Source organism: Phalacrocorax carbo (genome assembly GCF_963921805.1).
Source record: "Phalacrocorax carbo chromosome W unlocalized genomic scaffold, bPhaCar2.1 SUPER_W_unloc_2, whole genome shotgun sequence".
In the NCBI taxonomy this organism is placed as follows: Eukaryota; Metazoa; Chordata; class Aves; order Suliformes; family Phalacrocoracidae; genus Phalacrocorax; species Phalacrocorax carbo.
Window position 1 is genome coordinate 1,825,456 of NW_026990253.1, and position 72,089 is coordinate 1,897,544.

The following is a 72,089-nucleotide window of genomic DNA, read 5'->3' on the forward strand; positions in this document are numbered from 1 at the left end:
GAAATATATAGTGATTTAAATTAGTATTGATGGTGTTAAACAATGGAAAAAACTTCTGTATGGAATACTGTCATTATTTTGAGGGATTCTTCTCTCAAATAATACTGAAGGAAGAGAAATAGTATAAAGCCCAAGAATAACAGCCTTTAAAATTAGAGCAGAAAAAGTACTAGAATTTCATTGGGAAGGTGACACAAAAAAAAATTTTAAGAGACTTTGCTATAGCTGTTTGGACACATTTTTATTGCCTTTTCTTCAGTGTTTCTGAAATACAGATAGAAATGAATCTCACTAGTTCTGTGAGGGAACTGAAAACACTTCCCTTCAAACTGGAGTGGAAAGCCAAGAAGCTGGCTGGGGTAAGGGGAAGAAGAGGTATAATGACATACTTCTGAAATTTCATTTCAACATGGAAACACGGGCTTTCTTAAAGAAAACAAGTAGTTTGGGATCTATGGTACCCACTGGCTGAAGCTGGCACTCTTCTCAGTGCCACAGCTCCTCAGTCCCAGGAAGTTCTGGTAAAAATTACACTGGAGAATGACAGAATCACAGAATGATAGGGGTTGGAAGGGACCTCTGGAGATCGTCTTGTCCAACTCCCCTGCTTGAGCAGGGACACCTAGAGTAGGGGGCACAGGACTGTGTCCAGGCAGGTTTTGAATGGCTCCAGTGCTCTGTCACCCTCACAGTAAAGACGTTTTTTTCTTGTATTCAGGTGGAACTTCCTATGTTCGAACTTGTGCCCATTGCCCCTTGTCCTGTCATTGGGCACTAATGAAAAGAGCCTAGTCCCATCGTCCTGACACCCACCCTTTAGATATTTATAGGTATTGATGAAATCCTCCTTCAGTCTTCTCCAGGCTAAACAAACACAAGACTCTCAGCCGTTCCTCATAAGGGAGACGCTCCAGTCCCCTGATCCTCTTGGTAGCTCTCCGCTGGACTTGCTCAAGGAGTTCCACATCCTTCTTAAACTGGAGGACCCAAAACTGGACACAGTATGCCAAATGTGGTCTCACTAGGGCAGAGTAGAGGGGGAGGATAACCTCTCTCGACCTGCTGGCCACACTCCTTTTAATGCAGCCCAGGATACCGTTGGCCTTCTTGGGCACATTCCTGGCTCATGGTCAGCTTGTTGTCCACCAGCACTCCCAGGTCCTTCTCAGCAGAGCCGCTTTCCAGTAGGTCAGCCCCCAGCCTGTACCGGTGCATGGGGTTGTTCCTCCCCAGGTGCAGGACCTTGCACTTGCTCTTGCTGAATTTCATCAGGTTCCCCGCGGCCCAGCTCTCCAGCCTGTCCAGGTCTCGTTGGATGGCAGCACAGCCTTTTGGTGTATCAGCCGCTCCTCCCAGCTTGGTATCATCAGTGAACTTGCTGAGGTTACACTCTATCCCATCACCCAGGTCATTGATGAGTATATTGAACAGGACTGGACCCAGCACAGACCCCTGGGGAACACCACTAGTGACAGGCCTCCATCCAGACTCTGCCCCATTGATCACGACCCTCTGAGTTCTGTTGTTGAGCCAGTTCTCAATCCACCTCACTGTCCACTCATCCAACCCACACTTCCTTGGCTTGCCTGTGAGGAGGCTATGGGAGACCGTGTCAAATGCCTTACTGAGGTCGAGATAGACAACCTCCACTGCTCTCCCTTCGTTGACCCAGCCAGTCACGCCATCATGGAAGGCTATCAGGTTGGGCAAGCATGATCTTCCCTTGGTGAATCCATGCTGACTGTTTCTGATAACCTTCTTTTCCTCTACATGCTTGGAGATGACCTCCAGGATTAACTGCGCCATCACATTTCCGAGGATGGAGGTGAGGCTGACTGGCCTATAGTTTCCCAGGTCCTCCTTCTTGCCCTTTTTGACGCTGGGAGTGACATTTGCTGTCCTCCAGTCCTCGGGCACTTCTCCTGTCCTCCATGACCTTTCAAAGGTGATGGAGAGTGGCTCAGCAAGAACATCCTCCAGCTCCCTCAGCGCTTGTGGGTGCATCCCATCAGGGCCCATGGATTTGCAAGGATCCAGTTTGCATAGGTGATCTCTGACCCAATCCTTCTCCACCAATGGTAAGTCTTCCTTTCTCCAGATTTGTCCTCTCTTCTCTGGGGGCTGAGATGCCTGAGGGCCAGCCTTAGCAGTAAAGACTGAAGCAAAGGCGGCATTCGGTAACTCCGCCTTCTCTGTGCCCTGCATTGCCAGGGCCCCCACCTCATTCAGCAGCGGGCCCACAGTTTCCCCAGTCTTCCTTTTACTGCTGAAGTATTTGAAGTAGCCCTGCTTGTTATCCTGAACATCTCTTGCCAGATTGTGTTCCAAGTGGGCCTTGGCCTTCCTATATTCCTTCTAAGTGGCCAGTCCCTTTTTCCACATACTGTAAACCTCCCTCTTTCATTTGAGTTTATAGAGCAATATAGGTAGGTAAATATGTAGATTACCATAGTTTGTACCATCACCCTAAAGTGTTTGCTTTTTATTTTACCAGAAAATCTCCTTATTATCACCAATGAGAATATTTTCCTAAAAAGTTGATTTTTGTCTCTGAATTCTTCAAGGCAGATAGACAGATAGATAGATAGATTTTTTTTTAATTTTGCTGAATTTAAGGGAACCGTACTGACCAAATTCATTCTGTTTGGGGAACTGGTGTTAAAACTAGAGCAAAAGCAAAATCTGCAGAAAATCTTGCTTGAACAAAAATAGCTATATAGATAAATATGCCTATCTGCATCCCTGACAAACACTTTTTATTTGTAATTGTACAATCATATACAACTGAATCTTTTATAATGAGAGAAATCATAGGGTGTGTGTTTTGAAGTCTTTCATAATTAGAACAGTGAGAAGAATGTTACATTATGACAAGGGATGTGCTGAGTACTGTAGAATATGTCTAAATGTTTGGATTTGTTTTTTTTTACTCTGAATTAACAAATTAATCCCTGTACTTTAGTTTTGGAATGTATTTGGTGGTCATCTTAGTATATGCTCGGATTTCCATCAATCAAAATAGTTAGGAAAGGAAAAAAGGCAGTTGGAACTATCTTTTGTGTAGAGGCTTAATTTTTCTCTGTACTTGCAGGGAATATTAAGAGATATCTCTGTTCTCCAATTCTCCCCCATCAGTTGTTACCAGTAATTACTATTTAATGATATAATTTGGTCATAACCTTTTTGTCATAATTTCTGTCTTAAGTATGAAAATCAGCTATCCCATATGATTAAAAAAGTTTAGTCAATGTGAATGAATCCCATTCTGATTTTTTTCTCAGGGATTGTACTTTTAAAATATATCCAAATCAGAGTTCCATATTTTTCCTTTAAATCTCATACTAATTTCAAATGAGGTAAAGATTTAACTGCCTGCTATTCTCTGTTTTGTGAATGACAGACACATGCTATATTATGCTGATAATTTTACAAAGGTTGCTAAATTATTTCACTGTGGCTCAAGATATTTTGCAGCAAACTGATGCAACTCTGATCTGCTATAATATGATTATTGTTTTTAAGCAATAAAAGAAATTGGTTATATCTTCCAGTCATGCTAGTGTTTTCTCTGACACCACAGCTCTCTGGGAAGAGGGAAAACAGAGGACGGCTTCCTTATCCTGTCAGATATGGAGTGTCTTTTTTTTTGTTTCACTTTTGCATCTCATGCTGTCTGATGAACTGGGAGAATATTTTTATCTACAGTTTGACCACAACTTAGTAAAGAACTAAAAATTGTACTGGATAACAGTTTCTTCCCCAGTGTCTGAGAAAGATATTAGGAAACTAGCAATTTAGAAGTTACTCATTTCTATTTAGTTATTTTTTCTGTTTAAGCAAAATTTCAAATGAGACTGTGTATTTCTGTCATAGAAAATGCACTCTCAATTGACTTAGCTGGAAAAAAAAAGTGTTTATATATGTATATATAATAGGTAAATGATTTCTTAAAAATCATACTTCTAAGGCCATCAGCATGGACTTGCAATGAAACTAATTACATCGGTCTATTAGCCTTGTCAAGTACTGTACTACATAATAATTTAACATTTTATAATATTCAAGATGCTGGTGATATATCTAGGCTAATGCTTTTTCTCTACGTTCCATCATTATTCAGTCATTTCAATGAAGTCAGCATTTTGTATGTAACTTTGTGCTAAAACCCCAGACTTCGAGCTTTAGCTTGAAGCAAAGATTAATAAATACTTCTGTATCAAATTATGTGTTTCTTACTAAAGATTATTAAAATGTCATTGAACTGCATTCAGTTGTCCTTAAAAAAGGAAAGCAAGGAGACGATGGTAGACAGGTTTTGTAAGCTAAATAAATAGGCATATAGTGTTATGGGTATATTTAGGTTATGCCAAGCTTTATGAAGTAGGTTGGATAGTCCAGCATCTTTCCAAACAAGAAAAGTACATCTAAAAGTTGTATGGATACCTGTTTTAATACCCTTGTTCCCTCACAAATGACAATACCCTCTTTTAGATGTATATTAGTTTGTTCCAGTAGCTGTCCTGTTTTTTAGGCTAAGATAACAGTTCAGTTGCTGACCTTTTTTCCAACATATTTACTGTTTCAGGCTACCATTTAAATAAGAAAAGCAGTTTTACTGTTATTGCAAAAAAATAAATTCATACTATATAATAGTAGGATATAACATTTGGGAAATTCCTTAGTTCATACAGGATCTGCTACACAAATTCTGAAGCCTTCCCCCATTTTACAGGCAACTTGAAAGTATTTTACACTTGGCATAATTATTAGGGTGGAGTCCTTTTAAAATCATGATGAATGTATTCAGCTGTTGTTTTGGGAATTTAGTGATCAGTATGTTTCAGCATCCAGAAACAGAACAACCTATATAATGACTGAAAACTTTTTTTTTCCCCAGCATTGAGGTGAGGTCTCAGTTCTCAATTTCAGTTATTAAGATGTATTTGTATACATTATAAAAACTGTAAAGTGCTTTTAAAAAGTAAGTTGTAAAGTGCATTTTAAAAATGCTTGGTGTAAAATGTAAAGTCCTGCACGCTTTAGCAAAATTGTCAGTGGGGAAAAAAAGAAAAGCGTTGAATAAGAACATGACTTAAATAAATTACAGGACAAATTGGACTAGAACAGTCCATGTTCAGGACTGAATCCTTCAGAGAATGAAACACTTCAGTTTAAAAATCCATGCAGCCATTCTCCCAGAGTAAAACAGCTCTTATATGAAATTTGATGGAGTTTACAGATTTCAAGGTCCCAAGTCAGGGAGTATACACAGACACTCCTGTGTCTGTGTTCTACAGTGATCGCACTTAAGGATAAAAACTGATCATATGACACGTTCCACAGTATCTTGTGAAACTCTATAAGGTGTCTGCAAAACACAGTCAAATATTTCTGACCTGTACTGGTTGGCAAGAGAACTTTCAGTGTGTCTAAAGATGTGTCTTCACAGCATATGTGGTAGTTTTGGGTGCTGTTAAAATACAAGTTCCTGAATAGTACTGAAAGATCTGTCACAGTTGATTATTTCACTATTTTTCATTACTAATTTAGAGGATTTCAAGTTTTTCTATTGCACTGTCATTTGTTTCTTTTTATGTATGCAGAACCAAATGTGTGACATGACAACCTGGCTGGGCACTACACTGTTACAGCTTTGCCTAGCCCCACACATTGCACAATGGAAGCAAGGCCTTTCTGAATAGGCTGATAAACAGTAGCTTTTAAAGAAGTATGACCATGATGACATTCAGGTTTTTAGCTCTTCCACAGAAATATCCAGCAGCAATATTCTGGGATCATGTTAAGTCATCCTTCCAGGAAAATCTACTTGGAAGAACATGCAGCACACACACCCACCCTTTTTTTCCCCCTTCTGCTTTTGTGAAAGGTATGCAAGATGACAGCTAGCATCTTTACTGCCAAAGTATCTATTGTAAGATAAATGCAAGTTGATAAGAAGGGATAAAGTTGTGGAAATCTGGAGATAACAGATTGATTTTTATGCCTTCGGTCTGGGAGTAGTATTTTGGCTGCGGGATGTTTGCATGAGAAGACTGTGTAGTGTCAGGATGGGCAGATAAAGACAGTACAATGCTGTAGTTATCCAGGTGTCATGGTTTAGCCCCAGTCAGCAACCAAGCACCACGCAGCCGCTCACTCACTCCCCCTACAATGGGATGGGGGAGAGAATCAGAAGAGTAAAAGTGAGGAAACTCATGGGTTGAGATAAAGGCAGTTTAATAGGTAAAGCAAAAGCCATGCATGCAAGCAAAGCAAAACAAGGAATTCATTCACTACTTCCATCGGTAGGCAGGTGTTCAGCCATCTCCAGGAAAGCAGGGCTCTATCAAGCATAACAGTGGCTTGAGAAGACAGACACCATCACTCTGAACATCCCCTTCCTCCTTCTTCCCCCAGCTTTATATACTGAGCATGATGTCATATGGTATGGAATATCCCGTTGGTCAGTTTGGGTCAGCTGTCCTGGCTGTGTCCCCTCCCAGCTTCTTGTGCACCTGGCAGAGCACGGAGAGCTGAAAAAGTCCTTGACTAGTGTAAGCACTACTTAGCAACTGAAACGTCTCTGCATTATCACCACTGTTTCCAGCAAAAATCCAAAACATAGCCCCATACTAGCTACTAGAAAGAAATTTAACTCTATCCCAGCTGAAACCAGGACATCAGGTAAGAGAAAGTGGACTGACAAGAGGTTTGTGTAGTCTGTGCACAGGCTACTGTTGCCATGGGGCATAATCACTTGTGAATATACATCCCTCTTACATGTGGTTAGTTTGAGCTTTTATTTGAACCTGGGCTTTTAAAACTGGTTTATGGCCAGTTTATGCTGAAGATCCTGATGGCAATATCTCAGAGACAATTAAGCTCCTGCACATGTTGTGGAAATAGGCAGCTGGGTGAAGAAGAGACAATCCCACAGGTACCCTGGACAAGGAGAGGGCTGCAGCATGTGATGCCAGTGGTCAGAGCTGTACAGAAAAGCTCACTCTGCATGCGGGAGATGCTGCAGGAAACTTGCCTTGTAAGTGTCATTAGAACAGCTTGGGTTGGCTTTTTTCTTAAATACCTTGCACACAAATATCCTATTGATGTATTTGTTAAAGGGTGGTTTGAAACTTTTCTTCTCCCCATCACCCCTAAAAAGTAGCTTGTTCCAGCTTGTTTTACTGCCTTTATTCTTCCATCAAGCATATTTGCCCTGTGCTTTCAGTTAAAAACATTCAAAACCATGGTAGTGTCTTTACAAGCCTGGAATGTTGCTCTGACCTTGGCAAAAAGAAGATGCTTTGAACTGTAGTAAGAGGAGGATTTTTTTTCATTAACTTTCTTACATGTGTTTACAGGCGCAGCCTGTGACATACCAGGTACTAGGGAGGTAGGAAAGAAGACAAGGTGACAATCTGCATGACAGGAGGAGGACACTATGTTCTCAGATGCCCCATTTGGGTGAGGGTTGGGCAGGGCAGGTCAGCTGCCTGGCTTTGTCTCTCCCTCTCATTTTCAGGCTTGCCTGCCTTTTTCAAATGTCTCTTGCTCCTGCTGATTTCATCAGTTTTAAGGAAACAATAGCATGCTACATGAATTAATCCCAAATAATCCTTGTTTACTGCAGTACAAGCCTGGATCAAGAACACCTTGTGAAAATCCAAGCTTAATCTTGGCAAATGTGGAGAGGTTTCTTCAGGAGAGGAAAAAAAAAAAGTAAAAAAGAAAAACATAATTAAAATGAACTGGAAAAGGGTGCAAAGGATCTATAAAAACTTCCCAGTCTTGCAGTGTAAATAGTAACAGCGTAAGTACATTACTTCTTTAAATAAATAAGGAGTAATAATAGTAAAGGAGTAATGTATTTACTCTTTTACTCTTTGTATAATGCTCTGTATACAATCTTTCTTCCTTTGCAACTTGCTTTTAGAAGTTTGAAGGTCATCCAGTGAAAACTAGTTGATTTTGGATTTAACATGACTGTGTAATTACTTTTACTGGCTGTACTGCTTGGACTGGATTGGTTAGTTGGTGTCTGTTACTTCAGATTTGGAAATACCTCCATCCCTTTTTGCTACAATGTATGTGAGGATTTTTTTGCAGCAAGCTGGGACATACTATAACTGTCAGAGTGAGAATAAATACAAAATTAAAGCATATTTATTACAGGAACTGGGTGACAAAAGCTTCCTGTGTGCATACTTAAAAAATGAAAAGTGGTGTGTACTAAAAGGATTTGGCTATTATAATGTATGTGTATTTTGTGTTCCGTTAGCTGTTTCTGGACCTTCTGTTGGAGGAGAGCAGGGATGGGGCTATTTTCTTCACCTGCTCACCTCATCAGTCATTACAGGTGCCTCTCTCTAGTTACAGTGGTGAAGCAGAACAGTGTTACACTTTTGCTCACCCTTGCAGTTCCTTTTCCAGTTCAGGTAAACAGTGAGTAGAGTCTTGCTTTTTGATCTATATTAAGCCTCTCCTCCTGGAACTTGACAGTTAGGCTATAAAATTAACACAGGACCTGGGAAAAATACTGCTAACAGAATGCAATTTGTTTATTCCTATATATGTGAGAGGCAAGAGAACTCCATAGGTAATAGCTAGTGCTGTATTTTTCCTGTTTTCCTGCTGACTTCTATATTTGCTTTTGTGCGGGTTCGTATCACAGGGTGCCTGGGAATCACAGAATCACAGGTTGGAAGGGACCTCACGGATCATCTAGTCCAACCTTTCTAGGAAGAGCACAGTCTAGACAAGATGGCCCAGCACCCTGTCCAGAAGAATCTTAAAAGTATCCAATGTGGCTGAGTCAACCACTTCCCTGGGGAGATTATTCCAATGGTTGACTGTCCTCACTGTGAAAAATTTTCCTCTTGTGTCCAATCGGAATCTCCCCAAGAGCAACTTGTGTCCATTCCCCCTTGTCCTCTCCATGTGACTCCGTGTAAAAAGGGAGTCTCCATCTTCTTTGTAGCTACCCCTTAAGTACTGGTACATGGTGATGAGATCCCCTCTAAGCCTCCTTTTCTCAAGGCTGAACAAACCCAGTTCTCCCAGCCTATCCTCATATGGCAGGCTTCCCAATCCTTTGATCATCTTGGTGGCCCTTCTCTGGACCCCTTCCAGCCTGTCCACATCCTTTTTGTATAGCGGGGACCAGAACTGTACCTCCAGGTGTGGCCTGACAAGCACTGAGTAGAGCGGGATAATGACTTCTTTATCTCTGCTGGCAATGCCCTTTTTGATGCAACCCAGCATCCTGTTGGCCTTCTTGGCCGCAGCAGCACACTGTTCGCTCATGTTGAGCTTTCTGTCCACCAGGAACCCCAGGTCCCTTTCCACAGAGCTGCTCTCCAGCCAGGTGGATCCCAGTATGTACTGCACTCCCAGATTATGTTTTCCCAGGTGCAAGGCCTTACACTTGTCCTTGTTGAACTTCATAAGGTTCTTGCTGGCCCACTCTTCCAGCCTATCCAGGTCTTCCTGCAGAGTGGCTCTCCCTTCCAGAATGTCTACTTCCCCACTCAATTTGGTGTCATCTGCAAACTTCATCAGGCTACACTTGATCCCATTATCCAGATCACTTATGAAGATGTTGAATAACATTGGGCCCAATATCGATCCCTGGGTGACCCCACTTGTGACAGGTTGCCAGTTTGGAAAAAGAGCTATTTACCACCACCCTTTGGGTGCAGCCCATCAGCCAATTCCCCACCCACTGCACAGATCACTTGTCTAGGCCATAGCACATTAGTTTCTCCAGCAGGAGATTGTGGGGGACTGTATCAAAGGCCTTGGAGAAGTCCAGGTAGACAGCGTCCACTGCCCGCCCCATGTCAACCAGGCAAGTTACTTTGTCATAGAAGGCCACCAGGTTTGTCAAGCACAATCGGCCCTTAGTGAAGCCATGTTGCTCCATTTGACTTGTGATGGCCCCCAGAAGGATTCGTTCCATAACTTTCCCAGGAACTGAAGTAAGACTGATGGGCCTATAATTACCTGGATCCTCCCTTGAGCCTTTCTTGTACATAGGGGTAACATTTGCCTTCCTTCTCTGGGACATCCCCCGTTCTCCATGACTTCTCGAAGATTATGGAGACTGGCTTTGCAATGACATCAGCCAGCTCTCAACACCCTTGGGTGGATGGCATCAGGGCCCATCGATTTGTAGGGGTCAAGCTCCTGTAGTAATTCATATACTAACTCTTCCTTCACTGATGGTGGGTCTATGTTTGGATCAATCGGCAATTTCATTCCCAAAGCCTGGGACCCAACAGTGTTGGTAAAGACAGAGGTGAAGAAGGTGTTGAGGACCTCTGCCTTTTCAGCATCATTGGTGATTGACTCTCCTATTCTGTTTAACAGTGGGCCTATGTTTTTCTTCCATTTCTGCTTGTGGAACCCTTGAAGAACCCTTTCTTGTGATCCCCTGTGCATCCATCGCTGCAATAAAGAATAACTGCTTAATAGTCATTCAGACTATTGAGTCCTGATTTTGGCTTTTCACAGCATCACTCTTAGGAAGGTGAGGAAAAAGAAAAATTTCAGGTCAAGACCTAAAGTTTATATAAGTGTTTCTGAAATTATAAACACATTTCCTAGCTTGAAGCAGCAAGTTTCTTAATGTTTGTTGTTTAAAAAAATACACAAAAATCTGGGGAACTTTCTTTTTAATTTGGGTGGAAAATTTCCTTGTACAAAGGAAAGATAATAGTGAAAAACCTTCAAAATAGGACAGAGGAATGTTCAGACTTCACATTTTCTGTGCAAACGCTTGATGAAAATCTGTTTGTATACACCAGGCCTTTTATAGATTAGAAGCACAGAAGAGTTTAGAGGACTTAGAATGCAGAATACCTGGATCTACCAGCAAAGTTGTTTCCAAAGACAGAAGCATTGTGGTGGATGATGTAACATTAGGAAGTACACCAAGAAAGATATCACTTAAGGCTTGTCTACGAGGAGAAATAACCCAAAATAGCTATCATAATGAATCATTTTCAAAAAGTGGGTTAAATACATTCTTTTGTGTGTGAAGGAATTTCCTTGTTATTCCAGTAGCGCGTTTCCATACTGTTCTCATGCTTTTTCCTGCTTCGTATGGGCTATTTCTACCTCTTCAGCAGCAGAGAACTCATGTGCCAGTAAGTGTTCAGCACAAACAGAAAGTAGTTTGGAGTTTCCCAATGGGACGATGTGCCTTTTAATGTTATTTAGATTATAATCTCCTTGGGAAAGATACAAACTCTAGCATGTTGTGTACTGTGTGAAAAATATTGGTGTCACAGATTCACAAATGGGGAAAATGCTCTTTAAAGTACAGATGGGATCCGTTTAGGGCTGAGGCTCTGAAACCTGGAAAAATGTTGACAACTGTTACTCTTATGCTGGCAAATTACAAAACCCTTGGTGCAAAAGCAACACCCACAGCAGCCTCCTGGGCCCCAGTTTCAAACTTGCAGGTTTTGGTGTTTGCAGTGTGCGACCTGCCATGGCTGAAGCACACCAGCTCCCTAGAGGGCCCTGCAGCATGCTGAATGCGACACAGGCATCAGGGTCTGTCAGGCTTCCCCCTGGTGGAAACCCCTCGCCTGTAGAGAGCTGACAGTTGTTCTTGCCTACTTTTTACACGGTAAAATATTTATCCTCTGGTTGTTTTGTTTGCAAAATAATTCTGTGAAAGGTATTGCTTGTATATAAAAGCCAGTCTTAGCAAGAGGACAGGAAGAGCTATAAATGACAGTGTCGTGGTTTAGCGGCAGCTCAGCCCCACACAGTCGCTCGCTCACTCCCCACCGGTAGATGGGGAGAGAATCAGGAGGGTAACGCTCGTGGGTTGGGATAATAACAGTTTAATAATTAAAATTAAAAGAAAACAACAGTAGAAATGCAATGTAAAGGAGAACAACGAGAGGCGCAAAGCCCCGGGGGCGGGGGGGAAGGGAGGGGAGAGGGGGAACGAACCGCCGGAACAAACTGCCCGCGCCGCAGCCGCGCGCCGCCCGCCGACCCGACGCCGCGCCGCCTCCGTGCTGGCGCTGCAGCTGCCCCCACCTCAATATATTGGTCATGGTGTCACATGGTATGGAATGAACCTGCCATTGGCCAGTCAGGGTCAGCCGCCCCCACCATGGCCCTGCCCCTCCCAGCCCCCCCCGCCACGCGGCAGAGCGCGGGAAGCTGGAAAGGTAGCCGACCCCCACAGTGAGGAGAATTAACCCCTTCTCAGCCAAAACCAGCACATTCTCCACCCCTTATTCCATACCATTTACACCATGCCCACGTCCCATACGATGCAATACAACCATACCAACCACCACCCCTCCCCTTCCCATCCTTTAACATAATACACAGACATCATTCCCTTAGTTCATGGACCTTCCCTGTACAATGTCCATTAAAAATGTCCATTGAGTTCATCCAGTCCATGACTCTGGGCTCCATCTGTTGTATCAGTCTTTCTGGGTGGGAGAGATGGTGTGTGGCGTTGGGTCGCTGCATACCGAGTCAGTCATCGTTCCATCACTGCTGCACGGCTTGTTTCATAGTTGATCTTCCATGGGTTGGGAGGCTCGTACTCTGATATCATTGGTACAACACAGAGGTGACACACAGTATTATATAGCAGTACACATTGTGCCATTCAGTTCATTGACTGTTTTCACCCAAAATCAAATCCCCTTGAGGCACACATCGGATTTCTCCATCCTCCCGCAGCACCCACCAAGTGCACCCAGGTCCTCGAGCAAAAGCAATCCCACGAATGGGTTTGCCTTTGCCGGAGGCAGGAAGAACCCAGACTGTTTTGCCCAGCATACTTTTTGTGTGCACTACAGGGACTCTATCCCCTTCCACAGTACGTAAGGATTCTGACTGGGCAGGGCCAGCTCGGTTGGCAGATCCCCTCGTGTTGACTAACCACGTGGCTTTTGCTAAATGTGTATCCCAGTGCTTGAATGTTCCACCCCCCATTGCTCTCAGTGTAGTTTTTAACAGTCCATTGTACCGTTCAATTTTCCCAGAGGCTGGTGCGTGATAGGGGATGTGATACACCCACTCAATGCCATGGTCTTTGGCCCAGGTGTCTATGAGGCTATTTCGGAAATGAGTCCCATTGTCTGACTCAATTCTCTCTGGGGTGCCGTGTCGCCACAGGACTTGTTTCTCAAGACCCAGGATAGTGTTCCGGGCAGTGGCGTGGGGGACAGGATATGTTTCCAGCCAGCCAGTCGTTGTTTCTACCATTGTAAGCACATGGCGCTTGCCTTGACGGGTCTGTGGGAGTGTGATATAGTCAATTTGCCAGGCCTCCCCATATTTATATTTCAGCCATCGTCCCCCATACCACAGAGGCTTTACCCGCTTCGCTTGCTTGATTGCAGCGCATGTGTCACATTCGTGGATAACCTGTGCAATAATATCCATGGTCAAGTCCACCCCTCGATCACGAGCCCACCTGTATGTTGCATCTCTCCCTTGATGGCCTGAGGTGTCATGGGCCCACCGAGCTAGAAATAGTTCACCCTTATGCTGCCAGTCCAGATCCACCTCAGCCACTTCAATCTTGGCAGCCTGATCCAACTGCTGGTTGTTCCGATGTTCTTCAGTGGCCCGACTCTTGGGGACGTGAGCATCCACATGACATACCTTTGGAACCAGGTTCTCTACCCGGGCAGCAATATCTTGCCACAGTGCGGCAGCCCAGATGGGTTTGCCTCTGCGCTGCCAGTTGCTTTGCTTCCATTGCTGCAGCCAGTCCCACAAGGCATTTGCCACCATCCAGGAGTCAGTATAGAGAGAGAGCACTGGCCACTTTTCCCGTTCAGCAGTGTCTAAGGCCAGCTGGATGGCCTTTACCTCTGCAAACTGGCTCGATTCACCTTTTCCTTCAGCAGTTTCTGCGACTTGTCGTGTAGGACTCCATACAGCAGCCTTCCATCTCCGGTGCTTTCCCACAAGGCGACAGGACCCATCAGTGAACAGGGCGTATTGCTTCTCATTTTCTGGCAGTTGGTTATACAGTGGGGCTTCTTCAGCACGTGTCACCTCCTCCTCTGGTGATAATCCAAAATCTTTGCCTTCTGGCCAGTCCATAATCACTTCCAAGATTCCTGGGCGACTGGGGTTTCCTACTCGAGCCCGCTGGGTAATCAGTGCAACCCATTTACTCCACGTAGCATCAGTTGCATGGTGTGTAGAGGGGATGTTTCCTTTGAACATCCAGCCCAGCACTGGCAGTTGGGGTGCCAGGAGCAACTGTGCTTCAGTACCAACCATTTCTGAAGCAGCTCGAACCCCTTCATATGCTGCCAATATCTCTTTTTCAGTTGGAGTATAGCGGGCTTCGGACCCTCTGTATCCCCGACTCCAAAACCCTAGGGGTCGACCCCGGGTCTCCCCTGGTGCTTTCTGCCAGAGGCTCCAGGTAGGGCCATTCTCCCCGGCTGCAGTGTAGAGCACATTTTTTACATCTTGTCCTGCCCGGACTGGCCCAAGAGCTACTGCATGAACTATTTCTCGTTTAATCTGTTCAAAGGCTTGTCGTTGCTCAGGGCCCCATTTGAAATCATTCTTCTTCTGGGTCACTTGGTAGAGAGGGCTTACAATCAGACTGTAATTTGGAATATGCATTCTCCAAAAACCCACAACGCCCAAGAAAGCTTGTGTTTCCTTTTTGCTAGTTGGTGGAGACATGGCTGCTATTTTGTTGATCACATCCATTGGAATATGACGACGACCATCTTGCCATTTGATTCCTAAGAACTGGATTTCTCGTGCAGGTCCCTTCACCTTACTTTGTTTTATGGCAAAACCAGCTTTCAGAAGGATTTGGACTATTTTCTCTCCTTTCTCAAAAACTTCTTCCGCTGTGCTGCCCCACACAATGATGTCATCAATGTACTGAAGGTGTTCTGGAGCTTCTCCCTGTTCCAGTACAGTCTGAATCAGTCCATGGCAAATGGTAGGACTGTGTTTCCACCCCTGGGGCAGTCGATTCCAGGTATACTGGACGCCCCTCCATGTGAAAGCAAACTGTGGCCTGCACTCTGCTGCCAGAGGGATTGAGAAGAATGCATTAGCAATAACAATTGTGGCATACCACTTGGCCGCCTTTGACTCCAGTTCATATTGAAGTTCTAGCATGTCTGGCACAGCAGCACTCAACGGTGGAGTGACTTCATTCAGGCCACGATAGTCTACTGTTAGCCTCCACTCTCCATTAGACTTCCGGACTGGCCATATGGGACTGTTAAAGGGTGAGTGGGTCTTACTGATGACTCCTTGGCTCCTCAGTTGGTGAATGAGTTTATGGATGGGGATCAGAGAGTCTCTGTTGGTGCGATATTGCTGCCGGTGCACTGTTGTGGTAGCGATTGGCACCTGTTGTTCTTTGACCTTCAGCAACCCCACCACAGAGGGGTCCTTTGAGAGACCGGGCAAGGTAGACAGCTGTTCAGTTTCCTCCGTCTCCAAGGCAGCTACACCAAAAGCCCACTTGTAACCTTTTGGGTCCTTGAAATACCCTTTCCTGAGGTAGTCTATGCCAAGGATGCACGGAGCCTCTGGGCCAGTCACAATGGGGTGCTTCTGCCACTCATTGCCAGTTAGGCTCACTTCGGCCTCCAATACAGTTAGCTCTTGGGATCCCCCGTCACTCCAGCAATGCTGATGGGTTCTGCCCCTATATAGTTCGATGGCATTAAGGTGCACTGTGCGCCGGTGTCCACTAAAGCTTTATACTCCTGTGGGTCGGACGTGCCAGGCCATCGGATCCACACAGTCCAGTAAGCCCGGTTATCCCTTTCCTCCACCTGGCTGGAGGCAGGGCCCCTCTAGTCCTGATCATGGCAGTCACAACTCACTTCCTGTACATGTGAATCAAGAGTCCCTCTATTATGCTTAGATATAAAATCTGCGCTTCTACTCCTCTGTCTGGGGACTTGTTCACTGGAAATTGGAGCAGCGGCTTTCCTGGAAGAGCCCCCCTGAGTGACTGTTCTTCCTTGCAGTTCATGCACTCGTGCCTGTAGGGTCGAGGTAGGCTTGCCATCCCACCTCATCATGTCCTCTCCGTCGTCATGCAGGTAGAACCATAGGATGGCCCGTGGTGTGTATCCCCTTCTTTGAGCCAAAGGACGCTTATTCCTAACAGCTGAGACACTGCTCTGTCGAGGTGGGGAGTAGGACAGATCTTCTTTGAGTTGCTGGACCTCTTGGGATAGTTTCTCCACAGCAGAGACAAGCGAGGAAGAGATATTTGTGTCGTAATCTCGGAGTCTATCTATCACCTCTGCCACCGTTGGTGTCTCGTCATCTTTCCAGGACATCACTGCCAATGAGTTTGCATGCGAAGATGGTGCGCTCCGTACTAACTTCCGCCACATGGGTCGTGTGCACTCGGCTTCATCTGGATCTTTAGATGACCGTTGATCGTCCAGGTCACCATAAATCACCTCAAACACAGCTAATTCCCTTAGATACTGGATGCCTTTCTCCATAGTTGTCCATTTTCCTGGGCAATATGTAACATCTTCTTTAAAGGAATACCTTTCCTTCACTCCAGACAGGAGTCGCCTCCAGAGGCTGAGGGCTTGTGGCTTTTTTCCTATTGCTTTGTCAACGCCCCCTTCCCCAGAAAGGGATCCCAATTGTTTGGCTTCTTTTCCCTCTAGTTCCAGGCTACTGGCCCCATTATCCCAGCATCGGAGCAGCCAGGTGGCAATGTGCTCACATGAACAACGGCTATAATCTTTTCGCATATCTCGCAACTCGCTTAAGGACAGGGATCGGGTGGTCTCTATTTCATTTATTACTTCTCCCTCCTCTCCCAGCGAAGGCCCTGGTTCTTCATCATCCTGTTCTAAACGAGTTGATGTCCGCTTCCAATATTTTGTCTTGTGTATGGGGGCAACTGATACTGGTACGGGTTTATTTTCTGAGCTAGCTCCGGTACTTCTTGTGGTGGTTTGAGTGGCTGCAGTGCCTGTCGTCCGGGCTGGATTGTCTACAGTGCCAGTCACTTTGCATTTCAATCCAGAGACATTCTCTTCCCCCTGGGGGCATTAAATGCTGTTGAGCAGGGCTCGGTATGCATGGGCCAGACCCCAGCATGTTGCAGTTACCTGTGTCTCTCTGGAGTTCCCAGGGTAACAACATACTTTCTCCAAATATTCTACTAGTTTTTTAGGATTCTGCACTTGTTCGGGGGTGAAACTCCAAAACACTGGGGGTGCCCACTGCCCTAGGTATTTGCCCATGCTATCCCACATGCCCTGCCACTCGTAACTATCAAGCCTTGGGGCAGATTTCTGGGTGATATTCTTAAGTTGCTTAGTCAAAACCAAAACAACCTGCCCAAAAACTAACAATAAGTGCACCTTAACCACCCAAGGATGTTCAAGATACAAAGATGTTGTAACAAAGGCACAGACATCATAGAACAAAGTTGCAAAGGTATTATTCTGTATGTCCTCCATATAAAATCTCTCGGAGGAGGTATAATTGCTAATTGCCTCAACAAGGTGGCATCCGAAGTACAGTACCGGTTTCAGCAAAAACCCCAAATACCAGATAAAGCTGAAAACGAGTGTTTGTATAACAAATCTTGTAGGCAAAACATTACTAATCACAGCAGAACACAGCAGACTCAACAAATCAACACCAATCTGTAACACCAACTGCAAAAAGGACAACATGGTGCTGTGACCAGCAGCTGTTGTTATCTCCAACCCTTGAGCCCCACGTTGGGCGCCAAAAAGACTGTCGTGGTTTAGCGGCAGCTCAGCCCCACACAGTCGCTCGCTCACTCCCCACCGGTAGATGGGGGAGAGAATCAGGAGGGTAACGCTCGTGGGTTGGGATAAGAACAGTTTAATAATTAAAATTAAAAGAAAACAACAGTAGAAATGCAATGTAAAGGAGAACAACGAGAGGCGCAAAGCCCCGGGGGCGGGGGGGAAGGGAGGGGAGAGGGGGAACGAACCGCCGGAACAAACTGCCCGCGCCGCCGGAACAAACTGCCCGCGCCGCAGCCGCGCGCCGCCCGCCGACCCGACGCCGCGCCGCCTCCGTGCTGGCGCTGCAGCTGCCCCCACCTCAATATATTGGTCATGGTGTCACATGGTATGGAATGAACCTGCCATTGGCCAGTCGGGGTCAGCCGCCCCCACCATGGCCCTGCTCCTCCCAGCCCCCCCCCACCACGCGGCAGAGCGCGGGAAGCTGGAAAGGTAGCCGACCCCCACAGTGAGGAGAATTAACCCCTTCTCAGCCAAAACCAGCACAACAGGGAAATTGTCAAAGAGTAAAGTTTAGTAGAGCCAAAATAGTAAAGAAATTGATCCCACTCCTATGCCAGTTCATTCTGCATGTTATCATCTGAATGTGGTGCTGTTCATAGTCAAAACAATATGAGCAGCTATAACAGATTAGCACTGTTTTTGTCTTTTTCTTCTTAAAAGACCAAACTATTTCCTTACTGTGTTTGTGACTCTGCTTCAATAACATAGGGCTAGACTTTACGGTTTGTTTAGCTATGAAGGGATGACAGACTAGGGGGGTGCTAAGGGGACTTTTGTTTAGTATCTCTTTAAACTAAGAAAAAAATCAGTGAATGAATAGCAGCATGGTGAAATACCTAATGAGTTAAAATGTTTGGGTGTTTGAAATCTTATTTGGATCCTTTTCCTAGATCGCAGTGTATTCATATGCACTCAGCAGGAAACTTCATGGAGATGCACATTTGGGCAGGTCTTTGGCAGTGCCTTTTTCTTAACTTGTGTCTTTTCCTTTTTTGAAGAAAGTAATGGCTTAAGTCTGACTGAAGAACAGTCTTTTTTTGTATGTTCCTTATAAGAATTTACTTATGGTTCACAGATTTTACCCACCATCTATGTCTGCAATCCTTTGGATTTAAAACAGCATATATCCCACTGCAGACAACAGGAAATGCCAAATGAAAGACACAATGACATACTGCTGAAAGAAGACAAAAGATGACAAATTATAAAACAACCAGCTAAACTTTTAAAGAAAATTCTGGGAAAAAAACCCACATTCAAACAGCTTGAAAAGGATAAAGATATTGTTAGCCTTACAGACATATTAATAGACATTAGACTGAATCATGCTGAATATAAATTTATGCATTTAAAAAAAAACAAATGGGTTTCAAAAAATAGTAATTTTCTAGAACAATGAAAACAGGCTTGTGAGTTAAATAGAAGAAAAGTGAATACTGTGATATATTTTAACCTTGTTGTTATTGGCTACTAAACCACCGACTCCAGTTTTGTAATTGTGAAACCAGTGAATGTGTGACTTCTACCCTTTAAAAATGGTTAACCTCTGTTGCTGATGCAAGTGCAGTTGTGTTCACTTTCCCTGCAGTTGTGCCCTGGCTGTGTGCTACAGCCTGGCAGCCTCTGGCTTGATTTACAATGGGTGGAACATCCTTTGATCTCCTCTGGAGTTCTGGAGAGTGAGATGAGTGGAAAAGAGAAGGGAGGAAGAAGTATACAGACGAAAAAGCAAGGTTACAGACCTTTTCTCTCCAATCCCAGTGGCCTTGATCCCCTAGTTTATTTAATAATTTTAATATTTACATTCTTCAATGACAAACACTTTACATTTTAATATCCTTGATGCTATTAACTTAATTTTGGACTGTAGCACTTTAGCAGTAACTTAAAGGGAGGTACTGCTTCTGGTTGGGAAATGGCAAGAATGTGAACAATGGTTCAGCTGGTAGTTTTGAGAATAGTGGTGTTGCATTTACATTAGACACTGCTCCCAGTTTACTAAGGATTCATACTTAGAGGTTACCTACTCAGTAGCTTACTGATACAAGTCTGAAATCAGATCAGAGGGAATCTGTCAGTAACTTCACTGTAAATAGCAATCACAATAGGACTGTGGCGAATCTGTTCATGTGCTCCTAAAATTATTTTTTTTATTTCTGTCAATGCCACTGCAATATTTAGAAATACACAGCACCCATTTGACCGGTAAATGCTGTTGATGCATTGGGGTTTTTTTGATTTTTGTACACTTTGGAAAAAAGAATGCTTAGGAATTCCTAGTAGAATCAAATTGCATACAAAGAGAGCGAGCTGTTTATTCATTACTCCATTTCTGATGAAAAGAAATGTTTAAATAGTGAACAGCTAATATTCACACCCCTCAGCTAATAATTGGTTAATTTCTTTCTCCCTTCAATGTAAATGTACAGCTCACTTTAATTTACCATGCATAGAGTCATAGAATCATAGAATCGTTAAGGTTGGAAAAGACCTTTAAGATCGAGTCCAACCGCTAACCTATCACTGCCAAGTCCACCACTAAACCATATCATCAAGCACCATGTCTACATGTCTTTTAAATACCTCCAGGGATGGAGACTCAACCACCTCGCTGGGCAGCCTGTTCCAATGCCTGACAACCCTTTCGGTGAAGAAGTTTTTCCTAATATCCAACCTAAACTTCCCTGGCACAGCTTAAGGCCATTTCCTCTCGTCCTATCGCCTGTTACTAGGGAGAAGAGACCAATCCCCGCCTCACTACAACCTCCTTTCAGGTAGTTGTAGAGAGTGATAAGGTCTCCCCTCAGCCTCCTCTTCTCCAGACTAAACAACCCCAGCTCCCTCAGCCGCTCCTCATAAGACTTGTTCTCTAGACCCTTCACCAACTTCGTTGCCCTTCTTTGGATGCGCTCCAGCACCTCGATGTCCTTCTTGTAGTGAGGGGCCCAAAACTGCACACAGTACTCGAGGTGCGGCCTCACCAGTGCTGAGTACAGGGGCACTATTGTCACCGAAATCGGGAATAAACCTCATAACACAAATGTAGTGTTAAAAGGCAGGCATTCTTTATTTACAGCGCCAGATGCACCGGGGGTTCGCTCCTCCTAACATGCATGCCATCAGATCTCATTGTGCCAGTTAAGTACATGCTTCATATACATATTCATTAGCTTTCTGATAAAAGGTATACGTATTCATTATATGCAGACATCATTTGCGCATGCCTATTGATGTCTCCAGGTGGTCGTTGGGGGTCTCTGGATGAAGGACATACTCTTCCTCCCTGTGTCCGCTAATTGACCCTTGTTTTCACGCAAACTCAGTTCTGAGATCACATATATACTGTCCTTGAGGGATGTTCTGTTCTTGGTTTAGTGTTTGCTCTGCAGTTCCTTATCTTTATGGTTCTGTACATCTGCTTTTCTTAAGGCCAAATGTCATCGTGACTTTGTTTAGGTACTTCGAATCTTGAGGCCTCTCTGAATCCCCTAAAGCAACAAGGTTTAGTCATTGTGCAGGCTGTTCTTGTTTCGGCTACCTCATTATCTTGGCTAAGTTTTGGATCCTGGTCCCAGCATTAGTTGAGCTACACTAGATTGTATTAGTAACTCCCAACCATTTATACCCTGAATCATTGCTACCTAAAAGCGAGGCTTTAATTTAATCCTTAAAATAGAGGTTTGGACCCTAAGCACTAGGAGTGAGGGTTTGGGATCTAAAAACTAGGCTTTAAGTCTGAAAGGAGAGGGGTTCTGACAAAAACACGTTAACATCTATTGCATTAATGATTATACTAATGACTAAAATACAGATTAAAGAATACACTGATTGTCCCCAGACTTAATGTTCAGTTGTACAGTATAGCGGCATCCATGTTTGGTTAACTTCATCACCCTGGTTACACTATCACCTCCCTGCTCCTGCTGGCCACACTATTCCTGATACAAGCCAGTATGCCATTGGCCTTCTTGGCTGCCTGAGCACACTGCTGGCTCATGTTCAGGCAGCATGCTCAGGGAGTAAGGGACTTACTAGAGGGGGGGCAGTTCCTGGTCTATGGGCCTGATTTTTAGTATTATAATGAGGATAGTTCCCCTGACGCGCACTTTGTTTTAGTTCTTCAACATACCAATTAATTGTTCTCCTTGACTATACACTTTATCACCCTGTTTCTCAGAGGCTTGTGAGGCAGGATGTTTGCTTTGATCAACCTCTCAGCTCTCCTCAAGGATATAGTTGTAAAACAAATGCTGCTTTATCTCTCAGTTCCCTTCTCTGGCCCTCAAATTCTGTTTTGCCAGGCTCATATAGTTCATTGTTATGGCTTAGTGGAAAATTCCAAAAATTCCATTTTCTTTTGGATATCGATGTGAACGAGCAGTGCTGAGAAACATTGTGGGATGAGTGAAATAATAGAAAACATCCACTAAGTTCTTTTATTTGGTGATGTTCTTGATAATATGAGACACCAATTTTATTTCTTTGGTTTAAAGCAGACTGAAACATTTACCCCACCTTTTCCCATATGGAAAAAGTTTGCCATTGCAAAAGCACCAAATTTTGACTGCTTCTATTCAGCAGTTAGAAACTTTCTTTATTTTCAGTCGAGCTTGGTTTTATAAAGTGTCGAAGTCTATTTGATGTTTGTCTTTTAATACAGTGCTCCTCAAAAAAATTTTAATCCAAAATGCTACCTAGTCTTTTTAAAAAATATGTGGATAGTCAAACGCAAAAGTATAGTTGTTGCTTGATGGTCTGTGCTCTCAAGGGTGTTATCCAGACTAGTTCTGAAGAACTGAATGGCCATGCTGTTTTTATGTGCATCATAGGAGAAAAACAGATTTCTGAATTCTCTTGGGCTGGAGCTGAGATCTTAATAGATGTCCGTACAGCATATGATGCAGTGGGCCCCAGTCTCTAGTGGGGTTTGAAAATTCTACCATGATAAAACTAATAAAGGAGAACCTTCTTGAAAAAGATAACTTAGCCTCAGGGTGTTGCTTTTTTGTGCATGTGTGTATTTATATATATAAATACATACACTCAGCTACTCAGTTATTAGCAGTTCAGCCAAAAAATTTATTTTAATATCTATAGAACCATTAAGCCCTCATTTAAAATAAATAGTTCAAATTGAGAAGAATACTCCAAATTTAATTTACAAAAAGTGAAAACCAATGATGAAGCATGGGAACAGATTTAAAAAGTGTATTTCTCGTATTCATATGGCAAAAAATATTAATCAGAATATTCCCCAGTAATTTGCAGCATCTAGTAGAAATGGAGCAGCAGCTGAAGCCTGGAATATGATAATCTTGCAGAAGAAATGAGTAACCACAAACAGTATTTATCAAATGTATTTTAAGTTTTAAAATGTAGGCTCTCTTCTTTTATAGTTCTGCCAGAAAGCAAAAACAAACAAAAAATTGGTAATCTCTGACAGATCTGAAACAGTAGCTATAGTGAAGGAAGTTTCCTGAAGATGGAGGCTACGCTACCTTCTTGTAGCAACAAGGAAAGGGGTCGCTAATCCCTCAAGGGGGAGGCAGTGAGTGTAAGAGGATTTGAGGTGGTTGGCATGGAGTGGAAGAAAGGGAAAAAAAATGAAGAGAAGCAGGCATAACAAGGTTAGGATTGTTCTTTCTTTAGGGCTTTCCACCTTTCCATTTGTAGTTTGAGGAAGATGAGAGCCAGCTGTTGACTCACCTGCATCTGGCTCCTAAAATGAAATTTCATGGGTGTGGAGAACATCTTTTTGTTACATTTAGGTACTAGCAAATAGAAATAGTTTGTAGGTTCTACTGAAATACAAATAATAGTTACACCTAAAGCTAGTTTTGTGTTAAAGGAAGGTACATATTTTCTGAAGAACTTCAGGTACAATATTCCAAGGATACCAGCATAAAATTAGCTCTCTTCACAGCTATAATCTCTCTTGATACAAATAATATTTTAAACCTACTTTACACTCTGTGGAGAGTGCATGGTGGTTAGTACTAAAAACTGTACTATTTATGCACAGAAGTCATCCAGTGCAAGCAACGTTGTGGTTTAGCCGGCAACTCAGCCCCGCATAGCCACTTGCTCACTCCCCCGCCAGTGGGATGGGGGAGAGAATCAGAAGAGTAAAGCTCATGGGTTGAGATAAGAACAGTTTAAAAATTAAAATAAAACAACAACAACAAAAAACGCAATGGAAAGGAAAACAATGAGAGGCGAAAACACAGGAGGAAGATGGGGGACAGACAAAGAACCAACAAAACAAACTGCATGTGACACAGCTGCTCAACACTTGCCGACCCAACGACACCAGTCCCCAAGCCACAACAACCCCCATACAGGCCCACTGCCCCCATTAATATACTGGTCACGGCGTCACATGGTATGGAATGAATACCCCATTGGCCCATTGCCCACCTGGCACAGCATGGGAAGCTAAAACGACCCCTGACTAGTACAGGCCCTACAGTGAGGAGAATTAACTCCTCCTCAGCCAAAACCAGCACATTCTCCACCCCTTATTCCATACCATTTATGCCATGCCCAGGTCCATCCAATACAAACTTACCAACCTCCACCCCTCCCCTTCCTATCCCTTAACATAATACACAGACATCATTCCCGTAGTTCATGGACCTTCCCTGGAAAATGTCCATTAAAATGTCCATTGAGTTCACCCAGTCCATGACTCTGGGCTCCATCTGTCGTATCAGTCTTTCTGGGTGGGAGAGGTGGTGTGCGCGGCGTTGGGTTGCTGCATACCAAGTCAGTCATCGTTCCATCACTGCTGCACTTTACTTGTTTCACAGTCTATCTTCTATGGGTTGGGAGGCTCGTACTCTGATATCATTGATACAACACAGAGGTGACACACAGTATTATATAGCAGTTCGCATTGTGCCATTTATTTCATTGACTGTTTTCGCTCAAAATCAAATCCCCTTGAGGCACACATCGGATTTCTCCATCCTCCCGCATCACCCACCAAGTGCACCCAGGTCCTTGAGCAAAAGTAATCCCCCGAATGGGTTTGCCTTTGCCTGAGGCAGGAAGAACCCAGACTATTTTGCCCAGCACATTTTTAACATGCACTACAGGGACTCTATCCCTTTCCACAGTATGTAGGACTTCCGACTGGGCAGGGCCAGCTTGATTGACAGATCCCCTCATGTTGACTAACCAGGTGGCTTTTCCTAAATGTGTATCTCGGTGCTAAAATGTTCAAAACCCCCACAGCTCTCAATGTAGTCTTTATTAGTCCATTGTACAGTTCAATTTTCCCAGAGGCTGGTGCATGATAGGGTATGTGATACACCCGCCCAACAGCATGCTTTTTGGCCCAGGTGTCTATGAGGTTATTTCAGAAATGAGTCCCATTGTCTTACTCAATTCCCTCGGGGGTGCCATGTCACCATAGGACTTGTTTTTTGAGACACAGGATAGTGTTCCGGGCAGTGGCGTGAGGGACAGGATATGTTTCCAGCCAGCCGGTGGTTGCTTCTACCATGGTGAGTACATAGCGCTTGCCTTGGCGGGTCTGTGGGAGTGTAATATAGTCAATTTGCCAGGCCTCCCCATATTTATATTTCAGCCATTGTCCCCCATACCAAAGAGGCTTTACCCGCTTCGCTTGCTTGATTGCAGCATATGTTTCACATTCGTGGCTAGCCTGTGCAATAGCGTTGATGGTCAAGTCCACCCCTCGATCACGAGCCCATCTGTATGTTGCATCTCTCCCTTGATGGCCTGAGGTGTCATGGGCCCACCGAGCTAGAAATAGTTCACCCTTATGCTGCCAGTCCAAATCCACCTCAGCCACTTCAATCTTGGCAGCCTGATCCACCTGCTGGTTGTTCCAATGTTCTGCAGTGACCCGACTCTTGGGGATGTGAGCATCCACATGACATACCTTTGGAACCAGGTTCTCTACCAGGGCAGCAATACCTTGCTACAGTGCTGCAGCCCAGATGGGTTTGCCTCTGCGCTGCCAGTTGCTTTGCTTCCACTGCTGTAACCATCCCCACAGGGCATTTGCCACCATCCAGGGGTCAGTATAGAGATAGAGTAATAGCCACTTTTCCATTCAGCAGCTAGATAGCCTTTACTTCTGCAAACTGGCTCGATTCACCTTTTCCTTCAGCAGTTTCTGCGGCTTGTCGTATAGGACTCCATACAGCAGCCTTCCATCTCTGGTGCTTTCCCACAAGGCGACAGGACCCATCAGTGAACAGGGTGCACTGCTTCTCATTTTCTGGCAGTTTGTTATACAGTGGGGCTTCTTCAGCATGTGTCACCTCCTCCTCTGGTGATAATCCAAAATCATTGCCTTCTGGCCAGTCCATAATCACTTCCAAGATTCCTGGGCGACTGGGGTATCCTAACCTAGCCCGCTGGGTGATCAGTGCAACACATTTACTCCACTCTGCTGCCAGAGGGACTTAGAAGAACGCATTAGCAATATCAGTTGTGGCATACCACTTGGCTGCCTTTGACTCCAGTTCGTACTGAAGTTCTAGCATGTCCATCACAGCAGCACTCAGTGGTGGAGTGACTCCATTCAGGACACGATACTCTACTGTTAGCCTCCCCTCTCCATTAGACTTCCGCACCGGCCATATGGGACTGTTAAAGGGTGAGTGGGTCTTACTGATGACTCCTTGGCTCCTCAGTTGGTGAATGAGCTCATGGATGGGGATCAGAGTGTCTCTGTTGGTGCGATATTGCTGCCGGTGCACTGTATTGGTGGCGATCGGCACCTGTTGTTCTTTGACCTTCAGCAAACCCAAAACAAAGGGTCCTTCAAGAGACCAGGCAAGGTAAACAGCTGTTTAATTTCCTCCGTCTCCAAGGCAGCTACACCAAAAGCCCACCTGTACCCTTTTGGGTCCTTGAACTACCCTCTCCTGACATAATCTATGCCAAGGATGCACGGAGCCTCCGGGCCAATCACAATGGGGTGCTTTTGCCACTCATTCCCAGTTAGGCTCACTTCGGCCTCCAATACAGTTAGCTCTTGGGATCCCCCTGTCACTCCAGCAATGCTGATGGGTTCTGCCCCTATATAGTTTGATGGCATTAAGGTGCACTGTGTGCCGGTGTCCACTAAAGCTTTATACTCCTGTGGGTCGGACGAGCCAGGCCATCGGATCCACACAGTCCAATAAGCCCGGTTATCCCTTTCCTCCACCTGGCTGGAGGCAGGGCCCCTCTAGTCTTGATCAGGGCATTCACAACTCACTTCCTGTAAATGTGAATCAGGAGTCCCTCTATTATGCTTAGATATAAAATCAGCGCTTCTACTCCTCTGTCTGGGGAGTTGCTCACTGGAAATTGGAGCAGCAGCTTTCCTGGAAGAGCCTCCCTGAGTGACTATTCTTCCTTACAGTTCACATGCCCATGCCTCTAGGGTTGAGGTAGGCTTGCTATCCTACCTCATCATGTCCTCTCCGTGGTCACACAGGTAGAACCATAGGGTGGCCTGTGGTGTGTATCCTCTCCTTTGAGCCAAAGGACGCTTATTCCTAACAGCTGAGACAGTACTCTGTCGAGGTGGGGAGTAGGACAGATCTTCTTTGAGTTGCTGGACCTCTTGGGATAATTTCTCCACAGCAGAGACTAGCGAGGAAGAGATATTTGTTTCGTAATCCCAGAGTCTATCAATAACCTCCGCCACTGTTGGTTCCTCAACCTCTCTCCAGGACATTACTGCCAATGACTTGCATACGAGGATGTTGCGCTCCATACAAACGTCCACCACATGGGTCGTGTGCACTCAGCTTCATATGGATCTTTGGATGACTGTTGATTGTCCAGGTCACCATAAGTCACCTCAAGCACAGCTAATTCCCTTAGATACTGGATGCCTTTCTCTGTGGTTGTCCATTTACCTGGGCGATATGTAACATCATCTTTGAAGGGATACCTTTCCTTCACTCCAGACAGGAGTCGCCTCCAGAGGCTGAGGGCTTGTGTCCCTTTTCCAACTGCTTTGTCAATGTCCCCTTCCGTATAAAGGGATCCAAGTTGTTAGGCTTCTTTTCCCTCTAGTTCCAGGCTACTGGCCCCATTATCCCAGCATTGGAGCAGCCAGGTGCAAATGCACTCACCTGAAGGACGGCTATAATCTTTTCGCATATCTCGCAACTCGCTCAAGGACAGGGATTGGGTGGTCTCTATTTCATTTATGACTTATTCCTCCTCTCCCTGTGACAGCCCTGCTTTTTCATCATCCCGTTTTAAGCGAGTTGACATCCGCTTCCAATATGTCATCTTGTTTATGGGGGCCACTGATACAGGTACGGGTTGATATTCTGAGCCAGCTCCAGTAGTTGTTGTGGGGGTTTGAGTGGCTGCAGTGCTTGTCCTGGGGGCTTGAGTGGCCACAGTGCCTGTCATCAGGGCTGGAGTGGCCACAGTGCCTGTCACTTTGCATTTCAATCCAGAGACATTCTCTTCCCCTTGGGAGCACTGAATACTGTTGAGCAGGGCTCGGTATGCATGGGACAGGCCCCAGCATGTTGCAGTTATCTGTGTCTCTCTGGAGTTCCCAGGGTAACAACATACTTTCTCCAAATATTCTACTAGTTTTTCAGGATTCTGCACTTGTTCGGGGGTGAGACTCCAAAACACTGGGGGTGCCCACTGCCCTAGGTATTTGCCCATGCTATCCCACATGCCCTGCCACTCGTAACTGTCAAGCCTTGGAGCAATTTCTGGGTAATATTCTTAAGTTGCTTAGTCAAAACCAAAACAACATGCCCGAAAACTAACAATAAGTGCACCTTAACCACCCAAGGATGTTCAAGATACAAAAAGGTTGTTGTAATAGAGGCAGAGACATCATAGAACAAAGTTGCAAAGGTACTATTCCGTATTTCCTCCATATAAAATCTCTCAGAGGAGGAGGTATAATTGCTAATTGCCTCAACAAGGTGGTATCCAAAGTACAGTATTGGTTTCAGCAAAAACCCCAAATACCAGATAAAGCTGAAAACCAGTGTTTGCATAACAAAGCTCTTAGGCAAAACATTACTAATCACAGCAGACTAAACAAACCAACACCAATTTTTAACACCAACTGCAAAAATGACACCATGGTGCTGTGACCAGCAGCTGTTTTTATCTCCAAACCTTGAGCCCCACGTTGGGCGCCAAAAAAACTGTCGTGGTTTAGCCGGCAGCTCAGCCCCACACAGTCGCTCACTCACTCCCCCACCGGTAGTTTGGGGATAGAATCAGAAGGGTAACGCTCGTGGGTTGGGATAAGAACAGTTTAATAATTAAAATTAAAAGAAACAACAACAGAAATGCAATGGAAAGGAGAACAACGAGAGGTGCAAAGCCCCGGGGGAGGGGGGAACGGAGGGGGGAGGGGAATTAACCACCGAAACAAAATGCACACGACACAGCCGCTCACTGCCTGCCGACCCGATGCCGCGCCACTCCCAAGCTGCAACCTGCCCACCCCTTAATATAATGGTCATGGTGTCACATGGTATGGAATGAACATGCCATTAGCCAGTTGGGGTCAGCCGCCCCCACCGTGGCCCTGCCCATCCCAGCCCTCTGCCACGCGGCAGAGTGTGGGAAGCTGGAATGGTAGCCGATCCACAACGGTGAGGAGAATTAACCCCTTTCTTAGCCAAAACCAGCACACTCCCCCGGCCAGCTCCTCCCAGTTAACATACTGGGCATGACGACTCATGATATGGAATAGCCCTTTGGCCTCTTTGAATCCGCTCTCGTAGCTGTGCCCCCTCCCCTCCTGGCTTCTTGTGCACCTGGCAGAGCATGGGAAGCTGGAAAAGTCCTTGACTAGTACAAACACTACCCAGCAACAGCCAAAACATCGGTGTGTTATCTCAACATTGTTTTCATACTAAGTCCAAAGCACAGCACTATGCCAGCTGCAGTGAAGAAAATTAACTCTATCCCAGCTAAAACCGTGACAAAAAGGAAAGTATCATTTTAACTGTCACCTTTAAACCTATCTGCTCAGGGGTCCCAACTAATAACTGACTCTCTGCTTATACAGTACAAGAAGCACGTCATCGTAAATTCAGTTATTACCCAACTAAAAGTTAAGATAACAATGAATGTTTGGTTGCTCTAAAATTATCAGCAGGCAAGGGAAAGAAGATATCAGTAGAGTGTGATGCAAAAAAGTTACTAAAGCAGAAACAGTCTGTGCCATTAACATTTAAATATAAGGGTGTGTCGTGGTTTAGCCGGCAGCTCAGCCCCACACAGTCGCTCGCTCACTCCCCCACCGGTAGATGGGGGAGAGAATCAGAAGGGTAACGCTCGTGGGTTGGGATAAGAACAGTTTAATAATTAAAATTACAAGAAACAACAACAGAAATGCAATGGAAAGGAGAACAACGAGAGGTGCAAAGCCCCGGGGGAGGGGGGAAGGGAGGGGGGAAGGGAGGGGAGAGGGGGAACGAACCGCCGAAACAAACCGCACGCGACGCAGCCGCCCACCGACCCGACGCCGCGCCGCCCGTGAGCTGCCAAGTGCCCCCCCTTCATATACTGCTCATGGTGTCACATGGTATGGAATGAACATGCCATTGGCCAGTCAGGGTCAGCCGCCCCCGCCATGACCCTGCCCCTCCCAGCCCCCCACCACGCTGCAGAGCGCGGGAAGCTGTAAAGGTAGCCGACCCTCACAGTGAGGAGAATTAACCCCTTCTCAGCCAAAACCAGCACAGGGTAAAAAGCATTACCAGTGTACACCCAGTCTAAAAAAGAAGTAATGGGACGATTCACCTGGACACTCACATGTCTATGGGGCTGGATGGAATCCACCCAAGAGTACCAAGGGAGCTGGCAGAAGAGCTTGCCACGCCACTCTCCACTGTTTATCAACAGTCCTGCTTAACAGGGGAGGTCCCAGACGACTGGAGGCTTGCCAACATGATGCCCATCTACAAGAAGGGCTGGAAGGAGGATTCAGGGAACTACATGCCTGTCAGCCTGACCTCGGAACCAGGGAAGATTATGGAGCGATAAATCCTGAGTGAGATCACCAGGCAAGTGCAGGACAACCAGGGGATCAGGCCCAGCCAGCATGGCTTCATGAAGGGCAGGTCCTGCCTGACCAACCTGATCTCCTTCTATGACCAGGTGACCCACCTAGTGGATGAGGGAAAGGCTGTGCATGTTATCTACCTGGACTTTAGCAAAGCCTTTGACACTGTCTCCCACAGCATCCCCCTAGAGAAGGTGGAGGCTCATAGCATAGACAAGGGTACTCTTCGCTGGGTAAAAAACTTGCTGGATGGCCGAGCCTAGAGAGTTGTGGTAAACGGAGCTAAATCCAGTTGGCAGCCGGTCACGGGCAGTGTTCCCCAGGGCTCAGTTTTGGGGCCAGTCTTGTTTAATAACTTCATCTGGATGATGAGACTGAGTGCACCCTCAGTAAGTTTGCAGACAACACTGAATTGGGCGGGAGTGTTGATCTGCCTGAGGGTAGGAAGGCTCTCCAGAGGGACCTGGACAGGCTGGATTGATGGGCTGAGGCCCATTGTATGAGGTTTAACAAGGCCAAGTGCTGGGTTCTGCACTTGGGTCATGACAACCCCATGTAACGCTACAGGCTTGGGGAAGAGTGGCTGGAAAGCTGCCTGGCAGAAAAGGACCTGAGGGTGCTGGTTGTGTTCAGTTTTGGGCTCCTCAGTACAAGAAGGACATTGAGGTGCTGGAGCATGTCCAGAGAAGGGCAACAAAGCTGATGAAGGGTCTGGAGAGCAGGTCTTATGAGGAGAGGCTGAGGGAACTGGGGTTCCCTCAACCGGGTCTGGAGAAGAGGAGGCTGAGGGGAGACCTTATCACTGTCTACAACTACCTGAAAGGAGGTTGTAGTGAGGTGGGTGTTGGTCTCTTCTCCCAAGTTACTAGCACTAGGATGAGAGGAAATGGCTTCAAGGTGTGTCAGGGGAGGTTTAGATTGGATATTAGGAAAAATTTCTTTACTGAAAGAGTGGTCAGGCATTGGAACAGGCTGCCCAGAGAGGTGGTGGAGACACCATCCCCAGGGGTGTTCCAAAAACATGTAGGCATGGCACTTCAGGGCATGGTTTAGGAGACATGGTAGTTAGTGTTGGGCTGACAGTTGGCCTTGATGATCTTAGAGGTCTTTTCCATCCCTAATGATTCTATGATTCAGATAAAAGGAGGAAGGGGACAGAAGAACAAGGATAGCTGAATTTAGCAGGCAGCACAAGTCTTCTGGCCAAAGAATTCTGCTGCTTGAAACATTTCAGACTAGACTGCCTTCCAACACTAGAAAACGTAGTAAGAATTACACCAGCATTGGCAGAGGTGCAAATGGGAGATATAATGGGTATGCTCTATTACCAGTTCATGGCGTTATCAATCTCCAGCTTTGGCTTTGAACCATTATATAGTTACAGGTCACGGGCTTCTCATATTCTTTAGGCGCTCTATGAAAGATTTTGCTCTTATGTGCCCTTTTCGTTTTCCCAGCATGCTATATGTACAAAAATAAGAACCTCTAAGAAGATATGTATTTTGACCAAAGACCTAGGGAATAGAAAATATGTAGAAACATATACAGTAACCTCTCTTCCCCCCTTATATATCATAAGACTTTTACTTGGCTAGCACAGCACATTACTACTCTGGGAGGGAAAAGACGACTGACCTACACAAAAATTAATCCAAAATATACAATCAGAGGAAGGCATACAAATCTCAAGTACCATTACAAATTCTTCAGCTTTTCATCAACGAAAGCCCCTTAGAAAACAATATTTGCCTCCACCAAACTGTTAATGAGTTATGTTTGAGAAACTTCAGCCACTGAAAACATCTCATGCTCCAAGAGACATTTTTGCATTTCTCCTCTCCCCAGCTGAAAGTTTAGCTTTTTTTTCTGTCTAAATATCTATGCCTACCACCAAGTTTCTCAGTTGTCACTAATCTGTTTGCTGATGAAGACTATTAGCTGTTTTGTTCTTCTAGCACTGTAAAATCAGAACTGTCAAATTTGTCACTGCTGAGCATGCATGGATCAAGGACTACACAGCTTTTAAACTGTTTAAGAGAAACCCACAGGTGGTCTGCTTCTAGTCCTTGAATGTTTGGGGGAACATAATTCAATTTGAGATGGGAATTCTCAGCTGACAGGAAAGGGAATGGACCATATGGAACAACAGGACAACTATAGATATAAATTGTATTCATATTCTTGCAACTGTTAAAAGTAAGCCAATGAAAACAAAACAAACCACCACACACACAACAATCCTACTACTCTGTTCAAGCAAGATTTTCATTAATAAATATTGACCAATAGCAATTAGGCTACTTAAGTTAGGTGAGAAAAAAAAGAGAAAAAGTAAAGAATACTTTGTAGATAAATTCTGGACACACTTGAAAAACCATAGCTGAATTTTAATATTTGGGGGGAGGGAAATGGGAGCTGGCAAGAACCAGCTTTATTTTTTTGTGTAAACATAGATTATTGTGGCCTTGTTCACCACACAGTCTGCCATACAGCTATGCCTACTCATGGGTATGTCAGCATGCTCTCTCTGCAGTGCAGACAGCCCAAACCAACAAGTTTCTGCTGGTATAACTACAACTATTTCTTATCAGTTAAGGAGCACGACCTTCAAACCTACTTCAAACCACAGGAAGGTATCACTATGCCAGATTTTTTTTTGTGAAAAAGATCTGCTTTTAGTCTCAGAGCTGCTGAAAACCTTTTGAGGTGATTCAAATTTTTCACCTTTGGGTAGGTGCAGCATCCAGGCAGCTCTAGCAAACACACACTTTTAAAGGGCATAAAAGCCCTCAGCCTGAAACCTTCTTGTGCCATCCCCTTCCCAATGATACTGCTTTCACTGACAGTGTGCTGGGTGTTTGTTTTTGAGATAAATATTACACAGTGCTTCCAGAAAAATTCTCTTAAGTTCAAAAAGAAACAGGTTGTTGCTTAAGAATATACCTTATGTTGATGAAATATAATCATAATCCAAGCAGAAATAACTCAACATGCAATTCAGATAACCAAGCACAGCTCTGGGGTACTCAGTGCCTCACCCGCTTTAATGCATAGCTGAGAGAGATTTGATACTTGTTCTAAGGAGGCTGTAGACACCTCAGTAATGACTCACTGCTTCTTACTGGAACAAAAATTTTACCATTTATTCTAGATGAACATAAACCTTGCCAAGCTGGGATAGTCCTCCTTTCGCTGACTAGAGAGAAAATTTCACTGAGAACTAGGAAGAATTGCTAGGAGTCTATCAGAGAAACATAAGCAATCTAGAGCTGGTGGCATAATTCAGAGTGAGACAATAAGAACAGGCTTAAGAAATGGAAGAAGATAGCTGTCTTTTAGAGATTAAGACATATGATTAGTTGTAAAACCCAAACACTGACTTTAATTCAAACTTTGTTTAAAATTTTGTGGGTTCTTTTTTTGTGTGAGTTGGTTTGGTTTGGTTTGGTTTTACATTCACTTCCCTAAATACAGATTATTAAAGCACTGTAACAAAGAACTGGAAGTTAGGATTTTGTAATATAAAGATATGATAAGGAAACAACTTTTACAGTGAGACTTCAGTAACTGCCAATTACCTACACATCATAAGATCAGTATTTCTGAAGTGTAAGGAATGTATAAAGAGTATGAGAAGAGGTGCACACACTTCTCATGCCACAGAGCTTTTTCACTAAAGAGGAAGCATTTACAGCTCACAAGTATTTCTCCAAAGCAATTTGTAACAATTAAAACATATGTTAAGGCACAGGACATACAATACCATTTTATACAAGGATTAATGAGCGCCAAACAGTTTAATTGTGTTACTGGGTAATAAAATTCCCAAGTGAAGTATTTAAGAAGTAACTAACTGCAATAAAACATGTCAAAGATAACAATAACTGAAAAGCACCGGGAGTATTTTGCTTTCCTAAGTAATAATAATAGTCCTCTTTATTTGAAGAAATAGGTAAAAGATGGCATTTCCTCATCCTTGCAAGAAATTCTTGGGCTCGCATTATCAAGATTATTACTACAAAAGCATAGAATCACTAATTATGCCTTACAGAGATCAATGCTTAATCAGGAAGAATTGTCAGCCTCACCTCTGTGCCTGGGAAGATCATGGAACAGATCCTCCTAGAAGCTATGCTAAGGCACATGGAGGACAGGGAGGTGACCTGAGGCAGCCAGCACGGCTTCACCAAGGGCAAGTCCTGCCTGACCAGCCTAGTGGCTTTCTATGATGGAGCGACCACATCAGTGGACAAAGATCAAGAGCTATGGATGTCATCTATCTGGACTTCTGTAAGGCCTTTGACAGTCTCCCACAGCATCCTTCTCTCTAAACTGAAGAGATACAGATTTGATGGATAGACTGTTCGGTGGATAAGGAATTGGCTGGATGGTTGCATCCAGAGGGTAGTGGTCAACAGCTCAATGTCCAGATGGAGACCGGTGACGAGTGGTGTCCCTCAGGGGTCCGTACTGGGACCAGTACTGTTTAATAGCTTCATCAATGACATAATGGGATCGAGTGCACCCTCAGCAAATTTGCAGATGACACCAAGCTGAGTGGTGCAGTTGACACGCCAGAACGACAGGATGTCATCCAAAGAGACCTAGACAAGCTGGAGAGGTGGGCCTGTGAGAACCTCATGAGGTTCAACAAGGCCAAGTGCAAGGTCCTGCACCTGGGTTGGGGCAACCCCCCCGTATCAATACAGGCTGGGGGATGAAGGGATTGAGAGCAGCCCTGTGGAGGGCAACTTTGGGGTACGAGTGGATGAAAAGCTGGACATGAGCCAACAATGTGCGCTTGCAGCCCAGAAAGCCAACCGTATCCTGGGCTGCATCAAAAGAAGGATGGCCAGCAGGTCAAGGGAGGTGATTCTGGTGAGACCCCACCTGGAGTCTGTGTCCAGCTCTGGAGTCCTCAGCACAAGAAGGACATGGAACTGTTGGAGCGGGTCCAGAGGAGGGGCACAAAAATGATCAGAGGTATGGAACACCTCTCCTACGAGAACAGGCTGAGAATGTTGGGGTCGTTCAGCCTGGAGAAGCGATGGCTGCGGGGAGATTTTATTGCAGCCTTTTAGTACTTAAAGGGGGACTATAGGAAGGATAAGGACAATTTTTTTAGTAAGGCCTGTTGTGACAGGACAAGGGGTAATGGTTTTAAACTAAAGGAGGGTAGATTTAGACTGGATATAAGGAAAACATTTTTTTTTACACTGAGAGTGGTGAAGCGCTGGAATGGGTTGCTCAGAGAGGTTGTGGCGGCCCCATCCCTAGAAACATTCAAGGTCAGGTTGGACAGGGCTCTGAGCAACCTGATCAGTTGAAGATGTCCCTGTTCACTGCAGGGTGGGGGTTGGACTAGATGACCTCTAAAGGTCCCTTCCAACTCAAACCATTCTATGATTCTATAATTCATGAACTGCTCAAGCATGGGTCCTTTCCACATGCCCTTTAGTTACTGCATATGAATGCTTCCTACTCATTTTCATAAAATCAGTTATAAAGCCTGTATAAATGAGAAAAACATGCTGGTTGCAGTTCTCCAGCAATGGGCAAGATTTCTGGTGCCCAATGTAAAGTATGAGCCCCAGTCATTGTGTCTCCTGCCAACGGAGGTGCTGAAGCACCTGCAAATTGTGTCAGGTCACTACCCTCAACCAATAAATACTAAGAAAAAGAAAAATCAAACTAACAAGTGTGGAGCAGCATACAAAAAAACCTGATGTAAACCTGACCGCCCCTCAAGCCTCATCCAGTTAGGCACAATACTGAAGCAGAAATTCTCCTGCCATTGTTAACTTTACTGCTCAAATCTGAAATTTTATCTTAACAGCTATTGTTCTCTGTAGCTACACTTTTACTGTAGCTAACCTCACAAAGTTGAGGATAATGTCAGCCTGAATAGTAAAATTCAGCCAAAGAGCTGAAAAAAAGACCTAGTAATACTAGCAGGAAGTGGGGGAAAAAACCTCTGTGTTGTTATTAATGTATTACTTCTAGTGAAATACCACTGAAATCCAATCTGATCCAAACCACAGCACAATGCCTGTAAAGCAGCAAAGACTAAGTTCCATACACTAAAGAAGTAATAATTATATGGCCTTCTAAAACATTTTTATTTTAGTTCTGTTTTGGAATTTGATTTTGGGACTAATTTAAGAAGAAAGAGTCCCTCAGCATAGAAACATGGTCTAAGAAAAAAAAAAATACTAGATGCAAGTTTCAGTGCTAGTTTTCTTCTTAAAGGCAACAAAAATATATGAGAACATAATTGCAATGTCCATCTAGCACAAGGAAACTAGAGTCCTTTAAAGTAGTTCATTGTAAGAGAACACAACCATGCTTAGAAGTCTCATATTCAACTCTTGTCCAGAAATAAGAATTAAAATTAACTATTAAGCCACAATCTAAATGTTTGAAGATTTTTCAGCTGGGGACATTATACAGCCTTAAATAGTAAAAAAAGTTAAGTCCTATCCCAACAAAAAAAACTAGGAAAAATAATCTTCTACAAATAAGACCAAGTTCCCACAGACCATAAATAGATTTGGAAATGTTCACATCACAAAAAGGACACTAAGAGCAATAAGCACACTGTTAAATAGTATGAAACCAGGTAATTATTTTTGCACTAAGTGTACATATGAAGTCCACTGTAAAAGCATTAAAACCTACTTGGACTTCCAGGCACACTGAAGTATTTTAATGACAAATGTATAATGATTCTTCTTCCTGCTGTCTACTGCTTTTCCCTTCTGCTAAGCCTTACATTCGAGCTTAATAGCGACATATTTGTACTCCAATCAACCATACTATTCAGTGGTACTTACTAAATAATTTTTTCTTGTGTGTCAGAAATACAGAAGGAAAAATCCTTCGGGGACAGCTTGATATACCACAAATTCCAGCTGAAATAATACTGAAGCAAGGAATTAAGAATTTCCTTAATGAGCCTAACAGCATAGAGATGGGCTTCACTCCATAATTTTAAAGCTATGTGGATTCAGAAGGAACAGAAAGTCATGCTGTGTGAAAGATCAACTTAAGTAAAAATCAACTGAAAAGGTCTACCCAAGCAGCATTATGGTATTGCGCTATTACACGATCATGCATGTTTCACTGGGAAAAGAAAATCAGTTCATATGTGGAATTTTAGAACAAAGTCCTTTTCATAATTTTCTGCTTAAAAATCATTTGGTGGTACCTGACCAGACAAAAACAGCGACAAAAAGGTTACCCTGCAAGTGCCACACAGAAACCCATTAAGGATAAACAAAAACATTCTTTCCTTGAGAAACTACTGATCTTCTATCAACAATTAAACACTCCATTAAATCAAACTGCACATAACAAAGAACTGTGTGAATTTTCAGTGCAACTCATTTATTAGTGTTCTCATTCAGTTCTGTGCTGCCCACAATTTCAGGAATTAGACCTGTACATTTTTCCATTTTTACATGTGTTCAAAGAATTTAACATTATTAAACTGTTATAAATTACTTAAGATTTTTGGCAGGCTATCTGCTGTAATAGCTTTGAAATTCCTTTAAGTGCCTATTGTGGATGACTTATTTTAATAAGAATTAACACTACCTTGTGGCTCAGAAAAAAAAATATAAACTCTTAACTCCTTTGTCCTTCGCTTAGCATGTTAGTGATGTGGTATGTTATATATGTGGTATTTGCCTAAGCTAAATTAAGATGCATGACATGTTACACATTGGACATTCTTTTGATCTCAACTATAAACTATTAATCCTTCTAAAGCAGAGTAAGACCATCTCCATATGCTTGGTCTGTGTACTTGTCTTGGTCAGCTGAGTAAGAACTCCAGAAAATTTTAAAAGAAATACTTTGCCAGTGACAGTAGGATTAAAAGACAAGCAAGATCTCTAAGATGTACCATTCCACAAATTTTTAACTATATTTGAAAAGTCATACCAGTCCTATTCTGTATTCCAAATTTCTGCAATATTTATTAGTTTCAGCATAAGAAGCATCATGAGCAGAGGACTGGACTGGCTTGTAATGTTCCCATGTTGATTGCATTGTAGATCTACTTCTGTGAGAAGATGGTAGAACCTTCCCCTATGTCTGACAGAGCCAATGCCAGCCGGATCCAAGACCGACCCACCACTGGCCAAAGCTGAGCCAATCAGCGACAACGGTAGCGCCTCTGTGATAACATAATTAAGAAGGGGGGAAAAGAAAACTGTGCAACAGCAACTGTAGCTGAAGAGAGGAATGGGGTTATGCAAGAGAAACAACTCTGAAGACACCAAGGTCAGTGAAGAAGGAGGGGGAGGAGGTGCTCCAGGTGCCGGAGCAAAGATTCCCCTGCAGCCCATGGTGAAGACCATGGTGAGGCAGGCTGTCCCGCTGCAGCCCCTGGAGGTCCATGGTGCAGCAGATATCCACCTGCAGCCTGTGGAGGACCCTAAGCCAGAGCAGGTGTATGCACCTGAAGGAGGCTGTGACCACATGGGAAGCCCACAATGGAGCAGGCTCCTGGCAGGACCTGTGGACCCATGGAGAGAGGAGCCCACGCTGGTGCAGGTTTGCTGGCAGGACTTGTGACCCCATGGGGGGACCCACGCTGGAGCAATCTGTTCCTGAAGGCCTGCACTCCGTGGGAAGGACACATGTTGGAGAAGTTCATGGAGGACTGTCTCCTGTGGGAGGGACCCCACGCTGGAGCAGGGGAAGCATGTGAGGAGTCCTCCCCCTGAGGAAGAAGGAGCAGCAGAGACAATGAGGGATGAGCTGACTGGGGGGAGGAGGTAGAGAAAATCAGGAGTGAAGTTGCACCTGGAAAGAAAGGAGGGGTGGGGGGAAGCTGTTTTAAAATTTGGTTTTACTTCTAATTACCCTACTCTGATTTTGATTGTCAATAAATTAAATTAATTTTCCCTAGTCTGTTTTGCCTGTGATGGTAATTGGCGAGTGATCTCTCCCTATCCTTATCTCAACCCACGAGCCTTTCATTATATTTTCTCTCCCCTGTCCAGCTGAGGAGGGGAGTGATAGATGCACCTGGCATCCAGACAAGCTTAATCCACCACACCATTATAAATTGATACTGAAAACAAATACTGGAAAAGAAAGCATACAGTCTATACTTTCTTGATTCCTCCATTGCCCATGCACAGGGAAAAATACTGCTCTAACGCTGCAGAATCCTCCCCTTCCAATACAGACAAGAGATGAGAAGGTTTCAAAAATGAATGAGCAAAATGTATGAGAAAATTTTCTTTTTCTGTCACAGGGAGCAAATAGGGGAGAGACTTTCCAAAGCACATACCATAGAGACTTACAAATTAATTAAAGTATTTTGTAAAATTGTTTCTTCATTAAGTTGTAGCATTCCCCAAATATACAGTTTACTATAACAGTTGGATCATTTCATCATCCCATTACTCCCTTTGCTATTCTTGAAATATCCTTATAACAAGGAAACATTTTCAAAACATGCTCTGGCATGTTCAAGCCCAAAGCTCACCACTGCAATTCAGCTATTTGAAATTTACACTACCTCTTGTTTCTAATGTCAAATGTATCACCATGTCCACCTTAATTTAAAATTTCCCTAACACTCTTGCTTAGCATTCCCACTGCAACAAATTACTGATGCCCTAAATAAAAACAAAAACACCCCCACCCACCCCCCAAACCCCACAACATTTGGCTTATTTTAAATATGCTCTCCTCTGGTCAACCATCAGTGGTTCTTACATTGCATAGTAGCTATGACCCCTACATTTGAGGTGGCACGATCAAAGGAGCCCTGGCCAGACTTGGAAAAACATTTCCACTGAGAATAGACATACTGCCTGTCAAAAGGTTATTCCCACTGCATACAGGGAGCATCTCATGTTACTCCAGTGTAAAATGAAAGTGCAAAATCTAGCCCTAGTAATCCACATACATGTTTTTCTTTCAAAAAAATGCATATGGGAGACGCTGACTGGAACAGAACATCCGTATTATTATTTGAAGGGAGGGGATGGATGGGCAAGGGAAAGCTTCCTTAATCAATCCAGCCACAGGAATCAGCCTCCTAAAAAATACTTTAAAAATTCTGCCTCTTACAATAGCAATTACTTCTCTTCAGTTGCCTTCCTCCCCTTTAGTTAAAAATTTATATATGCAAATATACATGTAGATAATCATACACATACACACGATCAGACTTTACTCTCTGAGGAAGACAAAATAACTTTGGAGGCATAAATCTTAATGTCAATGAAAGGAAGGCTTCGGTGAACCATTACCATAAATCTGACAAATGCTAGTTTGATGGGTGGCTGTATCTGTCTGCTGCAAGACCAGTCTAGACAGTCTATTGAGAAAACCTAAAACACAACTGTTTGTTCCCTGTAACACCATCTGGATATGGCAATAAGAGTGCTATTCACACATGGATCAAAGCATGTGCTAATGCCATCATGAAGTCATACACATAAACAATTCAATCTGAGGACTCTATGAAACTTTCCTAAGTCCTCAGTGACAAAATCTCAGACTTGGCACAACTCAAGCTAAGTGTTAGAAGAGGGGGAGAGGGTGGAAAAAAAAAGAAAATATTTAATGAGCTTAGCCTTCCCGAGGAATGTTAGGCCACCCATTGTATCGGAAAAGGCTCATGTCACACTTCAGTCATGGCACCCATTAGAGTGCCCCTTTAGAAAAATTGATCTGGAGGTTTTTGTAATTACCTGTTTAAAACAGAAAGAGTGCCCAGAAATATGAGAAGGTTTCAAGGTGCAAACCTTGCATTTTCTTATTGAAGGCAGAGCTGGCAGAATTTGTAACACTGCAGACAATATTGAAAACCCCTCTCATTAAACTGCACTGTGGCACTAGATCAAAGCACAAAGGGCCCTCTACTGAACTTCTCTCAATATTACAAATATAAGAGCAAGTCTGGCTATGAAGAAACTACAAGTAAAGACTTATTTTTCTGCCTCCAAAAAACAAAACATGGCTTCCCATGATACACCTTAAAAATTTACAAAAAGTACTATATATCTATACTGCAAACTTTAAATTGACAAAGTTTCATCCACTCCAAAAATAAATAAATCAAAGATTACTGGTTATTTTCTGCACAGCTCACTTCAACAACTTCTGGGGTGCTTTTTAAACTACTGTCCTTCAAGAGATCTTTTAATTTGTAATTTAATGTAATAAATTCGAAAACCTGCAGAAGTAGTCCAGGAGAGAGCTACGAAGACGATCAGGGGACCGGAGCATCTCCCTTATGAGGAAAGGCTGAGAGACCTGGGTTTCTTTAACATGGGGAAGAGAAGACTGTGGGGGGATTTCATCAATACCTGTAAATATCTAAAGGGTGGGTGTCAGGATTATGGGACTAGGCTCTCATCAGTAGTGCCCAATGGCAGGACAAGGGGCAATGGGCACAAGTTGGAACACAGGAAGTTCCACCTCAATATGAGAAAAAACTTCTTTACTGTGAGGGTGACAGAGCAGTGGAACAGGCTGCCCAGGGAGGTTGTGGAGTCTCCTTCCCTGGAGACATTCAAAACCTGCCTGGATGTGTTCCTGTGCCCCCTGCTCTAGATGTCCCTGCTCAAGTAGGGGGGTTGGACAACATGATCTCCAGAGGTCCCTTCCAACCCCTACAATTCTGTGATTCTGTGAAGATATTTAGTTTTGTAATAAAATCCACCATTAGGTTTTTTTCTGTGAAGTATACCCTAAAAAAAATTTCCAGCAATTATGTAATTCCCAGCCAATTGGCCACTGAGACTTTATCTCCCATTTAACTTTGTTTTCTTCTTATGATTCAATTTGTAAAAGTTTATGGCAAGCAGTCTTTAGTCGGGGGGGGGGGGGGGGGGGGGGGAACAAACAAACAAAACCACCAAAACCCAACAAACTATAGTATAAAGCCAGTTTACTGATACTGAAGATGTATCAAGACACAAAGCAAAGGCAGGTTTTAAAAACCATTTTGATATAAGCTTATCGTGGTTCAGCCTCAGTTGGCAACTAAACACCACGCAGCCGCTCGCTCACTCCCCCCCCACCCCTGTGGGATGGGGAAGAGAATCGGAAGAGCAAAAGAACTTATGTGTTGAGATAAGCACAGTTTAATAATTACAGTAAAATAATAATTATAATAATGATTATGATAATAATGACAATAATGTTAATATAATGAAATGGAAAAGGAAGAAAAAAAGGAAAAAAACCACAGAAACACAAATGATACAGCCGCACACCACCCGCTGACTGACGCTGCCTGGCCCTGAGCTGCGATTGCTCCCTCCCCTCCCAGCCAGCTCCTCCCAGGTAACATATTGGGCATGACATCATGTGATATGGAATATCCCTTTGACCACATTGAATCTGCTCTCTTAGCTGTGCCCCCGCCCCTCCCGGCTTCTTGTGCACCTGGCAGAGCATGGGAAGCTAGAAATGTCCTTGACTAGTACAAGCACTACCCAGCAACAACCAAAACATCAGTGTGTTATCAACATTGTTTTCATGCTAAGTCCAAAGAACAGCACTATACCAGCTACACTGAAGAAAATTAACTTTATCCCACCTAAAACCATGACAGTATCCACCCATTATTCCATATCATTCACATCATGCGCAGGTCCTGTACTATCCAATACAATTTCAATAGCTCCTAGCCGCCTTCTCATCCTTTAACAGAAAATTAAGATTTCATTTATCGTTCCCCTAGTCTATGGACCACTCCTGTAAAATGTCCATTGAAATGTCCATTGAGTTCATTTAGTCCATGACTTCGGGTTTCATCTGTTGTACGAGTCTTTCAGAGAGGTGGTGTGTGTGGTGTTGGATTGTTGCATACTAAAGTCAGTCCTCATTCCATGACCGCTACACTGTTACATCTTGTTCTCTCACTGCTGCACTTTGCTTGGTTCAAGTGAAAGTTCTTTTTTTATTATTATTAATTTGGGAGATTCCCACCATGATACCATTGATATGGCATATAGCAACCATAGTAGTGATGACATACAACAACATATAGCAATTAACAGCATACCATTCAGTTCATTGGCTGTTTTCACCCAAAATCAAATCCCCTTGAGGCACACACCAGACGCCTCCATTCTCCCGCATCACCCACCAAGTGCACCCAGGTCCTCGAGCAAAAGCAATCCCACAAATGGGTTTGCCTTTGCCTGAGGCAGGAATAACCCAGATTGTTTTCCCCAACATATTTTTCACATGCACTACAGGGACTCTATACCCTGCCACAGTATGTAAGATTTCTGACTAGGCAGGATCAGCTCAATTAGCAGATCCCCTCGTGTTGACTAACCACGTGGCCTTTGCTAAATGTGTATCCCAGTGTTTAAATGTCCCACCCCACCACTGCTCTCAGTGTCATCTTTAATAGTCCATTGTATCTTTTGATTTTCCAAGAGGCTGGTGCGTGATAGGGGATGTGATACACCCACTCAATGCCATTCTCTTTGGCCTAGGTGTCTATGAGGCTATTTCGGAAATAAGTCCCACTGTCAGACTCAGTTCTCTCTGGGGTGCCATGTCGCCACAGGACTTGTTTCTCAAGACCCAGGATAGTGTTCCGGGCAGTGGCATGGGGCACGGGATATGTTGCCAGCGAGCCGGTGGTTGTTTCTACCATTGTGAGTACATGGCGCTTGGCTTGGTGGGTTTCGGGGAGACTAATATAGCCAATTTGCCAGGCCTCCCCGTATTTATGTTTCAGCCATAGTCCCCCATATACCACAGAGGCTTTACCCGCTTCGCTTGCTTGATTGCAGCCCACGTTTCACATTCATGGATAGCCTGCACAATAGCATCGATGATCAAGTCCACCCCTCGATCACGAGCCCACCTGTATGTTGCATCTCTCCCTTGATGGCCTGAGGTGTCATGGGCCCACCGAGCTAGAAATAGTTCACCATTACCTTGCCAGTCCAGATCCACCTCAGCCACTGCAATCTTGGCAGCCTGATCCACCTGCTGGTTGTTCCGATGTTCTTCAGTGGCCTGACTCTTGGGGACATGAGCATCCACATGACGTACCTTTGGAACCAGGTTCTCTACCCGGGCAGCAATACCTTGCTACAGTGCTGCAGCCCAGATGGGTTTGCCTCTGCGCTGCCAGTTGCTTTGCTTCCACTGCTGCAGCCAGCCCCACAAGGCATTTGCCACCATCCAGGAGTCAGTATAGAGATAGAGCACTGGCCACTTTTCCCCTTCAGCAATGTCTAAGGCCAACTGGATGGCCTTTACCTCTGCAAAATGGCTCAATTCACCTTTTCCTTCAGCAGTTTCTGCGGCTTGTCGTATAGGACTCCATACAGCAGCCTTCCATCTCCGGTGCTTTCCCACAAGACAACAGGCCCCATCAGTGAACAGGGCATATTGCTTCTAATTTTCTGTCATCTTGTTATACAGTGGGGCTTCTTCAGCATGTGTCCTCCTCCTCCTCTGGTGATAATCCAAAATCTTTGCCTTCTGGCCAGTTCACGAACACCTCCAAGATTCCCGAGTGACTGGGGTTTCCTATTTGAGCCTGTTGGGTGATCAGTGCAACCCATTTACTCCATGTAGCATCAGTTGCATGGCGTGTAGAGGGGACCTTTCCTTTGAACATCCAGCCCAGCACTGGCAGTCGGGGTGCCAGGAGCAACGGTGCCTCAGTACCAACCACTTCTGAAGCAGCTCGATCCCCTTCATATGCTGCCAATATCTCTTTTTCAATTGGAGTATAGCGGGCTTCGGACCCTCTGTATCCCTGACTCCAAAACCCTAGGGGGTCGACCTCAGGTCTCCCCATGTGCTTTCTGCCAGAGGCTCCAGGTAGGGCCATTCTCCCTGGCTGCAGTGTAGAGCACATTCTTTATATCTTGTCCTGCCTGGACTGGCCCAAGACCTACTGCATGAACTATTTCCTGTTTAATCTGTTTAAAGGCTTGTCGTTGCTCAGGGCCCCATTTGAAATCATTCTTCTTCTGGGTCACTTGGTAGAGAGGGCTTACAATCCAACTTTAATTGGGAATATGCATTCTCCAAAAACCCACAACGCCCAAGAAAGCTTGTGTTTCCTTTCTGCTAGTTGGTGGAGACATGGCTGCTATGTTGTTGATCACATCCATGGGGATCTGACGACGACCACGTTGCCATTTGATTCCTAAGAACTGCATTTCTCGTGCGGGTCCCGTGACCTTACTTAGTTCTATGGCAAAACCAGCCTTCAGTAGGATTTGGACTCTTTTCTATCCTTTCTCAAAAAGTTCTTCTGCTGTGTTGCCCCACACAATGATGTCATCAATGTATTAACAGTGTTCTGGAGCTCCATCTTGTTCCAAAGCATTATGGATCAGTCCATGGCAAATGGTAGGACTGTGTTTCCACCCCTGGGGCAGTCGATTCCAGGTATACTGGACGCCCCTCCATGTGAAAGCAAACTGTGGCCTGCACTCTGCTGCCAGAGGGATTGAGAAGAATGCATTAGCAATAACAATTGTGGCATACCACTTGGCCGCCTTTGACTCCAGTTCATATTGAAGTTCTAGCATGTCTGGCACAGCAGCACTCAACGGTGGAGTGACTTCATTCAGGCCACGATAGTCTACTGTTAGCCTCCACTCTCCATTAGACTTCCGGACTGGCCATATGGGACTGTTAAAGGGTGAGTGGGTCTTACTGATGACTCCTTGGCTCCTCAGTTGGTGAATGAGCTCATGGATGGGAATCAGGGAGTCTCTGTTGGTGCGATATTGCTGCCAGTGCACTGTTGTGGTGGCGATCGGTACCTGTTGTTCTTTGACCTTCAGCAACCCCACAACAGAAGGGTCCTTCGAGAGACCAGGCAAGGTAGACAGCTGTTTAATTCTCTCCGTCTCCAAGGCAGCTACTCCAATAGCCCACCTGTACCCTTTTGGGTCCTTGAACTACCCTCTCCTGACTTAGTCTATGCCAAGGATGCACGGAGCCTTGGGGCCAGTCACAATGGCGTGCTTTTGCCACTCATTCCCAGTTAGGCTCACTTCGGCCTCCAATACAGTTAGCTCTTGGGATCCCCCTGTCACTCCAGCAATGCTGATGGGTTCTGCCCCTATATAGTTTGATGGCATTAAGGTGCACTGTGCGCCGGTGTCCACTAAAGCTTTATACTCCTGTGGGTTGGACGAGCCAGGCCATCGGATCCACACAGTCCAGTAAGCCCGGTTATCCCTTTCCTCCACCTGGCTGGAGGCAGGGCCCCTCTAGTCTTGATCAGGGCATTCACAACTCACTTCCTGTACATGTGAATCAGGAGTTCCTCTATTATGTTTAAATATAAAATCAGCACTTCTGTTCCTCTTTCTGGGGACTTGCTCACTGGAAACTGGAGCAGCAGCTTTCCTGGAAGAGCCTCCCTGATTGTTCTTCCTTGCAGTTCACGTGCCCATGCCTGTAGGGTCGAGGTAGGCTTGCCATCCCACCTCATCATGTCCTCTCCGTGGTCACACAGGTAGAACCATAGGGTGGCCCGTGGTGTGGATCCTCTCCTTCGAGCCAAAGGACGCTTATTCCTAACAGCTGAGACACTGCTCTGTAGAGGTGGGGATTAGGACATATCTTCTTTGAGTTGCTGGTCCTCTTGAGATAGTTTCTCCACAGCAGAGACGAGGGAGAAAGAGATATTTGTTTCGTAATCCCGGAGTCTATCAATCACCTCTGCCACCGTTGGTGTCTCGTCATCTTTCCAGGACATTATTGCCAATGAGTTTGAATGTGAAGATGGTGCGCTCTGTACAAACTTCCGCCACATGGGTCGTGTGCACTCGGCTTCATCTGGATCTTTGGATGACCGTTGATCGTCCAGGTCACCATAAATCACCTCAAACACAGCTAATTCCCTTAGATACTGGATGCCTTTCTCCATAGTTGTCCATTTTCCTGGGCGATATGTAACATCTTCTTTAAAGGGATACCTTTCCTTCACTCCAGACAGGAGTCGCCTCCAGAGGCTGAGGGCTTGTGTTTCTTTTCCAATTGCTTTGTCAACACCCCCTTCCCCAGAAAGGGATCCCAATTGTTTGGCTTCTTTTCCCTCTAGTTCCAGGCTACTGGCCCCATTATCCCAGCATCGGAGCAGCCAGGTGACAATGTGCTCACCTGAAAAATGGCTATAATCTTTTCACATATGTCGCAACTCGCTTAAGGACAGGGATCGGGTGGTCTCTATTTCATTTATGACTGCTTCCTCCTCTCCCCGCGATGGCCCTGGTTCTTCATCATCCCGTTCTAAACGAGTTGATGTCCGCTTCCAATATTTCATCTTGTGTATGGGGGCAACTGATACTGGTACAGGTTGATTCTCTGAGCTATTTCCGGTACTTGTTGTGGGGGTCTGAGTGGCTGCAGTGCCTGTTGTCAGGGCTGGATTGTCTACAGTGCCAGTCACTTTGCATTTCAATCCAGAGACATTCTCTTCCTACTGGGGGCACTGAATACTGTTGAGCTCGTAATGCATGGGCCAGACCCCAGCATGTTGCAGTTACCTGTGTCTCTCTGGAGTTCCCAGCATAACAACATACTTTCTCCAAATATTCTACTAGTTTTTCAGGATTCTGCACTTGTTCGGGGGTGAAACTCCAAAACACTAGGGGTGCCCACTGCCCTAGGTATTTGCCCATGCTATCCCACATGCCCTGCCACTCATAAGTATCAAGCCTTGGGGCAGATTTCTGGGTGATATTCTTAAGTTGCTTAGTCAAAACCAAAACAACATGCCCAAAAACTAACAATAAGTGCACCTTAACCACCCAAGGATGTTCAAGATACAAAAAGGTGGTTGTACTAGAGGCACAGTCATCATAGAACAAAGTTGCAAAGGTACTATTCCGTATTTCCTCCATATAAAATCTCTCAGAGGAGGAGGTATAATTGCTAATTGCCTCAACAAGGTGGTATCCAAAGTACAGTAACGGTTTCAGCAAAAACCCCAAATACCAGATAAAGCTGAAAACGAGTGTTTGTATAACAAATCTTGTAGGCAAAACATTACTAATCACAGCAGAAAACAGCAGACTCAACAAACCAACACCGATCTTTAACACCAACTGCAAAAAGGACAACATGGTGCTGTGACCAGCAGCTGTTTTTATCTCCAAACCTTGAGCCCCACGTTGGGCGCCAAAAAGACTGTCATGGTTTAGCCGGCAGCTCAGCCCCACACAGTCGCTCACTCACTCCCCCACCGGTAGATGGGGGATAGAATCAGAAGGGTAACGCTCGTGGGTTGGGATAAGAACAGTTTAATAATTAAAATTACAAGAAACAACAACAGAAATGCAATGGAAAGGAGAACAACGAGAGGCGCAAAGCCCCGGGGGAGGGGGGAAGGGAGGGGAGAGGGGGAACGAACCGCCGAAACAAACCGCCTGCGCGCCGCAGCCGCTCGCCACACGCCGACCCAACGCCGCGCCACCCCCGCGCTGCAAACTGCCCCCCCTCAATATATTGGTCATGGTGTCACATGGTATGGAATGAACCTGCCATTGGCCAGTCAGGGTCAGCCGTCCCCACCATGGCCCTGCCCCTCTCAACCCCCACCCCCCCCCCATCGCCATGAGGCAGAGCGAGGGAATCTGGAAAGGTAGCCGACCCCCACAGTGAGGAGAATTAACCCCTTCTCAGCCAAAACCAGCACAAAGCTGCAGAAGCTTTTATGGAGTAAATCTTTATCTGATTGGAGAGAAGGTTCTCATTTAGCTATCTGTTAACGCAGAGTATTTGAGTTAGCAATCCATATGGATTAGTTTTGGGAGAAAGTGTGCAGCCTTGCTTGCAAAATGGCTTGTTCTTTTACTCTTTCAACAAAACCAGTCACCTCAATCAGGTTGTGAATGTTTTGGTAAGATACAAGTCATCAAAAAATGTTCTAACATATACAGTACATACAGACTTTTTAAGTAGCATTTAAGTGATTGACATGGAAGGCTATAAGTGTTTTAAGGAGAAATTTTGCTTCGGGATTAAGGTAAGGGGGACTATATTGGTTCTCAAGAAGCAAAATTAAAATGCTCATAAAAGGTCCTATATTCACACAAAGATAATTTAAGAAACAAAATTAATGAGTCAAAAAACAGTCCCCATTCCTTTTACCTATGATGCCAGAAAGGAAGGGCTCAATAACTGCAGAGTACACACACAGCAATTTTTTGAGACTATAACAAGCTGGATGGATTGCTGTTAAATACAAAGAAATGTTGATGCCTAATCAGACTCCCCAGGTCTCAGGGAAATAGGAGGAGAGCTTATTTGGATGAACATAAGAGTGCAAATTTTATTATCAGCATCACTGCAGGTGAAGCTTGCAAGAACAGCCTTACATGTACTGTAACAGGATCCTTGCACCAGACACGCTAGAATGTTTTAGTCTCTGAACCAAGATGTCAGGCCAGAAATTCTTACATATAACAAAGGCAAAATCTGGCCTCAAGAGAAATGGACATGCCCAATGGCACATGACTAAGTATTCTTAGATCCAGGCTTATTGCCCAAGGATTTCTCTAAAATTGAAGTGAACTTCTGCCACATCGGTCGCGTGTACTCGGCTTCATCTGGATCTTTGGATGACTGTTGATTGTCCAGGTCACCATAAATCACCTCACGCACAGCTAATTACCTTAGATACTGGATGCGTTTCTCCATAGTTGTCCATTTTCCTAGGCAATATGTGGTATTTTTTTTGAAGGGATACCTTTCCTTCACTTGGGACAGGAGTTGCCTCCAGAGGCTGAGGGCTTGTGTCCCTTTTCCAATTGCTTTGTCAACGCCCCCTTCCTCAGAAAGGGGTCCCAGTTGTTTGGCTTCTTTTCCCTCTAATTCCAGACTGCTGGCCCCATTATCCCAGCATCGGAGCAGCCAGGTGATAACGTGCTCACCTGAATGATGCCCAAAATCGTTCCATTCACGCAACTCACTCAAGGATAGGGATCGGGTAGTTTCCGTTTCTTGTATGCATTCTTCCTCTTCCTCCTCCTCTTCTTGTGATGGCCCTGGTTCTTCATCATCTCTTTCTAAACGAGTTGAATTTCTCTTCCAGGATTTCTTCTTGAGTATAGGGGCGACTGATACTGGCACAGATTCATCCTCTGGTTTAGCTGCAACACGTGTCACCAGGGTTGGAGTAGCTGCAGTGTCTGTCGTGGGGGTTTGAGTGGCCACAGTGCTTGTTGCTTTCCTTGTCTTTGTCTTTTTAGATCCAGAGGCCTTCTCATCCCCTTGGGGGTACTGAAGAGTGTTAAACAGGGCTCGATAGGCATGAGCCAGGCCCCAGCACATTGCAGTGATTTGTATCTCTCTGGGATTGCCAGGATGACAACATACTTCCTCCAAATATTCTACTCATTTTTCAGGATTCTGCACTTGCTCGGGGGTGAAGTCCCACAACACTGGGGGTGCCCACCGTCTTAGGCATTTGCCCATACTATCCCACATACCCTGCCACACATAGCTATCGAGCCTTGGGGCAGATCTCTGGATGATATTCTTAAATTGCTTATTAAACATAGACAGAACTGACACCATCTGCCACAGCAATACCAACAGGTATCTCTTAACTACCCAAGGATGTTCAAGATATTGAAAAGCTGTTGTAATGAAGGAGGAGACATTATAGAAGATGGTAGCTAAGGTGCCATTCTGTATTTCCTCCATAAAAAACCTCTCAGAGGAGGAGGTATAATTGCTAATTGTCTCCATGAGGTGGTACCCGATGTACAGTAACGGCTTCCAAGCAAGATCTAAATAACTGATAATGGTCAAGCCCAGTGTTTTAAATACAAATCTCCTAGGCAAAACCTCTCTAATCACTGCAGAGCACAGCAAATTACAAAAACCAACAGCAATTTTTAATGTGTACTTTACCGTCAGCATGGTAGAGACTGGACAAACTACTATTAAGAACGGATAAATCAATGCTGGAACCAGCAACTGTTATTATCTCAAACTCATTGTGCCCCACGTTGGGCACCAAAATGGACTGTCATGGTTCAGCCTCAGTTGGCAACTAAACACCACGCAGCCGCTCTCTCACTCCCTCCCCACCCCTGTGGGATGGGGAAGTGAATCGGAAGAGCAAGAGTAAAAGAACTTGTGTGTTGAGATAAGCACAGTTTAATAATTACAGTAAAATAATAATTATAATAATGATTATGATAATAATGACAATAATGTTAATATAATGAAATGGAAAAGGAAGAAAAAAGGAAAAAAAACATGAACACAAACGATAGAACTGCTCACCACCCGCCGACCGATGCTGCCTGTCCCCGAGCCGCAATTGCTCCCTCCCCCCCCGGTCAGCTCCTCCCAGTTAACATACTGGGCATGACATCATGTGATATGGAATATCCCTTTGACCACTTTGAATCTGCTCTCTTAGCTGTGCCCCCTCCCCTCCCGGCTTCTTGTGCACCTGGCAGAGCATGGGAAGCTAGAAAAGTCCTTGACTAGTACAAGCACTACCCAGCAACAGCCAAAACATCTGTGTGTTATCTCAACATTTTTTTCATGCTAAGTTCAAAGCACAGCACTATGCCAGCTAGAGTGAAGAACATCAACTCTATCCCAGCTAAAACCATGACAAAGCTCCATCTTTAAAAATTGACACCCTATAATTTAAGTATTTTTCTCTAATCTTTCCAAAGCAATCTAACTACTCATATGGAAGTATTTCTGTTAGAACACATTTGGGCAAGACCACAGTCCTAGCTCCGTAAATATTTTTCTTTTAAATTCAAAAATGACAAGTGGCAAAATTTATTTCTGCCATCATGAGCAGTTCAATGCAAGTTAAATAACTATTAAAACTGCATTTTAAACTTTTATATACTGATGTTAGTAATTTCCATATTCACAAAAACCAGAACTAGCAAGTTAACAAGAATAGCCTGTCACAAAATACTGTATCTCTAATATAATGTTTCTTACAATTACTGTAGAAATATGAACTTCTTAGTTCCTCTACAGAACCTGCAAAAATCCTGTAAATCTACACACACACACACACAAACAAACAAATCAATCATTGGAACTAAATTTCCAAATAATTGTGCCCTCAGCGCAGTCTACAACTTCCTCAAGGGGGGCAGCAGAGGGGGAGGTGCTGATCTCTCCTCTCTGGTGACCAGTGATAGGACACAAGGAAATGGAATGAAGCTGCATCAGGGGAAGTTCAGACTGGAGATTAGGAAAAGGTTCTTCACTGAGAGGGTGGTTGGTCACTGGAACAGGCTCCCCAGGGAAATGGTCACAGCCCCAAGCCTGTCAGTTCAAGGAGCATCTAGACGATGCTCTTAGTCATATGGCTTAGTTTTAGGTAGTCCTGTGAGGAGCAGGGAGTTGGACTCGATGATCCTTATGGGTCCCTTCCGACTTGGGTTATTCTATGATTCTAATAAAACTACCAGTCTAATTTGAAACAATATATGCTTGTAAGAATACAGATCTAAGTTCTTTACAAGGCCTTTCAAAAACAAGTTCAGACTGTTAGAGAGATGAAATAGTCTGAGAAACTTTCTGCTAACATGCCATCAGATGGGCCAATTCTAATAACTTCTTTTTTAGCGATATAGATTAAATACAATTTAATCTTTTTCTAGAGGATTAATTTTCCAGGAAAAAGAGAGAGAGAGAGAGGGAAAAAAAACCCTTATTTTTGCAATCAGTTAACTCTTTAGGACAAAAAAAGAGAAGTGATCAAGTAGTCTTTCTTATTCAAAGTGTGTTCATGGATAAACAGAAAAAAATCTCCACAAGGATTTCTGGTACTAGAAAAACCACAAGGGATTGGTTCTGACTTAAGACTCAAAAGACTGCTAAACTATAAGTCATCAAGTTTTCAGACTGTAGAAGTGTTTCAATATGAGGAAGCAGGAGATTTACAGGAATGAACTGTGCATCATGAACCAACAGTTGTTTCTGCAGAAAGCAAGTAATTCCCCTAGAGGAAAAAAAAGTTAGGAATGTACATATTGCAGTGACCTCTCATTGCATTTAAAATATCATTAAGTGACATTATATTAGCATTGGGCTCTTATGTCTGAATCATGTACAAAACAGATAACCAAAGAATACATATGCACTTAGTATCTATTTATAAATAAAAACCTATAACAACCTGTCCCCCTCCAAATTTTGATATGGATAATCGTCTTTAGAGACCTAACCTAATTCTAGATGGAACAATATTTCACCTAGCTATTAAAATGTTTCAGCAGCAGACATTTAGTGAAGGTCGTGTTACACGGGGTTTAAAATTTCTAATAACTTCCCTTCAAGCACTGCAACAGGACAGCACTGCCATCTACTGTTCACTGCCACAGCAGAAGCCTTTCACAATCGGACCTCTGGCTTAAAACCACCATCTCTCAAGCACCACATAAGACAAAGCAAAATCAGAGACTCAACCTTGAGAAACCAGTCTCAGGAAAGGCACACGCATCAGTAAACTCCTCTAGTAATTCTATAATTCTACATAATATAAAAGGGAAGTTTTCTGAGGAGGGGGTTGTTTGTTTCAATTAAATGTCTATGAAGCACAGAATTGCAGCACAGAGCTGAGAGCTGCAGCTGCTCCCCAGAGCAGCACATGGCACTCTAGGTCACTGGACAGCTGTGCAGTGCCCTCTTCTGCGTTCCCACCAACGCAGCTGTACACCCCCTCCCACCCCCTGTGTACACAGACACAGTCCCTGTTCCATTTTTCAGTCCTTCTTGGAGTACAGACATGAGTAAATCTGTTTGTATCCTGAGAAACTATCGATTTTCACACGTATACAAATGTTACAAGGCTACCCAAATCATGTACCCAGTGCTGTAACCACAACAATTATTAACTTTTTGTGAGAAACTGAACTAAGGTATTGTTTATTAAGACTTATGTTAAGCTCAATGTAAAGCATGCGAAGAATACCTCCCAGGCGTGCTTATGCAAGATAACCATCAGATGTCCAAACTTATCGACAGAGATAAGACAAGCAACCCCATATCACCAGGAAGCAGGAAACGACCCCCTAACAACAACTGAAGCATGCGAAAAGTACCTCCACTATCTCATTGAACACGGAAGTAAAGATGTATAAAGAGAGACTGTTTGAACTGCTCAGTACGGCAGTTGGCGGAGCGCAGACTCCCCTGCCGTCCAGCGCTGTATTTGCTCATATTCTACTTGCTACAATTAATAAAATTCTAATTGGATTATGATCCATTGTGGTCTCAATTTATGACAATTTGGTGCCGTGACTCGGATAAGGAACGGTGAGCTTCTGTCCTCCGGGGAGGCGCCCCGCGGCAATCCGCGGCCCCGCGACCGACAGCTTACCTCAACCTTACCGACGAACCTAAATTCTAGAATGATGAGCAAAGGAGAAACCGGTAAAATCCCATAAAAATTCTGTGCACGGGAGTCCGGACGAAGACGCAGGGCGCGTAAGTATATGGCGAATTTGTTCGCGGGTTTACCGTTCGGGCGGGATTGGGTTTCCTGGAATATAACGAGTGAGAGGTTCGCTATATTGAACCAGGCGAGTGCGGACCCTTAAGTACTGCGTTTCCCATCTCCCGCGAGGGACTGGGCCAGGAACAAGGGGAACGAGTGAGTGCACGCTTGTGGATATTCCAGAAGATGGGGGCGAAGGGCAGCAAGCCTTCGACTCCCATGGGAAAGGTACCCACTGTACCTAAGAATACCCCTCTGGCATATATCCTAGACAATTGGAGATATTTCCCTGGAACCCTAGGGAAAGATAAACAGAAAATGATAAAATATTGTACTAGGATATGGGGAGGGAAGAAGATTTCTAAAGATGTCGTTTGGCCAGTCTATGGGTCAGAAGAGGATTGGGTCAGACAACAATTAAACCTCTGGGTTAACAATAAAAAAAAAAACCCCTTAACCCAGAAGAGAGTCAGTATGCGGAAGTGTGGCTAGAAAGACCGAGAGCTAGACTTTATCCACTGAATGAAGTAAAAACTGAACAAAAGAAAAAGAAGGAAGAGTTAGACGAAACCCTTCTAACCCCCCCTCCTTATATTTCTCCTCCTGCTCCCGCAGCCCCTTCAGAGGTCCCCAGAGTGCCCACTCCCCCACCAGAATCGGAACAAGGGTCTCCCCCTCCTCCTAGACGCGTAACTAGGAGTCAAAAAGGGGCAGCTCAGATGTATCCTTTAAGGGAAATGCCCATGGGGGGACCCCAACCTGTGATTGGATATATTTTTGTGCCCCTAAGTTCGGCTGACCTACGAGATTTTAAAAGAACCGAGATGGGAAACCTAATTGAAGACCCACTCGGAGTGGCAGAAAGATTAGATCAATTTTTGGGACCAAACCTTTATACTTGAGATGAGATGCAATCTATCCTTGGTCAATTATTTACTACCGAGGAAAGAGATATGATTAGACGAGCAGGAATGAGACTGTGGGATGCTCAGCATGCCCAGGGACCCCAAGCAGATATTAAATGGCCACTCCAAAGACCTAATTGGGATAATCAGGATCCGGTGCATAGAACTCATATGCAGGACCTGAGAACTATAGTAATTCAAGGGATTAGAGAAGCAGTACCCCGTGGCCAGAATATCAATAAAGCATTTAATGAAATACAAAAGAAAGATGAGAGCCCTACTGAGTGGCTGGAACGACTGAGGAAAGCCCTTCAGCTGTATTCTGGGGTAAATCCAGACGACCCTTTAGGGCAAGCGCTCCTCAAAACTCAGTTTGTGGCAAAATCATGGGAAGATATCAGAAAGAAGATTGAAAAGTTAGAGGACTGGCAGAATAGGGGGTTGGATGAATTATTGAGGGAAGCTCAGAAAGTCTACGTAAGGCGGGAAGAAGAAAGCAGCAAGCGACAAGTAAAAATGATGGTAGCAGCAGTCAGAGAGGATCGCAAAGGGCGGACTGGTGAACACAGATCTGCTGGAACGAAACAAGGGAACGTGGTAGTAAAGAAGGAACAGAGATGTTGTTTTTACTGTGGAAAGAAGGGACATATAAAGACGAATTGCAGAGAAAGGATCAGGGATGAGGAAATATTAAAAACGGAATAGGAGAGTCAGGGGCTCTATATCTTAGGGGACCGGAGTCATCATGAGCCCTTGATAAAATTAAAAATAGGTCCCCATAAACAAGAGTTCACCTTTTTAGTAGACACTGGGGCTGAGAAATCGACTATTAGGCAAATACCTGAGGGATGTAAAGTTTCCCCTGAAAAAGTACAAGTAATTGGGGCAAAAGGAGAATTTAAGACAATAGAATCGGGCCCCCTGAGTGCCAGCTGGTCGGCTCAAGCCTGTGAGCTGTACGCATTGTGGAAAGCCTTAGTGTCACTGAAGGGAAAGGATGGAACTATATATACAGACTCACGCTATGCGTTCGGAGTAGTACATACCTTTGGGAAAATATGGGAGGAGAGAGGATTTGTTAACTCACAGGGAAAAGAACTGATACACCCAGAATTAATTCGGCGAGTTCTGGGGGCATTGAAAATACCAAATAAAATAGCAGTTGTACATATAAAGGGACACCAGCGAGGCACGAGTTATCAAGTTAGAGGAAATAATGCAGCTGATACAGAAGCAAAACGAGTAGCAGGCAATTATAGTACGATTTTGACTATGCAACAAGTACCTGTTAGTAATAATTTGAGTTTTGAGTCTGCAGAAAAGGAAAAACTAGAACAAATGGGAGCTAAGGAACAAGATGAAACAGCTGTCCGGACTGCTGAGCGTGGATGGACTCATGCTAGTCGCATTAAAGGCCCAGTGACGAGACCCCACTGGAAAGTAATCAGTACTCCAGGTGACACCAAGATAACTCTGAAAAGATAACGTAATGATAAGAACTTTAGTTGATTATTTTGCCGCATTACCTTTTGGTATAAAGTGTATATTGCTGTTTATATTTGCTATAATTATCTTTTTTTAATCTATTATATATGGAAGCGTACAAAGTGTGTTGAAGGAAATTGCTAAACTTATGTAGTAACACAATATTGAATATAGAGGAAAAGCTAATAAGCACTTTAGATATACAAATTAGATGCAATCATTTGAACTGCGATTGTTATCCATTTGCTCGTTGCAAGTGTAAGGTATGCCAGGATAAATGGTGGACACACTGTGAATATGGATACCCTCCGATAGGAGTTTGCACACAGTGTTGGAAAACCCAAAGAACTCTCACTGAGTGGAAATTAAAAACAATTAGAGTCGGAACAAGAAATTATTCGAGGATCCCATGAATGGTGGAAAGTTTTGCCAAAGGAATAAACCCTTAGTATTATTGTTACCATTCCAACGAATCAATCCCCTTTGTGGTTGAAATTTTGGCTACAAAGTGCAGAAGGGAAGTACTAGCTGTGTCTTGCTTAGTCCCATTAGTTAAAGCTGCAAAGTGGGAGGCCTATATAAACAGGCAGAAAGCCTGAAACAGCTGTTCTCCTGAAGATTTCCCTTGCTGCCAAGAAGATGGTACACCCCGTGGCTCGAAGCAACCGAGTCGACGGGCGAGGCAGAGGAGGAACAAACTGTGGAGAAAAGAACCAGAACAATGAGACGCAAAAGCAGCTATGGTCGAACTTCCCCAAGACTGGTAAAAGTGTACTTAAATTGGAAAAATTGACAGACACCCTTTTTCCTGGTATATCGTTAGTTTTATTATCGATAATAGCCCAAACTCCGGAAAAGGTTAGATCAACGTAAAAAAGATCGTGAAGCGGGCAAGTTATGGTATAAAAGCTGGTTTAATGTTTCACCTTGGCTAACCACTTTGTTGTCTGCTTTAGCAGGACCGCTTATTATGTTGATTCTGGGACTTATATTTGGACCTTGTATATTACGCTGTATTTTACATTTTATTAAAGAACGGTTTGACCCAGCTAAATTGCTTATTTTGACTACAAGGTCTGAAGCAAAATATAAGAGTGTATCTATTAATGAAGATGACGATTGTTGTGAATGCATTATGCCACATAAGAACTATGATTGTAATTGTGAGATATTACCTTGTGAGTGTTATGATAAATGTCGGAATTGTGGAAGAAGATTTGCCTGCAGTGCTGAAAATGAAAGTAGTGTCTAATAAACAATAATAGGATAAAAAGAAAAAGGGGGGATTGTGAGAAACTGAACTAAGGTATTGTTTATTAAGACTTATGTTAAGCTCAATGTAAAGCATGCGAAGAATACCTCCCAGGCGTGCTTATGCAAGATAACCATCAGATGTCCAAACTTATCGACAGAGATAAGACAAGCAACCCCATATCACCAGGAAGCAGGAAACGACCCCCTAACAACAACTGAAGCATGCGAAAAGTACCTCCACTATCTCATTGAACACGGAAGTAAAGATGTATAAAGAGAGACTGTTTGAACTGCTCAGTACGGCAGTTGGCGGAGCGCAGACTCCCCTGCCGTCCAGCGCTGTATTTGCTCATATTCTACTTGCTACAATTAATAAAATTCTAATTGGATTATGATCCATTGTGGTCTCAATTTATGACATTTTCAAAAATTTAGCAAAGCAAATTATTTCTACCAAATACTATAGACTCAAATCATACCGCTATTTGAAATAAAGCTTGCAGATAGACCACACACTAGCTAATAAAAAAAAAAAAATTGCATTCAGCTGCTTAAAAGAGCTGCCAGGAAGTTACTGACATGCCTAATTCATTTCAATAATCTTGATATGATAAAGAATTTAGTAAAAAAGAAGCACAAGGATTTATTTGTGCCACTAAATTTCTCACGGAAAGAAAATATGTTTGTCTGGTAAATTCTTATAGCTATATATTTGAGAATTCCACTCCAAAAGTGCTTTTCCTATTAACAACAAATTTGAATCCCCTAGAAACCACTGACACATAATTTAGAGAGAGATTAACTATTTTGTTAATGGAACACATCTCATACTGTATAATCACAGTGCCAAGACTACTGAAAATTATTATGCAAACATACTGAAGAAAAACTGAACTACTCCATTATGAAAAACAACAAAAAAAGTTACCACTATTTTATAGGGTACAAACAGCCATATAATTAATTCAATCATAAGGTAAGTACCATGTAATTACATTACATAGTTATGTCTCACAGATTACATGGCAATAAAACCAAGTTACCTGTTATCATATGTAGCAATTTGGAAATTATGGTGACAGTTGGAGATGTTGAAGATCACTTTAAAAAGTGAGAATAACTGTGAAATCTATAATTGCAATATTGTGAGGTTACACACTGAGAGGATTTTGGTTTGTTGTTTTGTTTGGGGGGGGATTATGGTTTTTTGTTTGTTTAAAAAATAGATTCTATCACAATGCGAATGACCTTTCAGAAAATACAAGTACAGTCTACCCCAGATATCTGCAGAGATATTTTAAGTATGGTGGTCTTGGAACTTCTTAAACAAAACAATCTGTTATCAAAACATAACTAAGATATCAACATTTAATTTTGCATTGTTTCACAGAGCCAAAGATCATCCTAAGATTTTGCCCTCTAGCCTTATTCTAATCTTGCTGTATAACCTCTCTTACATATTTCTTTTTTGATGTTATCTTTAAGATAACAAAAAGCTGTCCCAAAAGGCCTCTGCAGTCAGTCACTTTACCCCTCTTTCCTGTTAAACGAGTTCTTCAAGAATCATAGAATATACTTGCTCTGCAGAACCCACAATAGCAAGTTACAGCTTTCTAAATTTTCTATACCTGGTAGACAAAAAGAAATACAGCTAAAATGGAAAGTCATAAACCCCAATTTTTATACAGTTCTGATCAGAAAATGCTGACCACGTCAATCATTCTCTCTCTCCAACAGATCTGGGAACAGATTTTAATCTGCAAGCTACTAGACTATCAAAATTCAGCCTGGAGAATACATCAGGAACACAAAGAAATTAACTTTCAGATGTGATAAATATAAATTAATAACTTTTTCTTACAAGCTACATTCACTTTTTGACTTGAAGTCACCAGTGAACAAGAGACAAAGGCATACACTATCTGTAAAGGGTGACCTTTTAAATCTTGATTTTTAGAAAAGCAAAATGTAGGAACTGAAATCTAGATTATGCTTTTCTTGGCAATTCCCCTTTTTTATATTCAAAGAAAGATGATCAGCTTTGCACCTACCCTAAGTCACCTAAAAATCAGAAAACTAAGGATGAGCTAATTGTCTAGGTGCCCTTCACAGCCAGCTCCAAAAAGGCACCTCCAAAAGCAAGACTTCTCATTCTAAAATGGACATCTAAGGTCACAGGTCTACTTCTACTATGTTTAGGTTTAGGGGAAATTAATCTTATCTGTAGGAAAGAAATGGTTATCAACAGAATGCTCATATTAAAAATGAGTTAAGCTATTTCATTTTTCTTTGGCAAAAGATATTAATTCATCCATGGCAGCTTGATTAAAATCTTCCTTTCATTAACGGGGTATCAATTGCCCCCCAACACAGGAAGATATCTGACTGGGAATTAAAACTGCAAGAAAACAATAAAAGTTGCAAAAGAACAGAAAGATAAGCGAGTACATAGACTTGTCAGAAAAATAGTTTTTCAAGCATCCTAAGGTGGGTGGGGAGGAATCCCATAATTAGATGGAAACTGTAGGACAGCTGCCAGTAACAAAGAAAAGCAGAATTTTAATACACACACGTGTCTGAGAAAAAGCAAATAACATTCTTATGATGATGATTAAATAGTTTCCATTCCAAGAGTAACTCAAGATGATGATAAACAGCAACTATTAATTGGACACTTTTATATCAGCAAAGCTAGATAACTTGGATAAAAGTGTGTTGAAAGAAACAGCATAGATACTGGCGTATTGGTTTTGGCTGAGATGGGGTTAATTCTCTTCACTGTAGAGCCTGTAGTAGGTTAGGGACTTTTCCACCTTCCCATGCTCTGCCACAGGGGCAGAAGGCTGGGAGGGGCAGCGCCATGGCCAGGACGGCTGACCCTGGCTGACCCCAGCTGGCCGATCGGATGTTCATTTCATACCATGTAACGCCATGACCAGTATATTAAAAGCGGCAGTTGGCGTGCGGGGGGGCAGTTGCACGTTGGGGACTGGTGGCATCGGGTCGGCGAACGGCTGCGTCATGCGCGGTTTGTTTTGGTGGTTCATTCCGCTTGCCCCACCCCTGTCCCGGGTTTCACACCTCTCATTGTTTTCCTTTCCATTGCATTTTTGTTGTTGTCATTTTATTTTAATTATTAAAATGTTCTTATCTCAACCCACAAGCGTTACCCTTCTGATTCTCTCCCCGTCCTACTGGTGGGGGAGTGAGCGAGCGACTGTGTGGGGCTGAGCTACCGGCTAAACCACGACAGTCTTTTTGGCACCCAACGTGGGGTTTGAGATAATAACAGCTGCTGGTCACAGCACCATGTTGTCATTTTTGCAGTTGGTGTTAAAAATCGGTGTTGGTTTGCTGAGTCTGCTGTGATTAGTAACATTTCGCCTACAAGATTTCTTATACAAACACTCGTATTCAGCTTTATCTGGTATTTGGGGTTTTTGCTGAAACTGTTACTGTACTTTGGATACCACCTTGTTGAGGCAATTAGCAATTATACCTCCTCCTCGGAGAGATTTTATATGGAGGAAATACAGAATAGTACCTTTGCAACTTTGTTCTATGATGTCTCTGCCTCTATTACAACCACCTTTTTCCTTGGGTGGTTAAGGTGCACTTATTGTTAGTTTTTGGGCATGTTGTTTTGGTTTTGACTAAGCAACTTAAGAATATCACCCAGAAACCTGCCCCAAGGCTTGACAGTTACGAGTGGCAGGGCATGTGGGATAGCATGGACAAATACCTAGGGCAGTGGGCACCCCCAGTGTTTTGGAGTTTCACCCCCGAACAAGTGCAGAATCCTGAAAAAGTAGTAGAATAATTGGAGAAAGTATGTCGTTACCCTGGGAACTCCAGAGAGACAGAGATCACTGCAACATGCTGAGGCCTGGACCATGTGTACTGAGCCCTGCTCAACAGTATTCAGTGCTCCCAAGGGGAAGAGAATGTCTCTGGATTGAAAGACAAAATGAAAGGCACTGCGGCCACTCGCAGGACAAGCACTACGGCTACTCAAACCCCTAGGACAGGCACTGGAGCTGGGTCAGAGAATAAACCCATGCCAGTATCAGTCACCTCCATACACAAGAAGAAATACTGAAAGCAGACATCAACTCGTTTAGAACGGGATGATGAGGAAGCAGGGCCGTCACGAGGAGAGGAGGAAGAAGTCATAAATGAAATAGAGACCACCCGATCCCTGACCTTGAGCGAGTTGCGAGATATGCAAAAAGATTTCAGCCGTCATTCAGGTGAGCACATTGTCACCTGGCTGCTCCGATGCTGGGATAATGGGGCCAGTAGCCTAGAATTAGAGGAAAAAGAAGCCAAACAACTCGGATCCCTTTCTGGGGAAGGAGGCATTGACAAAGCAATTGGGAAAAAAACACAAGCCCTCAGCCTCTGGGGGCGACTCCTGTCGGGAGTGAAGGAAAGGTATCCCTTTAAAGATGATATCCATTTTCCTGGGCAATATGTAACAACCATGGAGAAAGGTATCCAGTATCTAAGGGAATTAGCTGTGTTTGAGGTGATTTATGGTGACCTGGACGATCAACGGTCATCCAAAGATCCAGATGAAGCCGAGTGCACACAACCCATGTGGCGGCAGTTTGTACGAAGCGCACCATCCTCGTATGCAAATCATTGGCAGTGATGTCCTGGAGAGAGGATGAGGAATCAACAGTGGCAGAGGTGATTGATAGACTCTGGGATTACGAAACAAATATCTCTTCCTCGCTAGTCTCTGCTGTGGAGAAACTATCTCAAGAGGTACAGCAACTCAAAGAAGATATGTCCTACTCCGAACCTGTACAGACCAGTATCTCAGTCATTAGGAATAAGCATCCTTTTGCTTAAAGAACTGGATATACACGACGGGCCACCCTATGGTTCTACCTGCATGACCATGGAGAGGACATGAGGAAGTGGGATAGCAAGCCTACCTCGACCCTACAGGCATGGGCACGTGAACTGCAAGGAAGAACAATCACTCAGGGAGGTTCTTCCAGGAAAGCTGCTGCTCCAGTTTCCAGTGAACAAGTCCCCAGACAGAGGAGTAGAAGAACTGATTTATTTCTGAGCTTAATAGAGAGACTCTCGTCTCACATGTACAGGAAGTGAGTTGCAAATGCCATGATCAAGACTAGAGGGGCCCTGCCTCCAGCCAGGTGGAGGAAAGGGATAACCGGGCTTACTGGACTGTGTGGATCCGATGGCCTGGCTCGTCCGACCCACAGGAGCATAAAGCTTTAGTGGACATTGGTGCACAGTGCACCCTAACGCCATCAAACTATATAGGGGCAGAACCCATCAGCATTGCTGGAGTGACAGGGGGATCCCAAGAGCTAACTGTATTGGAGGCCGAAGTGAGCCTAACTGGGAATGAGTGGCAGAAGCACCCCATTGTGACTGGCCCCAAGGCTCCGTGCATCCTTGGCATAGACTAAGTCAGGAGAGGGTAGTTCAAGGACCCAAAAGGGTACAGGTGGGCTATTGGAGTAGCTGCCTTGGAGACGGAGAGAATTAAACAGCTGTCTACCTTGCCTGGTCTCTCGAAGGACCCTTCTGTTGTGGGGTTGCTGAAGGTCAAAGAACAACAGGTGCCGATCGCCACCACAACAGTGCACTGGCAGCAATATCGCACCAACCGAGACTCCCTGATTCCCATCCATGAGCTCATTCACCGACTGGAGAGCCAAGGAGTGATCAGTAAGACCAGCTTACCCTTTAACAGTCCCATATGGCCAGTGCGGAAGTCTAATGGAGAGTGGAGGCTAACAGTACGCTATCGTAACCTGAACAAAATCACGCCGCCACTGAGTGCTGCTGTGCCAGACATGCTAGAACATCAATACGAACTGGAGTCAAAGGCAGCCAAGTGGTATGCCACAATTGTTATTGCTAATGCATTCTTCTCAATCCCTCTGGCAGCAGAGTGCAGGCCACAGTTTGCTTTCACTTGGAGAGGTGTCCAGTACACCTGGAATCGACTGCCCCAGGGGTGCAAACACAGCCCTACCATTTGCCATGGACTGATCCATAATGCTTTGGAACAAGATGGAGCTGCAGAACACCGTTAATACATTGATGACATCATTGTGTGGGGCAACACAGCAGAAGAACTTTTTGAGAAAGGATAGAAAAGAGTCCAAATCCTACTGAAGGCTGGTTTTGCCATAGAACTAAGTAAGGTCACGGGACCCGCACGAGAAATGCAGTTCTTAGGAATCAAATGGCAACGTGGTCGTCGTCAGATCCCCATGGATGTGGTCAACAAAATAGCAGCCATGTCTCCACCAACTAGCAGAAAGGAAACACAAGCTTTCTTGGGCGTTGTGGGTTTTTGGAGAATGCATATTCCCAATTAAAGTTGGATTGTAAGCCCTCTCTACCAAGTGACCCAGAAGAAGAATGATTTCAAATGGGGCCCTGAGCAACGACAAGCCTTTAAACAGATTAAACAGGAAATAGTTCATGCAGTAGGTCTTGGGCCAGTCCAGGCAGGACAAGATATAAAGAATGTGCTCTACACTGCAGCCAGGGAGAATGGCCCTACCTGGAGCCTCTGGCAGAAAGCACATGGGGAGACCTGAGGTCGACCCCCTAGGGTTTTGGAGTCAGGGATACAGAGGGTCCGAAGCCCGCTATACTCCAACTGAAAAAGAGATATTGGCAGCATATGAAGGGGATCGAGCTGCTTCAGAAGTGGTTGGTACTGAGGCACAGTTGCTCCTGGCACCCCGACTGCCAGTGCTGGGCTGGATGTTCAAAGGAAAGGTCCCCTCTACACATCATGCAACTGATGCTACATGGAGTAAATGGGTTGCACTGATCACCCAGCAGGCTCAAATAGGAAACCCCAGTCACTCAGGAATCTTGGAGGTGTTCGTGAACTGGCCAGAAGGCAAAGATTTTGGATTATCACCAGAGGAGGAGGTGACACGTGCTGAAGAAGCCCCACTGTATAACAAGATGACAGAAAATTAGAAGCAATATGCCCTGTTCACTGATGGGGCCTGTTGTCTTGTGGGAAAGCACCGGAGATGGAAGGCTGCTGTATGGAGTCCTATACGACAAGTCGCAGAAACTGCTGAAGGAGAAGGTGAATCGAGCCAGTTTGCAGAAGTAAAGGCCATCCAGCTGGCCTTAGACATTGCTGAAGGGGAAAAGTGGCCAGTGCTTTATCTCTATACTGACTCCTGGATGGTGGCAAATGCCCTGTGGGGGTGGTTACAGCAGTGGAAGCAGAGCAACTGGCAGCGCAGAGGCAAACCCATCTGGGCTGCAGCACTGTAGCAAGATATTGCTGCCCGGGTAGAGAACCTGGTTGTAAAGGTACGGCATGTGGATGCTCACGTCCCCAGAGTCAGGCCACTGAAGAACATCAGAACAACCAGCAGGTGGATCAGGCTGCCAAGATTGCAGTGGCTGAGGTGGATCTGGACTGGCAGCATAAGGGTGAACTATTTCTAGCTCAATGGGCCCATGACACCTCAGGCCATCAAGGGAGAGATGCAACGTACAGGTGGGCTCGTGATCGAGGGGTGGACTTGACCATCGATGCTATTGCACAGGCTATCCACGAATGTGAAACGTGGGCTGCAATCAAGCAAGCGAAGCGGGTAAAGCCTCTGTGGTATATGGGGGACTATGGCTGAAACATAAATACGGGGAGGCCTGGCAAATCGGCTATATTAGTCTCCCCGAAACCCACCAAGCCAAGCGCCATGTACTCACAATGGTAGAAACAACCACCGGCTCGCTGGCAACATATCCCGTGCCCCATGCCACTGCCCGGAACACTATCCTGGGTCTTGAGAAACAAGTCCTGTGGCGACATGGCACCCCAGAGAGAATTGAGTCTGACAGTGGGACTTATTTCCGAAATAGCCTCATAGACACCTAGGCCAAAGAGCATGGCATTGAGTGGGTGTATCACATCCCCTATCACGCACCAGCCTCTTGGAAAATCAAAAGATACAATGGACTATTAAAGACGACACTGAGAGCAGTGGTGGGGTGGGACATTTAAACACTGGGATACACATTTAGCAAAGGCCACGTGGTTAGTCAACACGAGGGGATCTGCTAATTGAGCTGATCATGCCTAGTCAGAAATCTTACATACTGTGACAGGGTATAGAGTCCCTGTAGTGCATGTGAAAAATATGTTGGGGAAAACAGTCTGGGTTATTCCTGCCTCAGGCAAAGGCAAACCCATTTGTGGGATTGCTTTTGCTCGAGGACCTGGGTGCACTTGGTGCATGATGCGGGAGGATGGAAGAGTCCTATGTTTGCCTCAAGGGGATTTGATTTTGGGTAAAAACAGCCAATGAACTGAATGGTATGCTGTTAATTGCTATATAATGTTTTATGTTGTCACTACTATGTTTGCTGTATGTCACGTCTATGGTGTCATGCTGGGCATCTCCGAAATGATGAAATGAACTTTCATTGAACCAAGCGAAGTGCAACAGTGATGGAACGAGGACTGAATTCAGCATGCAACAATTCTACACCACACACCCCCCCCCATCTCTCCAGCCCTGAAAGACTCGTACAATAGATGGAGCCTAAAGTTATGTACTAAATGAACACAATGGACATTTCAATGGACATTTTACAGGGGTGGTCCATAGACTAGGGGAACGATAAATGAAATTTGTATATTCAATTAAAGAATGAGACGGTGAATAGGGGTTACTGAAGTTGTATTGGATAGTACAGGACCTGCGCATGATGTGAATGATATGGAATAAGGGGTGGATACTGTCATGGTTTTAGGTGGGATAGAGTTAATTTTCTTCACTCTAGCTGGCATAGTGCTGTGCTTTGGATGTAGTATGAAAACAATGTCGATAACACAGAAATATTTTAGTTGTTGCTAGGTAGTGCTTGTACTAGTCAAGGACATTTCTAGCTTCCCATGCTCTGCCAGGTGCACAAGAAGCCGGGAGGGGAAGGGGTACAGCTGAGAGTGCAGATTCAAACTGACCAAAGGGATATTCCATATCATGGAACGTCATGCCCAGTATATTAACTGAGAGGAGCTGGCCAGTGGCGGTTGGTAGCAATTGTGGCTTAGGGACCGGCAGCATCAGTCAGCAGATGATGAGTGGTTGTTTCATTTGTAGTTTTGTTTTGTTGTTGGTTTTTTTTCCCCTTTTGTCCCTTTTCCTTTTTATGATATTATCATAATAATGATTATGATAATAATGACATAATAATTTTAATTATTTTAATTATTAAACTCTTCTTATCGCAACCCACTTTTTTTTTTTGCTTTTCCGATTCTCTCCCCATCCCACAGGGGTGGGGGGAGTGAGCGAGCGGCTGCATGGTGTTTAGTTGCCAACTGGGGCTGAACCGCAACACCTCCCTGTTTATCTTGACCCACAAGCCTTTTGTCATATTTTCTCAGCCTGCCACATCTGCTTTGGAGATTAGGGAACTACCATGTCGGAGAAAAAAGGCTTTATGATGTCTGTAGTTGACAAGAATAATTCCCATTGCATGGTGGTTGTCTGTCCTGACATCCCCAAAGAGCGTTCAAATACACAGAAAAACAGAATCAAAGAAATCAGGGAAGCATCATTAGAATGAGTGGAAGATTAGAAAAAAAAAATAATCAGATAACGCAGCATTTCAGAAACTTATAATATTTGCCTTATAAAAAAGGAAGAGCAAGGATAATTTTCCTTAAAACATACAGAAGGGGATCAAAAAGGCAATAGGCATTCATTAAAGGAGAGATATTTCAGCACTAGAATATCTTGCCCAGGCTTTAGTGGATTATCTACTACTGGAAATATTTAAATCATAATTAGATACTTTAACCCTCCCCACAAAAAGCTGTTTTACTTTAGAGGATACCTATAGGACTTGATTATGAATGAAGACAAGGTAATCAAAACAATACCTTTCGGGTTTACATCTATTCCTTTATACTGGATAACCAACAACCATGGCTTTACTAAAACGAAGAGAAGGCAGTGCATGTCCCAAGATGAGTATTTCCATTCTTGGTTCCACAAATGGTGTCGTGTGCTGTTCAACATCTCACAGCCCTGGCAGAAGCCTGCACTATGCTGAAGCATCCCAGACATGGAGATCAGCTCACATTCAGAGCAGAACTAACTCTAATGGGGACAATACAGGGTTCGCTAAGTTACAACTGCTATCAACCATATTTCACTCATTGTGCTTAAGGCAGTTCAAACAGCACAAAATGAACACAATACCCTGTTTGTAACACAGCAGTCCAATCTTTTCAACACTGAGAAACACCTCTTTCAGGACACCAGTGCACATCAGGCCTAAGAGGAAAAGCAAACCTTTCCACAGAGGTGATGGAATCTCCTCTGGGACAGAACAACAGAAAGTTTCCTGTTAACCTGGGTCTGGCACAGGGACTGGAAAACATGCAGATGCAGAAATCACTTCTGCAAGAGGAAAAAGAAAAGAAAGGAGGTAGAGGAGGAACAGGAACGCCCTCTTGTCATTTTCCCTTTCCGTCCCTGCTCCAGCCATGAAGCCAGCAGCAGGAGCTGGTTAAGGAAAGGCAGGAGATCTGCAGGTGTTTGAGATGCTTGCTACTCCTGCTGCCACTTCAAGGCCACAGCACATTCCTTTGTCCCTACAGCTGAACAGAAGCAAGGAAGCATTTTGCTCTTCCACTACTGTGTGCCAAATGGATTAAGCCTGAGGGACAGAAAATGACTACCAAAAGATGGACCATGTTAACTTCAGCAAACTTCACCTGGCTGTCCACTTCAGAAAGCTTTTTATAAGCATTAAATTCTTGTTCCATATTTGCTGCATCTCACCAAATTTCACAGAAAATACATCCAGATTTCTGTGGAAGAAATTCAGCTTTGCTTGCAGGCATAACTCCAGAGAACTGCAGATCCAAAAGTTAAGATGTGCTGGTTCACCTCTTACGTCAAATAATAAAAGGTTCTCCAGGCTAGCTTATGCTGCTGGTCACATGTATGCAAGCCCTGTGATTAACAGATGTGCCCAACTCTGGCTGGAGTTCAGTGAACTGTTCTGGGAGTGCCCAGAAAGGCACAGAACCTCAGCAGTATTTTAGTCAGTGAAGCAAGCAGAAACAATTCCTAACACAACAGGAGCAGACAGTTTGTCTTAAACAGTGTATTAGGTCTGGTTGAGATGGAGTTCATATTCCCCACTGCAGCCGTCATAGTGCTGCGCTTTGTAGCGGTAGCTAGAAAGGTGTTGATAACACACCAATGTTTTGGCTACTGCTGAGCAGTGCTCACAAGGTATCAAGGCTGTCTCTCCAAAATTTCCCACCCTCAAAGGCCAGTAGGCTAGGGGTGGGCAAGATCTTGGGAGGGGGCATAGCCAGGACAGCTGACCCAAACTGACCAAAGGGATATTCCATACCATATGACATCTGGTCAGCAATAAAAGCTAAGGGGGGGTGGGGGGGTGGGGTGTGTGCGTGTGGCATTCATTATTACCACATTTGTCTTCTAGAGTAACCACTACACATACTGACGCCCTACTTCCCAGGAAGTGGCTGGACATCGCCTACTAATGGGAAGTAGAGAATAAATCTTTGTTTTTCCTTTGCTTCCGTGCACAGCCTTTGCTTTTGCTTTAATAAACTGCCTTTATCTTGACCCATGAGTTCTTTCCCATCTTATTTTCTCCCCTCCCTGTCCAGCTGAGGAGGGGAGTGATAGAGCAGCTTAGTGAGCACCTGGCATCTAGCCAATATTAAAAGCTATTACTGTTTGTGGTGGGTTATGCACTCCATTTTGAGAAGTAATAGACTAAGCTTTTTCATTTAGATCCAAAAAATAGTCTGTGTGCAAGCAGGTCTGCAAAGTCTGCACTAACTCAAGAATTAAAATGGTGTCTGTAGATGACCATTACCAGGTAGCAGTTTAGACAGCTTTTATTCAAAATAATACAGTAGAGATAATTCACCTTAAATGCAGTAAGCTTGAAAGGAAGGACAGTCACCAAATTGTCATTCAGAAATAAGACAAGATCAGTTCCTGCTGAAAACATGTTTCCTTTTCCCAGCTGGGAACTTATTATAGGGAAACCTCAACAATTGAGAAAACATCTCAGAGAGGAATGTGTATACACACCCACAGCAGAAAAGATTATCAATGGTTAGGCTAGTGAAGGCAAGCTTATTTCTCTAAAGCAATCCCTTCACCTCTCAGAAAATAAATCTTATGCAAACAATACTTGCTAGCAATGAAAACATAAGATGTCAACAGCTTTGCAGTTTGTTATGCTACTTGATACCAAGTTTGTACCAAGCAATAAAAAACCCCACACTGAAAAATGCACAAAGTTTTTTGCACTGTTATTCAGGTCAAATTCAGAACAGTTAGAAAAGCCTGGAATGTTTCTGAACTACAGGAGGCCTTTAAGAGTCTTGGATATGTTCTCATGAACCAAACAGGCATAAACAAAAGAGAATCTTAAATATGAGATAAATGTGAGATTAAAGTGAGCCAGCATGGATAAAAACAAACAAAACCAAACACACCCATACTCTATCTGGCATGAAACTCTCAGCAAGTCACAACGCAAGTGTTGTCAGTCCTCTCCACATACTAAAATGAAAAAGATGGGGCTAGATGGTCAATACAGTATTCTAAGAAACCCCCCCCGAAAATTAATTTTACATTTAATAACTTGCATATAAAAACTGTATAAATCACACTTTTTCCATCACAAGCTTAAATGTTACCTGAAGCAATTTATCATCAGGTTGAAATAAAGTTGTTATATTTGAGATAGCAGATTGCAGATAAAAGATGCATGCTTCTACCTTGCACTTGTTTATTTCACTATTTAGGGATTATTTAGCACACATTAATGCCACAGAACATACTTCAGTTCCCATGTTGTCCTGGTTTTGGCTGGGATACAGTTAATTTTCTTCACTGTAGCTAGTATAGGGATGGTTTGGATTTGTGCTGAAAATAACGTTGACAACACATTGATGTTTTAGTTGTTGCTAAATAGTGCTTACACTGGTCAAGGACTTTTTCAGCTCCCCGTGCTCTGCCAGGTGCACAAGAAACTGGGAGTGGACACAGCCAGAACAGCTGACCCCAACTAACCAAAGGGATATTCCATACCATATG